At 35.7% G+C, this 72,089-nt stretch overlaps 2 protein-coding genes across 2 annotated transcripts; one reads left to right on the plus strand and one right to left on the minus strand.

Annotated features, from left to right (window-relative positions):
* Positions 1-15,682: 15,682 nt before the first annotated feature.
* On the minus strand, positions 15,683-18,512 carry LOC111391946 (protein IWS1 homolog A-like). Its single transcript, XM_023017231.1, has 4 exons — positions 18,420-18,512; positions 17,523-18,123; positions 16,227-17,259; positions 15,683-16,092 (listed from the first exon to the last, which is right to left on the minus strand). Exons 2-4 carry the CDS (start codon positions 18,097-18,099, stop codon positions 15,891-15,893), a joined length of 1,812 nt encoding a protein of 603 aa, XP_022872999.1. The 5' UTR covers positions 18,100-18,123; positions 18,420-18,512; the 3' UTR covers positions 15,683-15,890.
* Positions 18,513-46,758: 28,246 nt separating this feature from the next.
* On the plus strand, positions 46,759-47,634 carry LOC111391947 (uncharacterized protein K02A2.6-like). The gene is made up of 2 exons (XM_023017232.1): positions 46,759-47,095; positions 47,225-47,634. The coding sequence occupies exons 1-2, from the start codon at positions 46,759-46,761 to the stop codon at positions 47,632-47,634; spliced, it is 747 nt and encodes a 248-aa protein (XP_022873000.1).
* Positions 47,635-72,089: the final 24,455 nt, after the last annotated feature.

A 72,089-nucleotide genomic window follows, 5' to 3' on the forward strand; every position in this document is an offset into this window, starting at 1 on the left:
ATTTCTATAAAATATGAAAAAAATTTCCTCACTTAACCTTTTGTTTATCTTATAATATTTTAATAAGGTTATGGCACCCCGAGGTAAGAGAGCAAATAACAATGGTGAACAACCCCAACCTAGTGGCACTGACCCACTATTTGCTCAATAATTTCTAGCTATGATGAGCACATTCATCCAAGTGACAGTGCCGCAGCAAACACCACCACAACAACCAACACCATCACAATCGTCATCGCCTTAGTCACAAGCACCATTGCTGACAGAGGAAAACAGGAATATTGTTGCGATTGTCATAAAACTTTTCAGGAAACAGTATCCTCCAACCTTCGAGAGTGGTATCGACCCATTGGAGGCAGAGGATTGTCTAACGGGAATAAAAAGAATTTTTGAGCTCATTAACTACTCGGATGGTAGGAAGGTTATCTGAGCTAAATTTATGCTTAAGAAAGGTGTTATGCGTTGGTGGTACTCAACCTCGAGGTCAAGGGCTCGCGGACATATCTGGACATGGGATGAATTCAAGGAACAATTTCCTGAGGAAGTACTATCCCACAAGTATTCGTAATCAGAAAGAGAGATAGTTCCTCAACTTGGTTCAGGGCTTGATGTCCTTAACTAAGTATGAGAGGAAATCTGAGGAGTTGTCCTATTATGCCCCTAACCTAGTGGATCCAGAAGAAAAAAGGGCCAAACGTTTTGAAGAAGGGTTGAGAAATGATCTAAGCAGGCTTTGGTAGTACTTCAACTAAGAACCCACCATGAAGTGTTAACTAAGTCACAATTGGCAGATTTCAAGCGTCACATTAGTGGGGAGAACAAGCAGCATGTACAGCCAGAAAAGCGCAAGTGGGAGGATTACAAGGGGATAAGGAAACAAAATTTCGTAAAGAAATATAAAGGAGACTTAAGTACAAACAATTATCAGCATTATCCAATTTGCAGTAAATGCCAAAAGCATCATGTTGGAGTGTGCCTCATGGGAACATGTGTATGACTCAATTGTGGTGAAGCAGGCCATGTGGGCAAAACATGCTCCAAGGGACAGAAGCAAAAGTAACAACAACAAAAGCCTAGGAATCCTCCTAGGGCCAAGCTAAGGTATATGTGCTCACAGAATAGAAGGAGAATAAGAATCGCAACGTCTTAGTAGGTAACATCCTTATATTTTTAACCCCTGCTTATACTTTGATTGAGTATGGCTCCACTCATTTTTTTATACAACCAAAGTTTGTGAGCAAACTCAATACACTGAGTAACATATAAATACTACCTTAGAAGTTGTTATGCCCTTAGGAGAAGTGTTAGGTACAAGCACTATAGCGAGGACAACTAAAGTAGAGATTGATGATAAATCTTTAGAAGCGAACTTACGTTTTGTACAAGAAGTGGTATTTAACGATCCTGAAGAAATGGAACGTCGTCTTTTCATAACTAAGATAAAAACCCTACCTCGTATCATTTTGACATTGAAAGCTAAGAAACTCTTGAAATCAGAAGGTTGTAATGGATTTTTGATGTCAAAAATAGCTAAAGAAGATAAAAAAAAAAACTGGAAGTGAATGATGTTAAGGTGGTACGAGAGTTCCTGGAGGTATTTCCTGGTGATTTGAATGAAATTCCGCTGGAACGAGAAGTGGAGTTCACGATTGATCTAGTTTCTAGTTCCGCGCCCATTTCTAAGACTCCTTACAGAATGGCACCAAAGAAGTTACAGGAATTGAAGGCCCAAATATAGGAATAGTTGTAAAAAAGGTTCATCCGACCCAATGTTTCACCATGGGGAGCATCAGTGTTTGTCAAAAAGAACGGGACAATGAGGATGTGTATCGACTATCAAGAATTGAATAGAATTACAATTAAAAATAAGTATCCCCTACCCGGAATCGAAGACTTGTTTGATCAACTACGAGGGACCATAGTATTTTCAAAGATCGACTTGAGGTTGGTATATCACCAGTTGAGGATCAAATCTAGTGACGTTTCAAAGACATGCTTTAGAAATTAGTATGGTCACTAAGAGTTTTTAGTTATGCTGTTTGGTATAACAAATGCTCCTGGAGTTTTTATGGACTTGATAAATCGAGTTTTCCATGAATACTTGGACCAGTTTGCTATTATATTCATTGATGACATCTTGATCTACTCTTAGAGAAGAAGAGCACAAAAAATATTTGAGAATTGTGCTAGAGATCCTCAGAAAGGAAAGACTTTTTACAAAATTCAAAAAGTGTGAATTTTGGTTATAACGGGTGGTCTTTCTTGTTCATGTGGTCACAGCACAGAGAATAGAGGTAGACCCCAATAAAGTAGAGACAATATTGGATTAGTCAATTAACACAATTAACTTGTAAAGGTGTAAAAGTTTGAATGGACAGAAAAATGCAAACGCAATTTTGGGGAATTAAAGAAAATGTTAATCAATGCTCCAGTTTTAAACATACCTGGAGAATTGGAAGGTTTTGTAATATACAGTGATGCATCCAAACTAGGTATTAGATGTGTTTTGATGCAACAAAGCAAAGTAGTTGCTTATGCCTTGAGACAGTTGAAGACTTATGAGCAAAACTATCCCGTACATGACCTAGAACTAGAAGCGGTAGTTCATGACCTGAAAATTTGGAGGCACTATTTGTACGGAGGGAAGTGTTACATCTATACAGATCATAAAAGTCTCAAGTACAACTTTACTCAAAATGTGTTGAACATGAGATAGAGAAGATGGCTTGAACTAGTAAAATATTACGATTGTGAAATTCATTACTACCTAAAAAAAGCAAACTAGTAGCCGACACCTTGAGTAGGAAGACAACAAGGCAAGTTGCGCTGTTAACAACACAAAAGCCTTTATGGAGAGAATTTGAGAGATTAAGCCTCAAAGTAGTCACTACTCCCTCTGATTTTGTTGCTCGAATGGCAGTACCTTCAATTCGATCGACTCTCCATGATTGGATTAAGAGCCATCAAAAGGGTGATCAATCCTTTAAGTTTATCAAAGCTGAGTTTAACATAGAGAAAAGGAAAGATTTCACCATAGTTGAAGATAAGACACTTTATTATCAGGGATGCCTATGTATACCAGATTTTGAAGAATTGAAAACTGAAATCTTGGAGGAAGCCCACTCTAATCCTTATTTTGTGCATCTAGGAAGTATAAAGATGTATTGTGACCTAAGAGCTGTGTTTTGGTGGAAAAGTAAGAAGGGGAATATAGCTAAATATGTGGAGAAGTGCCTGATATGTCAACAAGTGAAAGCCAAACATCAGCGACCATCAGGATTGTTGCAGCCATTGGAAGTTCCAAAATGGAAATGGGAACATAGGACAATAGACTTTGTTGTAGGCTATCCGAAGTTAGTAAAAAGACACGAGGCTATTGGGTGATTGTCAATCGTTTAACCAAGTCCGCCCATTGCCTGTTCGCATGGCATTTTCTATGGACTAATTTGTACAGTTATACATTAAAAAAGCAGTGAGGCTGCATGGTGCCTTAGTTTCAATTGTATCTAATAGAGACCCAAGGTTCACATTTAGCTTTTGGAAGAGTTTACATCGGGGTATGGGAACTAAATTGAACTTTAGTACATCTTTCAACCCTCAAACTGATGGACAATCTGAATGGATAATTCAAACATTAGAACATATGTTGCGATCATGTGTCCCAGAGTTTGAAGGACATTGGAAAAAGTATTTACCTTTAATTGAGTTTACATACAACAATAGTTACCATGCCTCTATTGGCATGGCACCCTATGAGGCTTTATATGAGAGGAAATGTAGATAGTCTATTCATTGGGATGAGGTTGGCGAACGTAAGATCATAGGTCCAGAAATTGTGGAGCAAACAGTACAAACAATTGAAAAAACAGAGTTAGCATAAAGCTCAAGATAGACAGAAGAATTATGTAGATAAAAAGAGAAAGAGCTTGAAATTTGCGATAGGAGATAAAGTACTTTTAAAGGTTACAACCATGAAAGGGGCATACGATTTGGTAAGAGGGGTAAGCTCAGTTCAAGATACATTGGTCCTTTCGAAATTTTAAATTGGATTGAAAATGTTGCATACCAATTAGCCCTACCACCAGAGCTTTCAGCTGTACACGATGTCTTTCATATATCAATGCTCAAAAAGTATGTCCCTAACCCAACTCATGTGGTGAGACATCACCAATATGCATTATAGCCCAGAAAGTACATAGGCTTCGTAGCAAAGAGATACCATTGGCTAAAGTGTTATGGATACATCACTCAGTAGAAGAAGCTACTTGGGAGCGAAAAGTGGAAATGCAAGCCATGTGCCCACAACTCTTCGAGGAGATCCAAGGTAAATTTCGCAGACGAAATTTAATTTAAGGGAGGTAAATTGTAATATCCCGAATTTTTATTACTAGTCGTTAGATTAAAAATCAGGATTTAAGTGCACTATTATTAAAGTCTAATGACCTTATTAGTTATTAACCTAGTTAAATGACCTTATTGATTACTAGCTATGTTTGAGGACCTAAGTGAAGATTAATTTGGAAGTTAGATGAAATTTTGTAAAATATATATAAATATGCCAATTAGCCATAATTAAATGACCACATGCATTATTCACCACATTTTAAGCAATGTAATTGATTTGACCACATAAATGAAAGTAATTGATTTGACCACATGCATTATTTACATCACGTTTCAAGCTAAGTTAATTGATTTGATCACATGATTAAAGGTACTGATTTGACAAATTTCAAGACAATGCGCCAATTATGTGTTGACCATGTCTAACATGTAGCCATTTTCTATCAACTTTCTACACATGGTCCAAGAATTTGCACGATAAATAGGAGATAAATTCAACATTGGATTACCCCTCACCGGCTATTTACAATCTCCCTCTTTATCTCTATTATTTTGTCTCTACACATTTACTCTTTCTCTTGTCATTTTCATATTAAATGCAATCATATACTTACACAATCACACAACCCCACACATGGCTCAAGGATCTCCCTCCAACACTCACTTCTTCCATTCTATTGAATTGTCAAGTGAAAGGTAAGTGTATAATGATTTCAAAGGTTAAAATTTAGGTCATTATATATGCCACCAACACTATTCCAAATGGCACCTTTGGTGAATTGGAATCTCTTGAATTAATAGATTTACCTAAATTAAGAGAGATATGAAATGGAAATCTTCCAAAGGTTTTCTTCAAATTTCCATTGTTCTGTAACCTTATGATGGTTGAGATGCATTTTTGTAAAGTAACTACAAGTTTGTTTTAGGAATCAGTTGTAATATGCTTGGTAAATTTCCAAAGTCTAGATATATACAAATGTTCGATGTTAGAAGTTGTTTCAACCAATGTACGAGAAAACGAACCAAAACTTGCAAAATGCTTGAGTTTCCAAAAATTGAAAAAAGTCAAGCTTGAATATTTGAGTAGATTTAAGAACTTCACCTCTCAATCAAGTAAAGTTGTTGTTCATCAAGCATTGTTCAACTAGGCATGGTATTCAACTTTCCTTTTATGTGCATCCAAGAGTCCTTATGTGCTATAACGAGCATTTATTTTGTTTCTATAAAATATGAAGAATAAGACAAATTTTGGGAATTAGATATACTCAAAAATGAGTTCCAAATGAACAAATCATAAACGATGAAGCAAAGATACTAGAATGTTCATTTAGTACAAATTAATGAAATTTTATGATAACAAATATTATTAATCAGAGTGAGTCCCTTAACGAAACCTAAGCCTTTGCATAAACTAACAGCCATGAGTTTGTATGATTGTGTTAAATTGACGGCCATTGAAGAATTTGATGCAATTCAATTACTACAAAAATCTTGTTTATCTTAGAGTGAAGGGATGTAATGCACTTGAAAATTGTTTGACTTTGAGGGTATAAAGGTCTCTAATGATGATGTTTTTGGTCGGTTACGACTTTCTGCGGTGTTAAAGGTACAAGTGTAATTATTCTCCCATCTTTGTCAAAACTGTACCTATTTCTAAACCCATCATGCTTTACCCTTCTATCATATTGTCATGGCCAACCCAACAATATATGTCCCGCATACATTGGCACAACATCACACATCACCTCATCCTTATATTGTCCAATCGAAAAATTCACCAACACCCATTTATTCACCTTAGCTTCTCCATGATCATCCAACCATTGTAGTTTATAAGGTTTGGGGTGTTTAATCATATTCAAGCCTAACTTATCAACTAATGTGGTACTAACAATATTTGCACAGCAACCTCTATCAATTATTAAACCACATACCTTGTTTTTGACTTGGCATCTAGTACGAAAAATATTCTCTCGTTTCTCATTTTCTTTCACGTTGTTTTACGTGTTCAGTGCACGCATCACCACAAGCGCCTCACCTTCTATCGCATGTTCCACCACTTCACCACTATTAACATCCTCTAGTTCGGACATCCCATCTCCATCACTATCACTCACCACTTCTCCATTGGCACTCAAGATCATGACTCGTTTATTAGGACACTAAGAAGCAATGCACCCTGATCCCAAGCATTTGAAACACTTGATATTCCAGCTCCTAGATGGATGTGGCTCCGTCTTTAGTGTGATCTTGCTAGCATTTTCATCCTTTTCCCTTGGTGGTTCAGTTTTAGGAAAAATTGCAGCAGCGGACCCTAACCTTTTCATTTTTTATAGACTTTACCCTAACCTTTATTTTGTGCCAATTGAGGTTCCCAACCTTTTATAAATATGCACCTGAGGTCCATCTGGATGGAAACAGTCCAAAACACCATCAATTGACCTGGAATGTCACATCCCATTCATATAGATAACTATCCATTAACCTATGTGGGAATGAAATTGATGGCTCGACCTAGACATAGAATTTCACATATTTTTTTCACCTAATAAAACGACATAAGCTATGTCTCTAAACCAAAATCATATCGTCGTAATCAAACATATATATTCTACGGCTATAAACATGTTTACAAGCCATGTCAAAAGATATACAATACAGGATCCCCAACATATAACAAAATAGGCCATAAGCTCAAAATAGCAGCCCACAAAACAACCCTTGTAATACTCCGAAATTTTATGCTGATTTAAATTTCTTTAAGATGGCGATTTAACTTTCAATACTATTTTTGGCCATAAGAAAAGGGGACACCATCTTTGTAGTGGTTAATGTTAGAGATAGCTAATGACTACAAGCATGAGGTGTTAAATATTGCGTATACATGAAGTGATTATTAGTTAGTCGAAACTTAAGTCAAGTTTGAAATTGAATGTGGTCGATTATTTTGTTAGGACTTCAATTGACCAAATGATTAAATTAATTCACGATCTATAATTTTTGGATATGTAAGTTGGATATAAGTTTAGATTTGGGATACATTTGCTAATAATGAAAGATAGAGGGTTGGATTATATTAGTTGGAAGATTAGAGATTTCCTTTGCAAATATAGGTCTTTAGGCTACTAATTACTTATAATCAACCCCACTTGTTATCCATCACCACCATACATTTGGATCATAGATTAAACAAGTGTACAAGTATAAAAAAAAAAAAAAAGAGAAAAGGGGGTCAAAGTCGGCCACAACAATCTATAATTTCGGATAGACAAAAAAGGAGAACAAACATGTAATATCCCGAATTTTCATTACTAGTCGTAAGATTAAAAATTAGGACTTAATTGCGATATTATTAAAGTCTAATGACCCTATTAGTTATTGACCTAGTTAAATGACTTCATTAATTACTAGCCAATAGTTGATTTGAAAGTTAAAGGAAATTATATGTAAATATATCAATTAGCCATAATTAAATATGACTTATTTGACAACATCCATTATTCACCATATTTTAAGCAAAGTAATTACTTTGACTTTATAAAATTTGATATAACATGCATTATTTACGCTAAGATTCAGGCCAAGTCAATTGATTTGATCACATGATTAAAAGTATTGATTTGATAGCTTTCAAGACAATGCACCAATTGTGCTTTGACCATGCCAAACATCTAGCCATTTCCTTTCAACTTTCTACACATGGTCCAAAAACTTGCACTATAAATGGGAGTTAAACTCAACATTGGATTATCCCTCACCAAATATTTACACTCTTCCTTTCTATCTTTATCACTTTGTCTCTACACCATTACTATTTTTCTTGTCTTTTTCATATTAAATATAGTTATACACTTACACAATCACACAACCTGACACGCAGCTCAAGTATCTCCCTCCAACAATCATTTTTTTTTTATCATTTTTGAATTGTTAATTGAAAGGTAAATGTGGTTGTACGAATTGTTCTTTAATTATTTAAATTACGAAAATTTATGTTATGAATATGATGATAGGGAAATTCAAGTTATGATTATGATAAGGGTCCTATATGTGTAAGTTCAAAGGACAGAAGATTAGCAGCTCTATACATGAGAATTATGGCCACGAAGTTCGGGTTTTAATTCTCGTGTCTCCATAAGTATTTTATGATTTTTCATAATTAAATATGATATGCAAATTCGTTATTACTTATTTAAAGGTTGAACCCCAACCTTGAGGGCCCCCACCGCCCCGCCTTTAGAGCTTTGTGAGGGAGGTAAATCGCGAGATGTGCCCCAGTAGGTCAGTGAACAAGAGCTGCCTGTACACTGCGCCTACAAGGAGTCCAATTCCATGTTTCAGGAACTGAACCTCCACACTGCGGCTGCCAGCAAGGCGTGAGATAACATCACTCTTGTCCTTTGCACCACCGGACTATGCCCCGGGGGCTCGTTATTACTTATTTACTGATATTCATGACTAACATATATAAGTTAAATATTTATAGGTAATTAAAATAGGCGGGTTCGAGGTGATCGAAGGTGGATTGTGCTTGCATAGTTGAAAATGAAGAATAGTTTAAGTAGGTAAAGATTTTAATGAAGTTTATTATATTTTCTTTAAAATTTGTTTTTATCCTTTCATGTTTAGAAATACTATGTTTTTTTCATTATTTATGAAAATATTATTTTACGGTACATGTATAATGATTCCAAATGTAAAAATTTGGGTCGTTACAATATGGTATCAGTGCGGGTCATTGTTTTTGTAGACTTTTTTTTTTAAGAAAAAAATATTTAAAGTTTATTATATTACCACCACGCAATGTCACTTTTCAAACTCCAACGCCAACGAATCAGGTAAAAAAATGTAAATGCACTAATATTTAATGTTTTGATCATATGATATCATTATATTATAACCATGTTCTTTATACTTACCTATGTTTAGAACGTGCTAATTTATGAAAAATTAAACATGTCCATCCACAATTATATGAATGACTATGTACGAAATTATATTTATGCAAGTTAGAATTTTATTTATTTATGAAAATGTGATTAGTTAAGTACAAATTTCTCTTTATATGTACCTAATTATGAAAAATTCCTAAAATTTTTGGATAGTGTAAATTTATGTATGTTTGAACTTCGAAAAAAAATATTTATGAAAGTGACAATTTTATGATATTACATGACTTTAGACTATTAAGTATGTTAAGAAATATATCAAAATGTTGACATTAGAAAGTCTCTCGATCAAATAATAGTCTAATTAGGAAAATCATACCTCAAAATACCTTTATTTTCTACTTATTGTTTGAGTTTTCTTGGTTCGCGTATTCGCAAAACTGAAGGATTTTGTCAAAAAATTATAAACTGTCTAATGAGAGCTTGAGATTTAAGTGGTCCACTTGTGACCCCCTCCTCACCTGGAAGCCACTCAAACGATCGTTATTCAAGCTAATAAAATAAAAACAATATTGCATACTCACTCTAAATTTAAGAAAATTTCCAAACTTCAATCTTCAAAAGCATTTAAGAATTTTCTATTTTTGAAACCTTTATTTTAAGAATCTCTATCTCACAAAACATCCATTTCTAGAAACCCTGATCAAAGGAAATTTTTTGGTGATGTGTCCAATTTGTGAAATTACCATCTTACAAAATTTCTAAAAATATATGTATGTTTCAAGGAATTATTATTTTACAAAATTTCTATAAAATATGAAAAAAATTTCCTCACTTAACCTTTTGTTTATCTTATAATATTTTAATAAGGTTATGGCACCCCGAGGTAAGAGAGCAAATAACAATGGTGAACAACCCCAACCTAGTGGCACTGACCCACTATTTGCTCAATAATTTCTAGCTATGATGAGCACATTCATCCAAGTGACAGTGCCGCAGCAAACACCACCACAACAACCAACACCATCACAATCGTCATCGCCTTAGTCACAAGCACCATTGCTGACAGAGGAAAACAGGAATATTGTTGCGATTGTCATAAAACTTTTCAGGAAACAGTATCCTCCAACCTTCGAGAGTGGTATCGACCCATTGGAGGCAGAGGATTGTCTAACGGGAATAAAAAGAATTTTTGAGCTCATTAACTACTCGGATGGTAGGAAGGTTATCTGAGCTAAATTTATGCTTAAGAAAGGTGTTATGCGTTGGTGGTACTCAACCTCGAGGTCAAGGGCTCGCGGACATATCTGGACATGGGATGAATTCAAGGAACAATTTCCTGAGGAAGTACTATCCCACAAGTATTCGTAATCAGAAAGAGAGATAGTTCCTCAACTTGGTTCAGGGCTTGATGTCCTTAACTAAGTATGAGAGGAAATTTGAGGAGTTGTCCTATTATGCCCCTAACCTAGTAGATCCAGAAGAAAAAAGGGCCAAACGTTTTGAAGAAGGGTTGAGAAATGATCTAAGCAGGCTTTGGTAGTACTTCAACTAAGAACCTACCATGAAGTGTTAACTAAGTCACAATTGGCAGATTTCAAGCGTCACATTAGTGGGGAGAACAAGCAGCATGTACAGCCAGAAAAGCGCAAGTGGGAGGATTACAAGGGGATAAGGAAACAAAATTTCGTAAAGAAATATAAAGGAGACTTAAGTACAAACAATTATCAGCATTATCCAATTTGCAGTAAATGCCAAAAGCATCATGTTGGAGTGTGCCTCATGGGAACATGTGTATGACTCAATTGTGGTGAAGCAGGCCATGTGGGCAAAACATGCTCCAAGGGACAGAAGCAAAAGTAACAACAACAAAAGCCTAGGAATCCTCCTAGGGCCAAGCTAAGGTATATGTGCTCACAGAATAGAAGGAGAATAAGAATCGCAACGTCTTAGTAGGTAACATCCTTATATTTTTAACCCCTGCTTATACTTTGATTGAGTATGGCTCCACTCATTTTTTTATACAACCAAAGTTTGTGAGCAAACTCAATACACTGAGTAACATATAAATACTACCTTAGAAGTTGTTATGCCCTTAGGAGAAGTGTTAGGTACAAGCACTATAGCGAGGACAACTAAAGTAGAGATTGATGATAAATCTTTAGAAGCGAACTTACGTTTTGTACAAGAAGTGGTATTTAACGATCTTGAAGAAATGGAACGTCGTCTTTTCATAACTAAGATAAAAACCCTACCTCGTATCATTTTGACATTGAAAGCTAAGAAACTCTTGAAATCAGAAGGTTGTAATGGATTTTTGATGTCAAAAATAGCTAAAGAAGATAAAAAAAAAAAACTGGAAGTGAATGATGTTAAGGTGGTACGAGAGTTCCTGGAGGTATTTCCTGGTGATTTGAATGAAATTCCGCTGGAACGAGAAGTGGAGTTCACGATTGATCTAGTTTCTAGTTCCGCGCCCATTTCTAAGACTCCTTACAGAATGGCACCAAAGAAGTTACAGGAATTGAAGGCCCAAATATAGGAATAGTTGTAAAAAAGGTTCATCCGACCCAATGTTTCACCATGGGGAGCATCAGTGTTTGTCAAAAAGAACGGGACAATGAGGATGTGTATCGACTATCAAGAATTGAATAGAATTACAATTAAAAATAAGTATCCCCTACCCGGAATCGAAGACTTGTTTGATCAACTACGAGGGACCATAGTATTTTCAAAGATCGACTTGAGGTTGGTATATCACCAGTTGAGGATCAAATCTAGTGACGTTTCAAAGACATGCTTTAGAAATTAGTATGGTCACTAAGAGTTTTTAGTTATGCTGTTTGGTATAACAAATGCTCCTGGAGTTTTTATGGACTTGATAAATCGAGTTTTCCATGAATACTTGGACCAGTTTGCTATTATATTCATTGATGACATCTTGATCTACTCTTAGAGAAGAAGAGCACAAAAAATATTTGAGAATTGTGCTAGAGATCCTCAGAAAGGAAAGACTTTTTACAAAATTCAAGAAGTGTGAATTTTGGTTATAACGGGTGGTCTTTCTTGTTCATGTGGTCACAGCACAGAGAATAGAGGTAGACCCCAATAAAGTAGAGACAATATTGGATTAGTCAATTAACACAATTAACTTGTAAAGGTGTAAAAGTTTGAATGGACAGAAAAATGCAAACGCAATTTTGGGGAATTAAAGAAAATGTTAATCAATGCTCCAGTTTTAAACATACCTGGAGAATTGGAAGGTTTTGTAATATACAGTGATGCATCCAAACTAGGTATTAGATGTGTTTTGATGCAACAAAGCAAAGTAGTTGCTTATGCCTTGAGACAGTTGAAGACTTATGAGCAAAACTATCCCGTACATGACCTAGAACTAGAAGCGGTAGTTCATGCCCTGAAAATTTGGAGGCACTATTTGTACGGAGGGAAGTGTTACATCTATACAGATCATAAAAGTCTCAAGTACAACTTTACTCAAAATGTGTTGAACATGAGATAGAGAAGATGGCTTGAACTAGTAAAATATTACGATTGTGAAATTCATTACTACCTAAAAAAAGCAAACTAGTAGCCGACACCTTGAGTAGGAAGACAACAAGGCAAGTTGCGCTGTTAACAACACAAAAGCCTTTATGGAGAGAATTTGAGAGATTAAGCCTCAAAGTAGTCACTACTCCCTCTGATTTTGTTGCTCGAATGGCAGTACCTTCAATTCGATCGACTCTCCATGATTGGATTAAGAGCCATCAAAAGGGTGATCAATCCTTTAAGTTTATCAAAGCTGAGTTTAACATAGAGAAAAGGAAAGATTTCACCATAGTTGAAGATAAGACACTTTATTATCAGGAATGCCTATGTATACCAGATTTTGAAGAATTGAAAACTGAAATCTTGGAGGAAGCCCACTCTAATCCTTATTTTGTGCATCTAGGAAGTATAAAGATGTATTGTGACCTAAGAGCTGTGTTTTGGTGGAAAAGTAAGAAGGGGAATATAGCTAAATATGTGGAGAAGTGCCTGATATGTCAACAAGTGAAAGCCAAACATCAGCGACCATCAGGATTGTTGCAGCCATTGGAAGTTCCAAAATGGAAATGGGAACATAGGACAATAGACTTTGTTGTAGGCTATCCGAAGTTAGTAAAAAGACACGAGGCTATTGGGTGATTGTCAATCGTTTAACCAAGTCCGCCCATTGCCTGTTCGCATGGCATTTTCTATGGACTAATTTGTACAGTTATACATTAAAAAAGCAGTGAGGCTGCATGGTGCCTTAGTTTCAATTGTATCTAATAGAGACCCAAGGTTCACATTTAGCTTTTGGAAGAGTTTACATCGGGGTATGGGAACTAAATTGAACTTTAGTACATCTTTCAACCCTCAAACTGATGGACAATCTGAATGGATAATTCAAACATTAGAACATATGTTGCGATCATGTGTCCCAGAGTTTGAAGGACATTGGAAAAAGTATTTACCTTTAATTGAGTTTACATACAACAATAGTTACCATGCCTCTATTGGCATGGCACCCTATGAGGCTTTATATGAGAGGAAATGTAGATAGTCTATTCATTGGGATGAGGTTGGCGAACGTAAGATCATAGGTCCAGAAATTGTGGAGCAAACAGTACAAACAATTGAAAAAACAGAGTTAGCATAAAGCTCAAGATAGACAGAAGAATTATGTAGATAAAAAGAGAAAGAGCTTGAAATTTGCGATAGGAGATAAAGTACTTTTAAAGGTTACAACCATGAAAGGGGCATACGATTTGGTAAGAGGGGTAAGCTCAGTTCAAGATACATTGGTCCTTTCGAAATTTTAAATTGGATTGAAAATGTTGCATACCAATTAGCCCTACCACCAGAGCTTTCAGCTGTACGCGATGTCTTTCATATATCAATGCTCAAAAAGTATGTCCCTAACCCAACTCATGTGGTGAGACATCACCAATATGCATTATAGCCCAGAAAGTACATAGGCTTCGTAGCAAAGAGATACCATTGGCTAAAGTGTTATGGATACATCACTCAGTAGAAGAAGCTACTTGGGAGCGAAAAGTGGAAATGCAAGCCATGTGCCCACAACTCTTCGAGGAGATCCAAGGTAAATTTCGCAGACGAAATTTAATTTAAGGGAGGTAAATTGTAATATCCCGAATTTTTATTACTAGTCGTTAGATTAAAAATCAGGATTTAAGTGCACTATTATTAAAGTCTAATGACCTTATTGGTTATTGACCTAGTTAAATGGCCTTATTAATTATTAGCCAATAGTTTGAGGGCCTAAGTGAAGAGTTGATTTGAAAGTTAAATGAAATTATATGTAAATTATATATAAATATGTCGATTGGCCATGATTAAAGATGACTTATTTGATCACATGCATTATTCACCACACTTTAAGCAAAATAATTGCTTTGATCACATAAATAAAGGTAATTGATTTGACAATATGCATTACTTACATCATGATTCAAATCAAGTCAATTGATTTGATCACATGATTAAAGGTATTGATTTTGACAACTTTCAAGACAATGCACAAATTATGCTTTGACCGTGCCAAACATCTATACGGAAATTCAAGTTATGATTATGATAAGGATCATATATGTGGAAGTTTAAAGGACCGGAATTTAGTAGCGCTACGCATGAAAATTATAGCCATGAAGTTATAATCCTCATGTCTCCATACGTATGTTATAATTTTTCGTAATTAAATATGACATGAAAGTTCGTTAATACTCATTTACTGAAATTTATGTCTTACATGTATATGTTAAATAGTTTATAGTTAATTAAAAGAGGCGTGTTCGAGGAGATTGGAGGTGGATTGTGCTTGCGTGGTAGAAAATGAAGAATGATTTAAGTAGTTAAAGATTTTAATGATGTTAATTATATTTTCTTTAAAATTTGTTCTAATCCTTTCATGTTCAAAAAAATATTATGTTTTTTTGGTTATTTACGAAAATATTATTTTACACTACATATATAATGATTCCAAAAGTAAAAATTTGAATCGTTACAAAACATATCATTATGGGAGGGAGAGGGAATCTAAATGTTAAGGTAAAACCCGTACTTTTCCTTTGAATCAAACAAGGGAATCCCGTTTAGTTGTCAAGTCACACCCAACGCGTTCAGAGAAATTTACGCACTTGCATAATAACAATATCAATTCTCAAATTTTCTGTTTGTGGCCGCATCATCCATGTACTCGATTCTGTTATTCTTCAACCCAAAATAAATCTTTAATAATTTCAGAAAACAGCTATTCATGGCTCTTCTAATAATAAAAAAAACATTAATATTAAGATACCTCAAAGGAATTAAAATGCTAAACCGATTTTTTGTACAAATGCCCTGCTCCTCTGTGAGAACAGAGACAATGAATGACCAGTGACTACGTATTTTGCAAAACCAGAGAAGCAAAAAGGTTTCTTCATATATATGACTAAATATTTCGAAGATTTCATGCTAGATATTTATACATGGGACTTGCATAATATACAAAGTACAAGAAATAAGCTTGCACGAATCACACAAAAGTTTACTTTGCCACAATAATATAAGCGATCATTGCAAAACCTTTTGCTGATGATGTTCAGCTTTGAAACATTTCCATACCATGTCCTATGAAGTGTCAAGTTGCTGAGGTCGGAACAACTGGTCTTCTTCATTCTTGTAGATTGCAAATAACTGCTTTGAGTAGTGCGTAGCCAGTTTTCGGCAGAGTTCAGCCCCCCTTGGATTGTATTCTTGCAACTCCTCCACAGATTTCTTCACATCACCTTGTAGATCTCCATCAGTAAGAAATTCCGCCAAGGCACTGCCTCTGTAAGGTTGTAAAGAGAAAGTAACTCAATAAAATCTTAAAAATAGTACATCATCACACCAATCAAACATATCAATAATGATCAATCAATCAAGACATTGGACATATGCTTGTGTAAAATCTAAGTCCCTTACTTGAATGCATCACACTGGCTAAACCCTCGTCCATTGAGGACTATTGCTGATTTACTAGATTTCTCCACAGATGTTTGTTGCCGATAAAGTGCACATACTGCCTTCATGCACAGTTCAGGATGCTTACCAAAATCAGCAAGCATATCTGCCTCAAAGTCCCACTTCTTATGTTTTCGCGCCCTCCGTAAAACAGATATGATTTCATCATAGCTTGCACCACCTTGTGAAGCATTTTCTGAATCACCGGAAGAGTCCTCACTAAAGCAAGTGCCATCCCCCTCAGAAATGTTATTACCATTGGTAGTGGCATTGTCCTCTGAAATATCAGAGTCAGTAACAATAAATCCACCCAAGCTTTCACCCTCACTCTCTGAGCTATCCTCTTCCATTTCATCACCTTCAATGGTCTCATCTGTAGGTCCCGCACTTTCAAATTTACTTTTCCCAGAACCACCTTTCTCTTCAATTTTTCCCAGCCTCACTAGGTGCCGTCGTGTCACAGGTTTTCTGAATTTGTCCCTGGAATCGGTATCTTTCACAGAGTAGCTGTTCGCATGAAAATCTGGATTAAGTTCCTGGAGGGATTTACTTTTTAGTCTAGAAATTGGAACATTATCATCATCATCACTTTCACTCTCGCTGGTAACAATATTAGAAGCTCTTTTTCTCTTGGAAGTTGAAGTACGTAGGACCTCCTCATCGCTACTATATTCAAGAATCCTCGAACATCTATCTGTTGAGGGAGACTCCTTTTTATCTACAATAACCCTTGATCCACCATCAAATGAACGACAAACCTTTTCTCTTCGTTGAAGCTGGTTGGGGTTTGGATCATCATCGCTGTCACTGATGTCAATAGGACCAACAGAAGGCCGAGTACCCCCTGGTGTTAAGGGAGCCATCTTCTTATTTGGGCTCTCTTCAGCAAAGCCCAGACATTTTTTAACTTGGCTACCATTCTTCAGTTTTGTGTCACAAGGAATGCCTCGTTCCTCTTCTTCAGCATGCGTCAACTCCTTAAATGGTGTTCTATCTGTGCAGTTTGAGCAACATAGTAACGGATATGAGAATAGATATAGAAAAACCAATATCATTTTCCACACAAAGATTAAATGCATGAATTAGATTCGTTCAAGATAACACAAAAATTCCACTTTATCCATCCAACCACCATTCCATTTCTGTTACATTATTGTGGTTAAGTATTTTACCAAAAAACATCAGCCTTCAATTGCATAAATTCTCACAAACCATTAACATTTCAAAATATTTAAAAGAAAATAGCAATGATAGTACCTGACACATGACGAAGCTCATTTGCTTGATCTTTTGTTCTACCATCAATTCCATCTTTCTTTCTAATCAATTCGCTCAGCTTATCCGAATCAATTTCGGGCAAAAGCGATCCCACTTTTACCATTCCAGTAGACATTCTTCCATGCAACTCCATCACCAACAGCTCTAGTTCTTTATATTTAGCCTCCCAGATCTTTACCTCGCTTTCAGACTTCTTTTTCTCACAATCCAAAACCCTGTTCTCAATCAACAATTGTGTGACCTGGTCTTCCCCGTCCTCCGTCAAATTATCTGCTTTGTCCATCGACTTTTCACCATTCCCAATTATCCTTTCAAGCTCTTCATTCCTCTCCCTCAATATTCTAACCTCATCCTCAATCCCAAGCTTATCAAGTTCCGAAAAACTGAACTTACCCTCCAGAAATTCAAGTGTGGTATTTTTCTTCTCCACATCTAATTCCAAGGTAGCACATTTCTGTTCCAATTTCTTAAATTTATCTTCTAATTCTAAACACCTACTGCAACCTTCAAATTCATTCTTTACAGCATTCTCACCATTATTTAATTTTACCTCCATGAATTCATTCAATCTCCATAAACCCTAGTTTAAAAAAATTATGTAAAAATTGTTAAAATTCGGAAATCAAAATTAAACTCTACAACAAGAACTGCATAAAAATATATGCATAAAAAAATCTTCCTGACCGGAAATACATTTATAGAAAAACAAAGGAAAACCTGAACGCAAATTATTTATGCTAAAATGCAGAGCAAGTGATGAAATCAAATAAACTGCTTTACATATAAATTAATAGAAATGATTTACAGTAAAATTATAAAATCAACAAAACTAATTAAAGGGAAGAAAATTAAAATAAAGAATTGCAGAGAACTTACGAGCAAGCGCAGATGATTCGAAGGGTTTTGAGAGCAGTGCAGTGAAACAAACGCTCACAAATCAAGCGTGCTTTTTGATTTATAAATGCATAAAACACGCTTTATTTGCTGTACCTAATGCGATTATAATTTGAATGTGTCAACCAAAGAAGTTCCTTTAAATCGGAGGACACTCAATTTATACAATTGATTCATATTGCTCATTTCAATTTCCATATCTTACACTTTGATCACTCAAGATATGCTTTGAGGTCAATTGACCGAGACCAAAACATGAGAGCGGATAGCCCAAGCCTGCCTCAACCCACACGGTAAGACAAAAGGATTTTTAAAGGGAAAAATTACTTAGAAACCTACATTTAAAGAATAATTTTAAAAAATAAGGATGATTAATTTTCATTTCACAAATAATATGTTAATTAGATTTAATAATTATAATTAATGAAAATTTAATTAAACCTACAAACCCACCTCCCATTCCACCCATTTCCTTCCCAAATCCAAACCCCAAATACTTTCATTTTCCCATCCCCCCCCCCCCCCCCCCTCTCTCTCCCACCACCCATCCAACCAGCTCCATTTTCGGTGCAGTGAAGCCCATTTCATCCCCATTTGCTTTCCAAATCCAAACCCCAGATATTTTCATTTTCTCATCTCTTTCTTCGCCCTATCCTCTCTCTCTCTCTCTCTCTACCACCACCCACCCAACCATCTCTCTTTTCGGCGCAATGAAGTATCACCGACCGCTAATAATATTGAAAGTAGTGGTAAGCTTATAGGTGGTGGTGGTGGCTGCGAGTGATTGAATGGTAAAGATGAGCTCACGAGTGGTTGTGGAAAGAAAATTAGTTTTGGTGTTGGATTTGGTGATGAAGGAGATGAAACCGGCATAGCTTTATCAAATTTTTAGTGATGGGTGGTTTTTTTATCAGATCTTTTGTTTAACCCGAGTTTTGGAATAGTTGTGCTTGTTTTTGCAGTGTCGGTGATTTTCTGATCTGTGGTGATTTTGTTGTTGGTGTTCATGGTAAGGTGGCTCATATTTGGTAAGGTAGTGCATATTTGGTTCGCTAGTAGTGGTGTATGTTGTGATTGTTCTGTGGTTGGCTATGATGGTTCTGTGATCGATTGTGACTTGATATTGACCTGATCACAGACAGTCACACTGAATACAATTTTGGTCACAGTTAGTCACATCGAAGAGGTCATGGTTAATCACAGGTCTGCGGTGTGTGCAGATTTATTTGTGGTGATCCTATGCAATCAAATATGTGTTTGTTGTAACTGTTTATGACTAATTTTGTGTTGATTGTGATCAATTGTGACTTGAGATTGACCTGGTCACAGACGGTCACACCGAATACAAATTTGGTCACAATTAGTCACATTAAAGACAAAGTTGGTCACAACGTCGGAGTAGTCATTGGAGCGGTTTGTCGGAGGGATAACCAAATGGTCGTCGAAGCAGGCATCGAAGTGATCTCGCGAAACAGTCGCCGGAGTTGCCACGCCGAGTAATGGCTAGAACTGTGGCCGAAGTGATGGCCGAAAATGTCGCCGGAGTCGATGGCCGCCTCCGTTGGAGAGGTAAAGGGAAGATGGTGTAGTAGGGTAATAGGATGGGGTGGATGAGGTGGCATGAATGGAAATACTTAATGTATATTATATTATATTTTAATATTTAATAAATTTATTTACCACCTGATTTTTGAAATATTTTAATGAGTTTATTATTTATGAAATGTAATCTTTAACACTAGGAGTTATTTTAAGATCCCCTTTTAAAGTTAAATTGACCCAAATTCAATATTAGCCCAGCTTCATATTGAGTTTCGGTCCAATTCCAATTATCCAAATATGATTTTAATGAAATGAGAACAATTTATTACCAAATTAGATTTTTATTTAATGCGTGTTTTACTTGTAATTATATATTTATAATAAATAAAAACGTATTGATTAGAGCTAAAATAAATTAGTTATTTTATTAGCAAGGGACGTTAAATATTTGGCTAGTAATTAAATTTTTTAGTTCTAAAAATATTTTCATTACTTATTTATACTTATAAGAAAGAAACTTATTTATTTTGATCATGAAATATACGTTACTATCAAAATAATTAACTTGCTTTATATTTAATCTTATGATAAAAAGAATATTGAAAAGAACTTATTCATATATAAATAATCAGATTATATGTATATTATAGAAGTTGACACATGGACGTGAAAGAAACAATTTTTTTTTACACTCGAAATTCCTTTTTTTTTTTTTTTTTTTTTTTTTTTTTTTGGTACTTTGGGTGGATTCTTTACTCACCTTGGAATTTGTTGGTATAAAAAGATAGATGTCCACATTAAATAGTCTTTTCAGAACGATGGCGTATAATAATATACTTTCAGTTGTCTTTTTTTATCAAAGCTTTTACCTGTTTGAAACAACTGGTTGTAAAATTCTTTAGAATAGTACTCATTAAGTATTTTTTTTTAAAAATAAAAAATTGATTGGTGGATATATAACACTTGCTTATGTTTATCATCATTCTATCAGTTTATATTTTTTAGGTGAGCGTAGTCTTCTAAACTCGATCTCTTGTAACACAAGTTTATCCAGAATTTTGAAAATTTTGCCCACCTTATAATTATTTTCTGGCTCAGCCCCTCGAATCTCGTACTAATGCATGATCTGGCGCTTGTTTAACGTTAAACCAACATTTAATTTGCTATATAAATTGAAAAATGATTGCGCAAAGTTAAATCTTACGCCTTAATCTATCCATTCTAATTTTCTTATGGGCAAAAATTGCTAATTTTGACATTAAACAAATGCTAAATTCTACATTTTGTCGGTGTGTACTACTAACGTTTAGTTTAGGTCATGGCTTCTTATGAGGAAAAAGTTTTATTTAACGTTGAACAAATGCCACGTCCTGTATTTTGTCGATGTGTGCTATTGACGGGTAGTTCTGGGCATAGTTGCAAATAGAATGGTTACATAAAAATAAAAATTTAATTTGAGTTATTAAAGTAAGGATAATTAGTATAAAATATCCTTATTTTTTAATGTTATTATTCAGAATGTCCATACTTTTCATTTTTTGACATTTTCACCCCTATTTTTACTTTTTATTGCGAAAATTATCATTTTAATCTAATTTCTCAATAAAAAAAATATAAAATGACAAATTTACTCTACTATTTAAATAAAATAAAAAAATAAAGAACAATTTGCAATTATACTCTCAAACTTCTTAAGAAACTGCAAATGAGTTCAAATAAATTATTAGAATCATAATTAGCATTAAACGTCCTACATTTCAATATTGTTGTGCAAAACGTTCCTACCTTTATTTTTTCACATTTTCATCCTTATTTTCACATTACATTACGAAAAACATTATTTTCATCTATTTTCTCAATAAGAAAAATATAAAATGTAGAAAAATAAAAGAAAAAAATAAAGAATAAATTACAACTACAATTCCAAAATTTTCAAAAAAGTACAAATAAATTTCAGATAAATAATATAAAAAAGAAAGTGATTTTTTTTTTAATTATTTATTTGAAGTTGTATACATCGCTGGAGGAGTTATTTATGTGGTCATGCTTTGATCACTTTCTTGAAATGAGTAATGCTCGACTTAACATCAGCTTAAGCACAAAATGTTCCTTTGGAAGGTGAGGCAGACAGCTCATGAGTGATGCTTTGATCACAAAATGCTTTTCAATTAGTTGTCTTCCTTAAGGCTAGCGATGAGGAGAAGTGGGCTAATAATTACTTTGTTGGGTTATTGCAGAGGAATCATTCAAGGAAAACTCAAGTTGATGACAGTAATTTTGTGAATAATCCATCTCATGCTGCAAAATATCAGAGTCCTGCGAGCACTTCGAATGCCATTTACATTTGATACTGCAATCACACGACCCCTAACTGTTGAAAACACAGAGATGTTCGTTTTATTAATATTTTGTGTAAAGATGGGTCATATTTCTAAAATAGATTGTGATATAGTTTGCATCGTGAAAGTTTCTACATTCTGTTTTTCAGCCCAACATCATCATGTAACAGATTTGTCTCTTTATTTCCTTTATATTGATGGTCAACATTCATCATTTAGTTTCAACATAAATAAAACTTCAATTCAGGATTCATTAGGCCATTGATTGAAAGATAATTGAAGCCATAACTTGATGGAAGTTGGCTTTAAAAGGAGTTTTGGTCCCTAAGCTCAAACACCACAGAAAATAGAAGATACACCATCAATTTGAAGTGTTGAGAGCTTAGAAATGCCACCACCAGATCAAAGGGAGAGCTTTGGAACACCACCACTGGTTGGAGGTATGAAATTCGATTCATGGGCCTTCAGTTTCTCGATCTCTTTTCAACTTATGTTCTTTTGGATCAATTTTTGTCTAACATTTGGTATCAAAGCCCCATATTGCCTCTGTCTTGGTGTTTCACTATCAATCTGGAAAATTGATCTTCTTTGACCGATTTCTTTTTTTTTTCTTTTTTTTTTTGAAAATAAATGGAGATTTCTCCATAAAATCAATTTCCTAGCCTCTTGAATGTTTTAGAACTTGAGTTTTGATATTGAGATGGTTGAATTTGAGGCGGATTCTAACTGGTCGAAATTGACCCGGCTAAGGGTTGAAGAAGACTGTCTTTTTCCAAAATGGAGAAGATGGTTATTTTCTGAATTTCATATTTCCGTTACTGTTGCTGGGACATTATGTATGGGCCCATTTGAAAATCATAAGTAATTTTATTGGGCCACACATATATGTTTTTAATTGTTCATTGGGCCATGAACCTTGTGACAATCGGAAATGAAAGCATTTAAATTGGGTCAGAATGCTCACTTTTGGTGGGTCGATTTTTACAGGACTATTTCTTTTATATATATATACAGACACACACACACTTGGGCAGATTTTTGTATTAACTTAGTGCCCCCCCCCCCCCCCCCCCCCCCAAGTTTTAATTCTTGGGAATGCATACATTAATTATTTATGTTTAGAATAATATATGCAACTTTACATTGAATTAAATTATGCTCTTATTTAGTTTTCGTGAGTTAATTTATACATGCAATTTTTAGATGAGTTGAATTTTATGCAATTTTTAGTATTTATGAGAATATTTTGTGCGTAAAGGTTTAATTCTTGGGAATGCATACATTAATTATTTATGTTTAGAATAATATATGCAACTTTACATTGAATTAAATTATGCTCTTATTTAGTTTTCGTGAGTTAATTTATACATGCAATTTTTAGATGAGTTGAATTTTATGCAATTTTTAGTATTTATGAGAATATTTTGTGCATAATCATTACATGTTAATTAACTATTAGAATTATTCTCATATTGAGTGCATAAAATAGTTAATGTCTAGTGATCTATGTAGTTTTATTTAATTAAGGATTAGCCACGGCATCTTTAATTAAGTAGAATTATATATTAAGATCGAGATCGGATAAGGATTAAAGACATTAGATTGTAATTAATTATACTTTATATAACGAATTTTATCCCACGGGAATTTTTGTTATATTTATATAATTAATTAGAATAAAATATCAAATTATTTCATAATATGCCCATAGGAATTACGAATAAGTACATAATTTGATAGTTTTATTATAAAGTTTCTTTGCGATAGAATATCAAATTGTTTTCATAATAAACAAATTATGAATCAAGTGCATACTTTGATAATTCTATCATAAGAAATAATTGAATATAATTGAATTAAAAATTTAGCCCACAGGCAATCTGTATGTCATTATATTCAATTTTGGCATGATTTACATTGGCAAAATATGTAATCTATTCAATTAAGTCTCAAGTTAACATAAGCGTTTTTAATATTGTGCAGCTTCACAGCTTGCCAATTTCTCTTATATTCGTTGTGATATTCCCGAATTAAAGGGTGACAACTATAAAGTATGGAAAGAGAGAATTCTTCTCCTTTTAGAGTGGATGGATATTGATTATATTATTAGGAAAGACAAACCACCTAAAATTACCAATACAAGCATTACATTAGACATCGCACTTTATGAAAAATGAGAGCGATCTAATCGTCTCAGCGTAATGTTCATAAAGACTAAAATTTCTGCTGGTATACGTCGTTCCGTCGATCAGCATAACAAGGTCCACGACTTGATAAATGCCATTGACGATCAATTCATCATTTCAGATAAGGTATATGCAAGCACCTTTATAATGAAGTTTTCATCCTTAAGACTCACCACTGTAAAAGGTGTGTACGAGCACATTATGTAGATGAGAGACATTTCGGCTCAACTTAAGAAACTCAAGTTTGAGATGTTTGAATCCTTCCTTGTGCACTATAACTTGAATAGTCTTCCACAAGAGTATAGACCTTTCAAAATCCCATACAACACATAAGGATAAATGGTCAATTAATGAATTAATGACTGTGTGTTCAACTAGAAGGAAGACTAATAACGGAACAAGGTGAAAGTGCAATGTTGACTACAACCCCTAGGAAGGGAAAATATCAAGCCAATCAGAAAGGGAAAGGTAAAATCCTAACCCAAGCTAATATTAAGAAAGAGACAAAGTGTTACTTCTATAAATAAATAAAAAATGGACACATGAAGAAAGATTGCGCCAAATTCAAAAATTGGCTTGAGGATAAAGGTAATCCAACCTCATTTGTTTGTTATGTATTTAATATGGTTAATATAAATGTTAACAGCTGGTGGATTGACTCAAGATCTACAGTACATGTTGCGAACTCCTTGCAGGGTATGCGAATCCTAAGGAAGTCAGTGGGAAGTGAACTAAATATCTTATTTGAAAACAAGATGGGCTCACGTGTGGAGACTATAGGAACATGCAATTTAACTTTAAGTAGTGGTTTTGTTTTGAAATTAGATAGGACCTTTTATGTTCCAAGGTTTTCACGAAACTTGATTTCTATTTCTAGTCTTGTACCTTTGGGATATTCCTTTAATTTTTCAAACACATCATTCGGTTTATTATATAATTCTAATTGTATTGGGAATGGTACTTTGTCTGATGGTCTTTATCGGATTAATTTACAAAACAATATCACTTATAGTTCAATGCATGTCCATACTGGTACTAAACGGTGTAATATTAACAAAAACTCATCTATGTTGTGGCATCAGAGATTAGGACATATCTCTATGGATAGAACCAAAGGATTAGTAAATGATGGGATATTAGAACTCTAGATTCAACTGATTTTGACACATGTGTAGACTGCATTAAGGGGAAGCAAACCAACAAGTCCAAAAAAGATGCTAATTGGAGTTCGAACATATTAGAAATCATACATACTAATATATGAGTCCAGACACGGACTCACAAGGTCAAAAATACTTCATCACCTTTATTGATGATTACTCGCGATATATGTATCTCTACTTGCTTCATAATAAGAACGAAGCATTGGATGCTTTTAAAACCTTTAAGGCTGAAGTAGAGAAAAAATATGAGAAGCAGATTAAGATTGTAAGATCAGATAGAGGTGGAGAATATACGATAAACACACACAAGATGGACAAGCACCTGGTTCGTTCACTAAGTTTCTTCAAGAGCAAGGGATAGTTGCCCAATACACCATGCCTGGTTCACCAGACCAGAATGGTGTAGCAGAAAGAAGAAACAGAACATTATTGGACATGGTGTAAAGCATGCTTTGTAGCTCCAATCTTCCTAAATCCTTCTGGACTGAAGCACTTAAGACGACAGTGTATATATTAAACCGAGTTCCAACTAAGGCTGTCCTAAAGACACCATTTGAATTATTAAAAGGTTGGAAACCAAGCTTGCGACATATACACGTTAGGGGATGTCCGTCTAAAGTGAGGATCTATAATCCACGAGAGAAGAAGTTGGACCCAAGGACCATTAGTGGATATTTCATTGGATATGCCGAAACGTCTAAAGGATACAGATTTTACTGTCCATCTCACAGCACTAGGATTGTGGAATCAAGAAATGCTAAGTTTCTTGAGAATGACTTGATTAGTGGGAGTGATCAAACCAAGAACAAAACTCAGGAAGATGATGGTACAACGTTAAGAAGATCTACTAGAACCAAAATGACAACAATTCTTAGTGATTATAAACCTGACCACACTATTGGAGTCGAAATTGATTCTGATTCATTTTCACAAGCCATGAGTTGTAAAGAGTCAGAATCATAGTATAATGTCATGAAAGAAAAAATTAGTTCTATGAAAAGCAATGGAGTCTAGGATCTTGTTGAGTTGCATAGTGGTGCCAAAGCCATTGGCTGTAAATGAGTCTTTAAGACGAAGAAAGACTCACTAGGCAATATTGAGAGATATAAGGTGAGATTTGTTGCTATCGGATTTACTCAAAAGGAAGGAATCGATTACATGGACACCTTCTCTCCGATATCTAAAAAAGATTCCCTACGTATTATTTTGGCATTAGTAGCCCAATTTGTGAATTACAACAAATGGATGTGAAAACAGCATTTCTCAATGGAGATTTAGAGGAGGAGGTATATATGAAACGACCTAGAGGATTCTCTGTTGGGAATCTACTTAACGTACACAGTGAAAAATAAAAACAGTTCTCAATTTTCACCATGATTCATCTTTGTGTTTAGATAGGAATTGTAATAAAATATGTACCTTTAATAGTTTGCAAACCTTTTGCCATTCTTTTCATTCCAGCAACTTCGATCTGTCACCCACAGCTGTCCAATTGTCCAGTTGTCCAGCCTCTAACGGTGATCCACACAGAAAATAAGATTGCAAGATTATGATTTTCTTCTTGTACTAGTAAGAATAATGAATTTTCTACAAAATTGTAAACCCTAATCACTTATTTATATAAGTCAAAATGGGCTTGGCCTGACTCGGTCCAATAATTAATTAATTCATTTAATTAAATTCGGTCCGTGAATTAACTAATCAAATTAATTAATTTTGGCCTATAAATAAGCAACTCAATTAATTTATCCTATGCTTGTTAAATTAATTAATTGATAAATCACAATCTTCTAGTTCTCCTTTTGTGTGTGACCCATTAAGTTCCCGATCACGATGCATAACGACGTGAAATATTATTTTGATCTAATCAAAATTGATAAATTAAAACATCCTTTTAATTTATCACCAATTCACACTTGTCGTTCCAGATTGACATCTAGCAATGTGTCAGGGCAATACATGTGACGAAAAATGTCACTTTATATGACAAAATCAAACTCGTTCGTTTAACTTGAAACTATAATCCCTTTGTCAATATGATCCGATCAATTACGAGATATGGAAGTGTGTCAATCTCGATTATTGATCATATCTTTCATTTCACTATTAAGTCCATATAAGTCAAAAACTCTTTTTCGACTTATGAGTATACATTGGCTAAGGATTTCGTTGCAGATCATAATCCCTTACTATCTAAGAGTGACGAATCCTCTATTAGTTATTCACAACCTTCATACGATTCTTGACATATCCAAACAATGCCGTATTAGCCGCCCTTGGCAGAGCAACATCCAATACCGTCAAAGCATAACTATCCTCATATAAGGTACTATGACGAACTCAAGTCAAAGGACTAATCCCACTACCGAACGTTAGAGATTAACTATTGACACTCAGATAGTTATCCATGTGGAATCTCTAGGCGGGTCCCCAATGTTTTATTCTATAACAAAACATCCTCTTGTTCATTCAAGCGTTATCACACTTTAGCTTGTGAGATCAGCTACTTACTTCACAAGTAAGAAATGCCACACGTGATGATCTATCCGTAATAACAATATCCGTATCTCGTTATCACTTACAACCATGGATGATTTAAGATTCAATCATATGTAATTTGTATATCACAATCACAACTTCTTGTAATTAACAAATTGCGAAAATTTGAATCTACGAACTCTATTATTTAATTTAATTGTTTATTAATTAAATAATAGATCTACCATTAAATTGCATTAATTATATATTAAAAGTATTTATGTCCAAGGTTGATTGAACCTAGGGCATAACACTTACAAACTCCTACTTGTACTAGATCTAATCACATATATATCCAATATCATAAGAGTCTACATGAAGATCATATTTATACTGCGACAACTCTTTGTCAATGGATTTGTAATTAATTGTGGGAATTCGTTTTTCTCTTCTCATCATTTCTATGTATTATCTCTCTGATAAGATTGTACCGTCTCAATACATATTTGGATAATTGATAAGACCTTAGTTTCTTCGATTGCGCGATAGCTCTATTGTTATCACAATACAATGGCATGTGATCAACAATATTAGGAACTACTCCAAGTTCATTAATGAACATTTTGATCCACATTGCAACTCTTTGTTGCTTCTGAAGCAATCATGTATTAGGTTTCTACTTTGAATCAACGATTATTTCATGTTGGGAACCTTTCCAACACATCGTTCAAGAGTAAACCAATTTCTCCATATAAAATCTTCTCAAGATTTTATCTATATAGATTGGGATGAGTTAAGCAATCCTCGAGATCTATCTCTTTAGATCAAGTTGCTTCTGTTATACCGTTCTTGAATAAATCATTTAACAACCATTATTTCAACGATTGAAGTATAGGGATATCGTTTCCTATAACATTAGGAACGCAACAATGCTCTCACAATCTTCTTGTAAACATACAATTCATCTTCATATTTGATAAAATCAAACATTTTGATTTTTCCATCAAATCGAAGATTTCAGCTCCAACAGACTTGTTTTAACCCATAGTCATGATGTGCAACTATTGCAACCAAAATTCGAATGAACCTTAGCATGGCTACAGGCAATAGCTTTCATCAAAGACAACACATTGTCTTTGTTTGTTACCTTTTGCTACTAGCCTTACTTTGTATGTATGAATATTCCCATCCATGTCAACCTTTTATTGTAACCATTTACAACCTATGGGTTTTGTCCCATTAAGAGAGTTGACCAAGGTCCAAATCTTGTTCACATACGTCGAGTTCATCTCGAATTTCATGGCCTCTTGCTATCTCTTTTAAGTCAACACTTGACTTTATTTTTGTACAATTATGTTCATCTTCCTGGATCAGTAATACCTGATTAGTAATCACGGATTCGTGCTTTCTTGAAGGTCAAATAATTCTACTAGATTCATACAGAGCTGACATGTATTCAGGAGTCTCTACTTCCTGATCAAGAGTATGGCCCACATTAGATATAGGATCAAACTCAGATTCATCTACTTGGTTAACTATATCTGTGAACTGTTGAACTCTTTAAAGTTCTATTTTGCTCTCACTGCCCTCTCCTAGAATAAACATTTTCTCTAAGAGGACGATATATCGTGAGACAAAGACTTTCTTCTTAATAGTATTGATATCCAAATATTTATTTTGGATATCCCACAAATATGTATTCATCGGATATATATACTCAAGTTTATCCGATTCAATGTGCTTCAAATAAGCGTCACAGTCTCAAACTTTCATAAGAGAAAAGTTGGAACTATTGCCTTTCCATAGCTCGTACGAAATTCTGTTAACCAGCTTAGATGAGATATGATTTAGTGTGCAGCACACTGCAATCAGTGCATGACTTCAAAATGATTTTGGGAAATTTGCATGGCTCATTTTTAATTGGACTATATCTAGTAGTTTACGATTCCTCCGTTCAGATACACCACAATGTTGCAGTGTATATGGAGGAATTCACTGCAAGAGAATCTCATTTTCTCTTAGATAGTCTAAATTTTATCTTTAAGATATTCTCACTTCGGTCAGATCTTAATATGAGGGTATCTTTACCTATTTGTTTCTCTACTTCTAGCTTAAATCCTTTGAACCTTTCAAGAACTTCATGCTTGAATTTCATCAAGTATACATGATAATTGATGACATTAAAGAAACCTCATTTGACATTAATTGACATGGGTCCATATACATCACTATGTATTATGCCAATATCTATGTATTGTGCCAAATATGCATGTTTTGCACTTGTCAAACGATTCAAAATCAATTGACTCTACGTACGGATCTCTATGTAATTTTGAAATTGCATTTCATCTATATGATCAAGTCTGCAATACCAGATTTGGGTATTGTTCAGATTATCACTTTTATGGCTCTTAACATCTATACTCATTATAGAATGCTTAGTGTTTAGAACATAAATGTTATTTTTGTAGCTTACCATAACTATTAAGATCTTAATCAAGATAAGCAGGAACAACAATTGTTCTTAACTTTAAAATAGTTCATGTTTGAACATGAAATTCGTTTTAATGTTCCAGCTATGGTGGGTACAAAGTAACATTTCTCTAATTCCAATACTAAGCTAAAAGGCAACAACAAGAAGTTTGCTCCTATAGGCAATGCAGCAATCTTTGCTCATCTTCAACGTGTAGGTCAACTTCTCCCTTTCACAGTGGTTTACTTCTATTTATTTCCTCCATATTTATATAAATATGAGATCCATATCTGGTATCAAATACCTAAGAAGCTCATGAAGTAGAGGTAAGCTTTGCAATATTTGTTCCAATGATCTTTTCATTCTATAATGAAACGAATGGTCATTAGACTTGGTATTTGTCCTTCGCTTTGACCGTTTCAGCTATATTGATGCTTTCCCCAAAGCCCTTTTAGACTTCTTCTTAATACCCATAGAGGACTCAATGGCTTGCCCACTTTTCACTTTGATATTGGGTATAACAGTCATAAGCATGTTAAGTAACTCAATGGGTGTGCATTCGAACTTATTCATATCATAATTCATAATTAGTATGAATAACTCTCTGACATAAATTGCAGAGCTAAGTTAATACTTAGTTCGTAGTTCATGACTGAACTTCATTGAGACAATTCTCAACGTCGATCATCTTCAGTGTCTAAGCATCGACTGAAGATTACTCTGTCATTTTGCATCGGTATAGTTTCTTAGAAGTCTCATATCCTTCCACACATGATTATTATCATACAACTCTTTGAAATGAAAAATCATGCATTAGCATCTATACTCTCAAGTTGCTTTTGTGACTCGGTAACATAGTTGCAAGCATCACATATGTGCAGTACTATTGTCATCACTATGTTTATTACAGTAGCCACTTCTTCCTTAATCGAGTCATCAGCAGGTGTCTCTGGAAAGGGCTATTCAAGGACATAACCGATTTTCTCATGCCTGGGGACAATTCTCAAGTTACGGTGCTAATCAAGAAAATTTAATTTGGTTGTTGGCATGTAGTATGCCATTCTAAACAAATGGTTACTCAAGATTCAATATAAATGTAAATGACGAAAAGAAAAGAATAATATAAAAAATGCATCAATTAATTTAACATGAACTTTTATTAAATTAATTATGCTCCCACTATTTAACTAAAATTTATGACCCTCTCACATAAATTTATGGAGTCCATACTTAACTCCCAGTGGGTTGGGATCCCATCTGTTATATTTAGATCTTGAGTGTACTCAACAAGCTTTAATAAAACATTTGGGTAGATATTATTATCAATTGTATCTCCATACAACTCCCAGATCATTAAGCCTACAACAATTTGTCTTCACATATCTTATGTGTTAGCTTAATATGCTTCTAAAATTCATCTCCTTGAGTGTACTCAACAAAAGATAAATATTAATTAAGTCAAACTTGTAGTGTCAAACATATTTCTAATATACCAGCATTGAGTGTACTCAACAAGTTGAGACGATTTGAGACTTTGGTTTTTCACTATAATAATGGAAGGTGATTATAATTATGACTTCATATTTTATTGAGGGGTTTTGCATTCAGAAGTCTCATCGTAACAATCATATATGTTGTATTACACATTTACCATGCAAATAAACATATATATAATAAAATTTGCTTTAACGGGGGACTGGGTTTTTAGGCACCTCTCTTGAAGGATAGTGATGTTCGCAGCCCTACATATGTCGCTGATGAGGCTCGGGAAGATCAAACTCGCATGCCAATCCATCCAAGTTCCCATAGTGTATATTTGATTGTAGATAAGAGTGGCGAGATCTATCTTGTAACCTCGAACCAGATGGTAAACAAACCCTGCTATTTGATCAGTAAATATAGTCCTGCGTGATGTGGGCTCGAAATTGTGCCACATGAATAGCCATAGAATGGCTATGGAAGGTGTGAGCTCAATCTGATGCCACTCAGTAGTTGCAAGGGGCCATGCATTTTCCAGTCCCATGAGTACCTTTGCCACTTCATTCCAGTTGAATTCAGTTGGGATGTGAACCACATTATCCATGGATAGATGATAGTAGTCATGGATGACATCCGGAGAGATCATAATCCACTTCCTCTTACCCATGTTTGATGTATATGTTTCGAACCTGGGGTGTCAATCTCACTGTTGAAGTTTGCAAAGAACTCTTGAAGTAAACTCTCATATACTGGGTGTGGCCGCTCTACTAATTTGTGCCAACCACAAATCTAAACCAGGTTCACCAATACAAAACCTGGGAAATCATAAAGTCGAATAGGTCTTTTAGGAAGCATCTCCCAATTGCGTATGATGTTCTCATATCGGCCTATGGTCTCAGTGTTTAAGAATCTCTAAATGTCCCCTTCGGGCTCTCTAGTTTGCTCTGTTCTTGAAGATGAGCCGACTTTTTCTTTCCCTATCGAAATTCTCTTAGGCGGCATCTTGCAAAAACACGCTAATTTCAATTTAGACCATAAAGTATAATAGATTAGCAAGGAAGCGTGAAATATCAAACACATAGCACGAAAACCCACCAAACTTGCTTCAAGATGCATGCATAATAGAAATATTCATGAAATTAGTGTCAAGATAGCATTAATATTGCAAAAATATGAAAAACCAACAAAACTAGGCCCAATATGCACTTTATGAAATTTTGACCCATGACCAAGTGAGGAGGGCATCATCGAGAAATATCAAAATTTTCCCAGGTGATCTCTGGGCATATGGAAGTATTCAATGTGGTCTACCACATATTCAAATTTTAAATCAATTGAAGGTTGTTTGGTTAGGAAATGTAAGGTGCAAAGTACATGACGTGGAGTGCTGTGAACTAACCAAGTGGTGCCTCTGTGTCGTGGTATTGGGTTTTGGTATGGCCTTCAATTCAATTTCAACGGGATTTCATCAAAATGTACACCCCAATTCAATTCAATTTCAACGGGATTTCATAAAAATTACACCCCAATTCAATTGCAACTCATGCCCATTGCAAGATTTGAATAAATCTATAACTTTTATCACCTAGGCATTTTAACAAACACTTTGTGTGTACTACCTTGAATTCCATCATATGAATGATTTAATAAGTATGATCATCCCATAATGCACAAACACACATATGTCCCATAATCACACATCTACTCAAGCCTTTTCACCACAAAATTGCAAGAGTAAATCGAAAATAACCAAGAACCGAGGCATAATCGAGGGAGAGAGACGGGATTCATACCTTTGAATTGATGATATGGGATAAATGCGTAAGTTTAGTGATGAATGGCTCCAATTGAAGTTGAGGTCTCGGTGTGGAATGGGCGAGTTAGTGTCGTGAATTTGGAGAAATCTCATGTCCTAGAGTTCGTAGATCGAGTGATGGAGGTGAGATTTGTGAAGTGAAGAGTCAAGTTACGGGTTTTTAAAAACTCGTAACTAACTCTACCATGCTGCCGCATGGTGTTATTCCATGTGGTAGGATGGTATAGTACATTGCCTCCCTTGAGTGTTTGGTAAGTGTCTATGCGACTGTCTATGGGCACTTTGTCGGTTCTGTGCAACTGCATAGACAAACGATTTTTTCCCCTTTTCTTCAGAATGATGAATATGCAACGAAAAAAAAATTGAAAATACATTTGACTCCACAAACACGACTTTGATCAAATATGTCCCAAAATGTGGTTTTCAATGGTGAATTGACCCGGCCTCTCACATATCTGAAATTTTTTGAAAGTATTTTAATCAACATGGAATATGTGATGGCCATAGACTTAGTGCCAAAACCAATTTTTGATTTGAAATCACACAATAACCCCAAAATTTTTTTGAAAAACAACTTTGTGCCTCGAAATGCTTGAATTTCACACCAATCATCAAAAATAAATAAATCAATCCCAACTCGTGCTTGATGCATAGGGCTTTGTGTGGGTAGTGTTTATGCTATTTCGATATGCATGGATGATCTGTATGACCTAACTATCGAAAATGTGAAAGTAAAATTAAAAAATTCCTAAGCTAATGCGAAAAACAAAATAAATAAAAAAGATACAGTGGGTTGCTTCCCACCCAACTCTAGTTTATAGTCAACAGCTCGACTTTTCCTCTTTTGCTTCAATTTGGTGTTCCAAGTTGAACGATAGACTTTTGCTTGAGAAGTCATTGCCTCAGTAATGTTTCAGTCTTTGCCCATTAACTCTGAAGGTATCCTTTATTTCATGGCTGACTTCTATGGCTTCATATGGTAAAATATTTGTGATAGTGTGAGGACTCGACCACCTTGACCTTAATTTTTTCGGGAAGAGCTTGAGTCTCGAATTGTGTAATAGAACTTTCTATCCCACTCCAATCACTCGCTTCTGAATGTGTAAGTCATACCACTTTTTGGTGCTATAAAGCTTTGAGTTTTCATATGCTTCCATCCGAATTCATCTAACTCACTAAGTTGTAGTAAATGCTTTTCACCAACGGCTTTCAAATCCTTGTTTATCTGTTTCATAGCCCAATAAGCACATGTTCTATTTCTAGTCGAAGGAGGCACGCTTTTCCAAAAATTAGGCGGTATGGAGACATGCCTATCGGTGTCTTGAATGTTGTTCTATATGCCCACAATGCGTCATCCAGCTTTTTTTACAAGTCATTTTTGGGATAAATTGATTGTAACTTCAACTATTCTCTTTAACTGTCAATTAGAAATTTCAACTTGCCCGCTGGTCTGTGGATGATATGGGATAGCTACACAGTGTTTAATGTCATATTTGCTCAACAACTGCTCAAATTGGCGATTGTAGAAGTATTTGCCCCATCACTGATTATCTTCTGCGGTGTACCATATCTGATAAAGATGTATTTTTTTAAGAACCCAATCACCACCTTTGCGTCCTTTGTTGGCCATGCAACTGCTTCCACATACTTAGACACATAATCGACGACCACCAGGATATATTGATTGGAAAACGATTGGGAAAAAGGTCCCATAAAGTCAATTCTCCAGACATCAAATATCTCAACTTCCAATATATTGTTAAGTGGCATTTCATTTCTCATTGAGATATTCCCAGTGCGTTGACATATATCACAACTCTTGACAATTTCAAAGGCATCTCTGAACAATGTAGGGCAATAAAACCTTGACTGTAAAATCTTTGCAGTAGTCTTTGAAACTCCAAAATGTCTTGCATAGGCAGATGAATGGCAATGTTTAATAATCTCGGGTACTTCATCTTCAGGTATACACCTCTTTACAATTTGATCGACCCCTCGTCTATAGAGAATAGGATCTTCCCAAAAATAGTACTTCAGTTTGGCAAAGAACTTTTTTCTCGGGTGACTTGAGTAATTTGGTGGTGGAATAGACTTACCTAAATAGTTGATAATATTTGCATACCACGATGCTTTTTCTACATTGAATATCTGCTCATCTGTAAAAATCTCATTGATATCCACTAATTCTTCTGGTTTTTCAAATTTCAATCACGATAGGTGATCTGCTACCACATTTTTGCCACACTTTCGTCCGGATTTTGATATCAAATTCTTGCAGCAGTAATGCCCAATGGATCAATTTCGACTTAGCATCCTTCTTGGTCATTAGGTATTTTAGTACGGCGTGATCTGTATGAAGGTGGTGGTTAAGTTGGAGTTCTAGTGTAGGGTCTTGGCTTATAAATGACTTGTGAGATTCAAAGTCATTAATCTGCTTAGCACATTCGTCTGGTCTTTTTTTAATCGTGTCATATGGTGGTGCCTCTATGTAAGCACATGGTTTCTCAAATTCGTTTGCTCTTTTTTGTCCATTTTGACGATTACTGATAAGTTTATTTATATACTTTCATGGCCTAAAGTAGCGATATCTAGTTGTTTTTTTTTTTATGAATAATATTCTAAATTGTTGTATTTTGTGTTAAATAGTAAAACTCAATTATTGAACAAGAAATTGGAAGAAACAAAGGAAAAGTCCTAAAACAAGAGTGAAATCCAGAATATGGGGACCAAGTTGCAACAAGTCAATAGTTGAATTGGACCTTGAATTGAAGATTGAAATGCTAGGGGTTCAATTGGACGCGCTTGGAAGCTAAGAGGGTGAAACTATAGGCAAAAAGGATGAAAATGAGATACTTAGAAATTTGGGGACCAAAACGTGAAAAAAATGGAGAAGACAGCCAAAATTTACACTATATGATAGCATAGTGCACATGGGCATGCGGTTGCATGGTGCTTTATAGAAAAAATATCGACACTTAGCAATTGAACTATACGGCCGCATTATGATGAACTATGCGGTCGCATAATTATAAAAATGAGTCGAATATCAAGTTTTCTTATACGATTGAAACTCAAATTAGAAAGTTTGGGGCAATATTTTTGACATGGATTCAAGCTATATAAATACTAGAACGTCTTCTACACCAAAGGTAGCCTTTTTCATGCAAAAACACAACTTAAAAACATCAAGGTTCTTCGAGAAATATATTGGGAGAAGAGGGTGGATTCATATTTGTGAGAGAATTTAATTGTGGAATTACTAGAAGATTATTGAGCAGAATCTATACCAGGAAATTTGTACAAGGAATGGAAGGAACATTCAAGATATATCAAGAATTCATCGAAGTTATTCAAGAATTCTAGACTTCTCTTCAATTATTTAATTTTCGGGTGATATTTATTAAATTTAAAATGATTTCTTTTAATTTCAATATGCTTGTTTCATATTTTTTTTTAGATTATTAGAATGAGGTGAATCTTTGTTATAAGATTTTTGGTTTTAATAATTGGATTGACTTTAATTTGTTTGAATAATTGGATGTTTATTATAATTTAGCTTGCTTTTTAAATTAATTGGCCATTAATTGATTTTTTTTGTGGATTCTATTGTTATAGAGAGAGATAATAGAATTGTTAGCACTAGTGATAAGTATTGTGAGGTTCGATAGAGAATAGAGGTATATCTATATGTTTTACATGGTTTTTGTAGATTTTCTAGCTTGTTTATTGCTTTCTTGCATGTTAATATTTTTCATAGAGATATAGGAAGGTAACGTGTAATATTGGATTTAATTGCTATCGAGAGAAGCTTTTAATTAAAATATGAACATTGACCAATGAGAATGATTTCAAATTGTCACTTTAAATTGTTGAACTAAAAATGGGTTAACAATGGAGATTCTACATCTTTGTAATACATCTCACAAATTCGATAAACTTTTACTTTGCTTCTGAGTTAGTTGATAAATTAGACGTTAATTTGTTTCAACTCTGAGTCGTTGTTCGATTTAGAGTATTAGTAGCTTTGACTAGATCAAAAACATAGTCCTCATGGACTTGACACTTAATTTGACATTATAATACTTGATCCTAATCTCGAGCACTTATGAGATGTCAAAGGGTCTAGTTTTTGACGTCGTTGTCAGAGACTATTGTTTTTAGCAAGTTTTAGTTATTTTTAGCTTTAATATGAATTTTATTATTTTCTTTAGTTCAGTTTATTATATTAGTAAAACTTTACAGTATTTCTTACTTCCTATTTCAGGACCATGTATATGAAGTTCGAGAACCAGTAATATTGCTCAATTTGACCCGGAGATCGAATAAGTATTCAATCTTCGAAAAAGACAATAGTTGGAAGCATGCAAAAAATAGAAAGAGAAAGACATGACAAACTAAAACCTGAATCAAATAGCCATCGGCGCTAGTCTAGGAGTTGCACAGCCAAATGTAGCTATAGTGAATGAAAACGCAAGGCTCATAGGTGAATATATGGTTCCACTGATTATGGAAAGCCAGTATAGAATAGTATGTCTGGTGTGTGGTCAGGAAAACTTCTACGTAAGGATTGATGTTATCAACATGTTCCAAAATGCGCTAGAATTCTTTGAGAGAGTTACTGAGAATCCTAATGCTCATAAATCACGATTCTTGGACATATGTGCAACAAATATCAGTAAAGTAATCAGACTCAGCTTTTCCCATATACATTGGGAAACTCGACCAAAGAATGGTTAGATTTGTCCATTGTAGAGCATTACTACATGGAACCAATTAAATCAGAAGTTCCTTAGCAAATATTTCCTGCTAAAAAGGATTTCAAAGCTGAGGGATGAGATTACTACTTTCTAACAACTGAACTCAGAATGCTATTCAGAGGCTTTGAAACTATACAAGGATTTACTATGCCAATACCTACAACACGGATTGCAAAAGTGACTTTAGGTGCAATACTTTTACATTGGTTTGAATCTGATTAGAAAGGTTAACGTAGACTCCGTGTGATAGTTCTATCACAAAAAGAATCGTAGATCAAGTCTACCAAATCATACAGGACTTGGCATTCATAGTGTACTTTGGCCTTCTGAAAAGATGAGCAGAAAGAAAGCTATTGGAGTATTCGAAATTGATTCTTTAATAGCAATTTTAGCACAGTTTGCGTCATTAGTATAGAAGGTAGATCATATTAATGCAACCTCGACAGTGGGACAGAAATGCAAACATTGTGGAGAAAACCACACGAGATTGATTATGATGGAGGATCTCCTTTTGATCCGACATTGGAGGATGTCAACTACACTCAGAATTTTCAAAGGCAACAATACAATCCAAATCTTAGCACCTATTACCTAGGCTAGAAAAATCATCCAAGCTTTCAGTAGAGTAATAATTAGGGGGCTCGAATTGCACCACAGCAGACTACACCATTAGGTTTTCAATAAAATGAGAAGAAGTCTTCATTAGAAGATCTTGTGACTAAGTTGGCAAAAATATCTACTCAACACATGCAAACAACAATAAGAACTTATAAGTTTAGGGAGCTACCATAAAAAATTTGAAAAATTAGTTGGGACAACTAGCCAAGGCACTTTCAGAGATATTACTAGGAACACTATCTAGTGACACTGAAATAAATCTTAATGAGCACTGCAAGGCTATAACTAATCGCAGTGGAGTACAGCTGCCTAAGATAAATCTAAGTAAGCCAGTGGGTACACAAGAAAAGGTACTTACCACAGTTGAGGAGCACTTGGAGGAATCTGAGCAAAACAAAGAACAAAAGAAAGCATCAGATGATCCAAAAGTTAAGGTAACTACTTCTGCCAAAGAAATTGTTCAATCGTTTCAATTTCCACATAGGCTACAAAAGCATAAGCTAGACAAGCAGTTCTCGAAGTTCCTTGAAGTATTCAAAAAGTTGGGAATCAATATACCGTTTGTGTATGTACTTGCATAAATGCCCAGTTATGCGAAACTCATGAAAGTGATATTCACAAATAAGAGAAAATTATAGGATTTAGGGACAGTGATGGTGAACGAAAAATTTAGTGACATCTTATAGAATAAGCTGCTACCTAAGCTAAAGGGCTCGGGAATTTTTACTATCTCTTATACTATTTGTAACATGAAATTTGGAAAGGTTCTCTGTGATTTAGGTGCTAGCATTTACCTCATTCTTTACTTTGTTTTTAGGAAACTGAACTTAGGTGAGAGAAAGGCAACATCGATCTTTTTACAGTTGGCAGACAAGTCTATAAAATTTCCAAGGAAAATACTGAAGTCATACTGATGAAGGTTGATAAATTTATCTATCTTGCCGATTTCGTCATTCTAGACATGGTTGGGTAGGATAAGGACGTGCCATTGATATTAGGGAGATTGTTTCATGAAACATGTCTGGCTTTAATAGATGTTCAGAAGGGATAGTTGATGCAGACATTAGAGGGCTTAGTCCATCAATATGCATGTAAAAATCTTAATGGAAGAAAAGTATAAGCTAACATTTGAGAGTTGCCTCATAAATTTCAGAATAGTCTTGCAACGATGTGAAGAAATGAATTTGGTGCTAAACTAGGAGAAATGTCACTTCATTGTGCAATAACAAAAGTACTTGGACACAGAATTTCAACAGATGGTATGGAAATAGATAAAACAAAGATTCAGGTAATAGAGAACTACCTCCACCAACTTCAGTTAAGGTTCTACAGGTAGTTTATTAAAGATTTCTCCAAAATTACCAAGGCTCCTTGCCATTTACTTGAAAATGATAAACCATTCAACTTTTCTGAATAGTGTTTGACATCTTTTAACACTCTAAAAGAAAAGTTAATTTCACTATCGATTATTATTGCACCAAACTGAAAACTGCTATTCGAGTTGATGTGCGACACTAGTGATCATGCAGTAGGGACAATACCTAGTCAAAGAAAGAATAAAATTCTCTAAATAATCTACCATGTAAGCAAGACTTTTATAGAGGCACAACTGAATTATGCAACCATAGAAAAGGAGCTGCTAGCCATTGTGTTTGCCTTCGATAAGTTCAGATGATATCTCATGGGATAGAAGATAATTGTCTACACAGATCATGCAGTCTTGAAATATCTGATGCCTAAGAAGGATAGAAACTTAGGTTGATTCAGTGGATACTTATCCTTTAAGAGTTTGATTTGGAGATCCGAGACAAAAAGGAAAGCGAAAATGTAGATACTTCTCCTTCAAGCATTGTCAATTTTCAGTTATTCGAGGCATTTTGGGTCTTCTAAAACAGGAGCAAAAGTTATACATTCAAGAATTTATTGGCCTTCGTTATTTAACGATACTCATGAATAAATGATATACTGTGATCAATGCTAATGTACAGTGATGATCTCCAAAAAGAATGAGATACATTTGAATTAGATTCTAGAAGTGGAGGTCTTCAATGTTTGGGGTAAATTTTATGGGACTATTTCCATCCTACAATAATCAGTACATGTTGGTGGCAATTGACTATGTATCGAAATAGGTAAAATTCGTAGTAGCACTGACTTATGATGTGCGAATGGCTATTAATTTTTTAAAGAAGAACTTATTCTCGTGCTTTGGTACCCCTAGAACTATTGTTAATGATGGAAGTAAATACTTTTGCAATAGGCTTTTGGAGTTGGTGTTAGAAAAATATGGGATGAAACATTAGAGAGCCACACTGTATCATCCCCAAACAAGTGGCAATATCAATGTGTCTCATACAGGAAACTAAAAAGAATACTCGAGATAACGGCGAATAGCTGAAGAACTGATTGGTCTCGAAAGCTTGATGATGCAATGTGAACATATAGGACTATTTACAAAACACCAATAGACATGTCATCATATTGCCTTGTATTTGGAATATCTTGTCTACTTCTAGTGGAGTTGAAGCATAGAGCATATTGGCCAATAAAGTAGCTGAACATGGAAATGATAGTAGCAAGAGAAAAGAGGATGCCACAGCTGAATGAATTGGATAAATTTTGGATGGAGGCCTATGAGAATACGAAGCTTATATGGAGAGGACAAGGAAACTGCATGATAAATACATCTAGAGACGCGAGTTCACTCTAGGTCAAAAAGTGTTGTTGTTCAATTCTAGGTTGGAACTTTTTTTCGAAAAATTGAGCTCTAGATCGTCTAGTCCATTTACAGCTGTTCAAGTCTTTTTACATAGAGCAATTGAGATGACTCCTGAAACAAAGTGAACCTTCAAAATAAATGGGAAGTGTTTGAAAGCATATTTGTACAACGATTTTGATAAAGAAAATTCACTTACCCAACTCCACAACCCGAAATAATCAAGTTGCAAGTCTAACTAAAGATAAAAAATTTAGTGCTTATCGAGAGGCAACCCAATTTTCTAATCATTTTATTTATTTTACTACTTGTACTACATTGCATAGATTTATCACATTTCAATTCAATTTGGGAGTCATCACATCTACACTCAACTTAGGTAAGAGACTAATCTATTGGAGCCATAAATAGTAGAAAAATCATTTTTGGCACATACTTCAAGGTTCCATGGATATTTTTCACTAGCTTTCGACTCTTATAATCATTTTTTTTACCTTGGCAGGTGCTCTGAAGCACCTTAGTATTTTGATGACTGAATTGCATTGTTCGACAAGCTACTTCAAAACTATCAAACATAGCATTAGGGGAGTGCCATTTTCTTATCTTTCCCCATCCCTTTATGTGCTTACTTATACTTTATGACATTGAGAACATTATTAGTTTTAAGTTTGAAGATGAAAAAAAAAACCTCGAGTCTCTGTTTTTCATATGTTTGTGTATTTTATTGTGTTTTTTTAAATATTGTTTTGGTATACAAAAAAAAAATCCATTTTTTTTAAGAATTTCAAAAATATTTTTGTTTATTGGATTGTGTGCTTGTATGGATTACATAGCCTGACAAGCAAGACCGATTTAATTTGAGATTTGGTGTTAATTTATGAGTTGTGGATATGTTACATGCGTAAATTTATTGATGCTTAGCCTTGCAAAGTTTGATATTATACATGTATAAGAGTTGTGTTTTACATCATGATGCAATAAGTTGAATCATATGCTGGATAGGTTGAAAGATTGAACATAGATACCATACCAAATTATCTTAAATTAATTGTTCTAAGACTAACTTCATTATATTTGAGGATGATTTTTTTATCGTTATAGGAAATACGGATGTGAATGTGGATTCCTTGTGTAAAAAAGTTATGTGTGGATTATCTTAGACTATCATGATAAAATTGGATGAAAGTTTTAAGATGGATGTCAGTTTGCTTGAATAGATGTTTGATAAGGGGCATTGCATTAATCAAAGCACGTGCACTCACACAATATTTAATAAGTTCTCTTCGTGGCCTTTTTGACTTGAGAAATTAAGCTTGTAAGCGTATTTAAAATCTGGTGCTCTAAGATCATCTAATTTGGGAGTCATTGACCTAAAACTTGCTAAATCTGTCATCTCAAAAGCTTAAGAGAATGCAAAAAGAAAATTACTTTCAAAAATCAAAAAAAGCAAGTACATAAAAAAAAGCAAAAGCACTAAATGTCTTGTCTAAGTCCCAAACACTTGTTTGAGTGAATTTGACTTGTGATGAAAGATAATTAACCTACTTGAGTCTTGGAGGATGAAACAATCAAATAATTGGAGAATCATTGTTAACTGATGTGTTGACTTCCAACTAGTGACATTCGTTTTAACTAGAGAGGGTGAGAATAGTAATGAAAAACTAAACCTTAGACTATCACATTAGGAAACGAGTGAAAAGAATAAAATTATGAAAAATGAAGGATATATTTCATTACAGAGGGTTGGTAACTGAAAGAACTTATGTATTCATGGTTAATTACTTAATTCCTCACACACACACCAATTTTTCATTGAAAGAGTGAATATTGGTTTGGTATGTGTCTTTGAAGCATGTTTGTTGAATTAACACTAAAATATTGAATCTTGAGGTAAGAAGTTAGACTATCCAACTGAATATTTTTGAATGCTTGTGTATTTTTTATTATTTAGATTACATTTTTGTTTGAGGACAAACAAATATTCAAGTTTGAGGTAGTTTGATAAGTGTATTTTATAAAACTTATTCATGGCCTAAAATAGCGATATTTATTTGTTCTTTTGATGAAACATATTCTAAATTGTTGTACTTTATGTTAAATAGGTAAAACTCAATCGTTGAACAAGAAATTCGAAGAAACAAAGGAAAAGTTCTCAAAAGAGTGAAATTTTAAAGAATGGGACCAAGTTGCAACAAGCTAATAGTTGAATTGAAGATTGAAGATGTTAGGGGTTCAATTGGACGCAACTTGGAAGCTAAGAGGATGAAACTATAGGCAAAAAGGAGGAAAAAGATGATGCATAGACCAAAACGTGAGGAAGCCAATATCTTCACTATGCGGTCGCATAGTGCATGTGGGCATGCTATTGCATGGTGCTCGGCAGAAAAAACATTGAAGCTCAACAATTGAATTATGCGGCTGCATTATGATGAACTATATGGTTACATAGTTTCCTTATACAATTAGAACTCAACTTGGAAAGATTTTGAGCGATATCTTTGACCTAGATTTGAGCCATATAAATTCCAGAATATCTTTTACACCAAAGTGAGACTCTTATGTGCAAAAACACAACTCTAGAACATCAAGATTCTTGGAGAAATATATTAGAAAAAGAGAGTGAATTCATATTTATGAGAGAAATAAATTGTGGAATTATAATAAGATTATCGAGTAGAATTCATATCAAGAAATTTGCACAAGGATTGGAAAGAAAATTCAAGATGTATCAAGAATTCATCAAAGTCATTCATAAAATTCAAGACTTCTCTTCAATTATTTAATTTTCAGGAGATGTTTATTAAACTTAGAATGATTTCTTATAATTTCAATATGTTCGACTAGATTTTTTACATTGCTAGAATGAAATGAACAATTGTTATGAGATTTTTGGTTTGAATAATTGGATTTAGTTTAACTTGTTTGAATGATTGGATGTTTATTATGGTTTACTTTACTTTTCAACTAATTTTCCATTAATTGACTTGTTTTTAAATTCCATTGTCATCGAGAGAGATAATAGAATCGTTAGCACGTAATGTAAGCATTGTGAGGTTCGATATAGAGTATAAATATTCCCTGTATGCTTCACATGGTTTCTATAGATGCTTTAACTCGTTTAATGCTTTCTTGCATGGCAGTATCTTTCATAGAGATATAGGAAGGTCACATGTAGGATTAAATTCATTTGCTATTGAGAGAAGCTTTTAATTAAAATAGGAACATTGACCAGCAAAAATGACTTCAAATTGTCACTTTAATCGTTGAACTAAAAATTGATTAACAAGGGGGACTCTGTATCTCAGCAATACATCTCACATACTCGATAATCTTTTACTTTTCTTTTTAAGTTTGTTGATAAATTAGACATTGATTTGTTACAACTCTATATTGTTATTTGATTAGGAGTATTAATATATTCAACTCGATCAAATACATAATACTCGTGGGTTTGACACTTAATTCATCATTATATTACTTGATCATGATTTTGTGTACTTGCAAGTTTTCAAAGGGTCAATTACTTCTATCATACCTGAAAGATAAAGGAAAAATAATTGTCGATATGATCATATGGGAATTAATGCTAATCTATAATTGTGAATGGGATGAGATGGCATTCAGCATAAATGTGACGTTATTATGAAGACCCTGAGCATAAAATATTGAAAAATATAAGTTAGCCAATAATTAAGCATGCCTAAGTACTAAATGTGAATTCATTACATGCAATGCTAGAAGATAGAATAACGGGTTGCCTACCATTAAATGTTTAATTTATAGTTTTGGGCTTGACTTTAGGTAATAATGTTTCCCAACACTTTAAATAGGGTTTTGAAGGTCTTGCTTAATTTGTATAGATTGATTTTGCACATATTATAGATGTCCTCCAGAATTTGACTTTGCACTTCTCAAAATACTATGACTTGCCTTCACAACTTTATTCGAACTCAAGATGAATGCTTTGATCTCGTCAGTGCCCTTAATCACAAAATTAATTTTCAAAATAATAATGAAGTTGAAGACTTGCAAGTTAATTCCAAATTCATTAAATGTTTCTCGATCATTTTGCTTCGTTCGGATTACGTAATCATTCTTAAAAAGTTTTGTTATGAAGTGGTATGATTGTTCAAAACCAACAATAAAAAAAAAAATGAGTTAGGCCATGCAGCCGCATGGAACCCTACCGAGGCCAAATGGTCTCCGTAGGATTGTACCATGCGGCCGCATGGTACAGAAAAGTCGACCGTTGGGTCGTTTTTTGTTGGTTTTTTTGTGGCTTTTCATCCATAAGGTGCACCACTTCGTGAAGCTATTCTACTTGGCTATAAATAGGTGATCTTGGGTCATTGAAAAGAGGTTGAAAAAACACATATATATATATTGATACTTCTTGAGATCAAATCCAAAAGAAAATACCCTCTCATATTCATCTTTTTCTTTGTGTTCTTAAGTTTTAGAGATTCAAACAAGTGTTTAGTGTTTGAATCTCTATTAAGGCTTGATTAATCCTTCAAACCTTTTGCCGGATCACCCTTTAAACACCAAAATAGTGGGGGCAAAATTCGTTTGAGGACAACAATCAAAGATTGTGTTTGAGCCTTCAATTTCCTCATATATACTTTGCTATTTCTTCATCTCCTATACTTCTTTCGATTTTTTTTTGTTTGTAATTCATTCTCATAATATCTTTGGTGGAGTAACATTATTTCCAAAATTCTCAAACGAATTTTGTGATGGAGAACGAAACTACAATGGCGACCATCAAATTGATGAATCAAGATTTGGTTCGATTGGATCGGTTCGATGGCACAAATTTCACAAGGTGGCAAGACAAACTGAAGTTTCTTCTCACCGCATTGAAGATCTTCTATATCTTAGACCTAGAATTGACGTCATTACCGGAACCCACCAATGGAGAAACCGAAGCAGTTAGAGCAGAAAGGCAAAAACGACAAGAAGATGAACTCATATGTCGGGGTCACATACTCAATGCTCTTTCAGATTGTTTATATGATTTGTACACCAACACTTCTTCGGCAAAGGAGATATGGCAGGATTTAGAAAGCAAATACAAAGCAGAGGAAAAAGGTACAAAGAAATTTTTAATTTCAAAATATTTTGATTTTAAGTTTTTGGAAAATATTCCCCTACTTCCCCAAATACATGAGTTGCAAGTCCTTGTCAACAAATTAAAGGAGGTAAAGATTGAAATCCCAGAGACCTTTCAAGTGGGGGCTATAATAGCAAAACTCCCGGGAACTTGGAAAGGATACCGGAAGAAAATTATGCATAGTTCCGAAGATTACTCTTTGGAACAATTGCAAAAGCACCTAAGGATTGAAGAAGAATCCAGGTTACGCGATAGAAGTGAAAACTCTTCGGAAGGAACTTCTAAAGCAAATGCTATAGAGAAATCTGAACCACCTGGAAAAACCAACAAAAGGAAGCCTTCAAGAAACTTTAACAAGTTTAAGAAGAAGAACAAAGGAGGTTGCTTTGTGTGTGGAAAGTCTGGTCACTATGCAAAAGACTGTAGACACCGGAAAAGAAACAACTCCGAAGGTAAAATCAACTCCATTCAAGAAGAAAAGATTGTGGCCACCGTGAGCGAGATAAATGCAATTTAGGGAAAGGTTCCCGGGTGGTGGTATGATACTTGTGCTACGGTGCATGTATCATATGATAAATCTTTATTCAAGACCTATCATGAAATGGATGGAGACCAAGAGATTCAAATGGGCAACGAAGTTCGATCCAAAGTCATTGGTAAAGGAAATGTAGATTTAATCTTCACTTCCGGGAAAAACGTTACCCTCACTAATGTATTACATGTTCCGGATATGAATCGGAACTTAGTTAGTGGAAATCTCTTAGGAAAATCGGGTATCAAAAGTGTGTATGAATCCGGTAAACTTGTATTATCCCTTAAAGGGAATTTTGTTGGAAAAGGCTATTCTTGTGAAGGAATGGTCAAACTTTGTACTGTTGACAATAAAATAAATAAAGTTGATCTTGCTTATGTTGTGGATTTATTTTCATTATGGCATGCTAGGTTAGGACATATTGGTAAAAGTACCATGAAACGAATGAAAAAGTGTGACTTAATTTCATATGATGAAAATAATGAATATAGATGCAAAACTTGTGTAGAATCTAAGATGATTAAAAAACCATATCAAAGTGTAAAAAGGACCTCTAGTATTTTGGAACTAATTCATACGGATATATGTGAATTAAACGGCATGTTAACTAGAGGTGGAAATAGGTATTTTATTACCTTTATCGATGACTTTTCTAGATATACATATGTGTATTTAATGAAACATAAACATGAAGCATTTAACATGTTTAAGATTTATAAGAATGAAGTTGAAAATCATCTAGAAAATAAAATAAAAACCTTAAGAAGTGATAGAGGTGGTGAATACTTTTCTAGTGATTTTAATTTATTTTGTGAACAACATGGCATAATTCATCAATTTTCTGCACCTAGGACTCCCGAACAAAATGGTTTGGCCGAAAGAAAGAATAGAACATTAGTAGAAATGATTAATGCTATGCTTATATTTGCTAAGTTACCTTTTAACTTATGGGGTGAAGCTTTATTAAGTGCATGTAGGATACTTAATAGGATTCCTTCAAAACATACTAGGGTTTCTCCTTATCAATTATGGAAAGGAAGAAAACCAAACATTGGATACTTCAAAGTGTGGGGGTGTTTGCTTATTGCAAGAACACGAACCCTAATAGAAACAAATTAGGTCAAAGAGGCATTAAATGTGCTTTTGTTGGATATGCTAACAATAGCAAATCTTATAGATTGTTAAATTTGGAGACCAATGTGATTATTGAATCAAGTGATGTAGAGTTCTTTGAAGATTCGTTAACCTCGAATAACAAATTAAGGGAAAATCTTGAAAATATCCCAAGCTCAAGTGGAACACGGGATGAAATATCTTCTAAAGATATTAATGAATCTAATGAACCACGAAGAAGCAAAAGAACTCGAGTTAAGAAGTCTTTAGGACTGGATGAAATTGACTCTCAACTTATCTCCTTTAACTTAGTAGAAGGAAATGAGTTGAATGTTGTAAGAACAATACCTTTTGTTCTACAAGTGGAAACCGATCCTAAAACTTATAAAGAAGCTATGGCTTCTCGAGATAGCATGCTTTGGAAAGATGCAATCAAGGATGAAATGGATTCAATAATGTCAAATAAAACTTGGGAACTTGTCGATCTACCACCCGGATCCAAACCTATTGGTTGTAAATGGGTATTTAGGAGAAAATACAATGTTGATGGTTCTCTAAATACTTTCAAAGCTAGACTTGTAGCCAAAGCGTTATATGGGCTAAAGCAAGTACCTAAGAAGTGGCATGAGAAATTTGACTTAGCAATTATTTCATATGGATTTAAACATAATAGTGTAGATAGATGTTTGTATTCTAAAGTGCGTGATGATTACATGATATTTATATGCTTATATGTTGATGACATGTTGATTATAAGTAATCACATGGATGGGATAAAAGAACTGAAGAGGTTTCTATCTTCCACATTTAAGATGAAGGATCTTGGACAAATTGATACTATTTTTGGTATCAAAGTCTCAAAGACTAGTGGGGGTTATTACCTTAGTCAATCACATTATATTGAGAATGTGATAAATAAGTTCAAACATTTGAACATAAAAGAGTATAATACCCCTATTGATCCAAGCTCAAAACTTGTAAAAAATGATGGAGAAATTGTTCAATTAGATTATGCAAGTGCTATTGGAAGTCTTATGTATGCAGTTCAATGCACAAGACCAGATATAGCCTATGCAATAAGTAAACTTAGTAGGTTTACTAGCAATCCAAGTAATGAACATTGGAAAGCAATTGGGAAAGTTCTCGGATACTTAAAGAAAACTAAGAACTTAGGTATACAATATACTAAATTTTCAGCAATATTAGAAGGATTTACTGATGCTAGTTGGATATCTAGCACGAATGAAAGTAAATCAACTACGGGTTGAGTGTTTACTCTAGGAGGAGGTGCAGTTTCTTGGAAGTCGAAGAAACAAACATGCATAATACATTCAACTATGGAATCTACAGGAAAGGAGGCTGAATGGCTTAAAGACTTATTCTATGAGATACCTTTGGGATCAAAGAATATTTCTTCAATACCAATAATGTGTGATAGTCAAGCCACTTTAGCTAAAGCATACAATGATGTATATAACGGGAAGTCTAGACATATGAGTCTTAGACACAACTACATAAGGAAGTTAATCAAAGATGGAACAATTTCCCTAAATTATGTAAGGTCGAATGAAAATTTGGCGGATCCTCTAACTAAACCTCTAAATAGAGATTTAGTGGCATCTACTTCAAGTAGGATGGGATTGAAACTCCTTAACTGAAATATCCACCAATGATGGCAACCCTACCTGTCGTTACTCAAAAGGTTTTACACGGGTTCAAAGGGTAACAACAAGTCATTCGATATGTGGATAGTTACAGCATTATTATAATCCGCAATAATCCTATCCTAGATTAATATAATGTTGGTTGTTACTGAAACGAGGGTTGAGCTATAAGCTCTTAATAGAGTTCAGTGTAAAACCGCAAGTACTTCTAAAAGTAACAAAGGTACTGGAAGAACTTTACCTAAATAAACTTCAAGGTGGTGCCGCTTTAATAGAGAGTTGGAGTTCTCTCTTAAAAGTTTATTGAAAAGGATAAGCGCAAGGCCATAAAAGCGCTAAGCGAGAAACGAGGAACTTGAGAACACGTGATATTCGTGTGTGTGTTCTTACCGGTATTGTCACATGAAATACTTGGTTCAAAGCTTCACGCTACCTTGAATTTCGATTTTACTTTGTTTGAATTACACTATGGTTAGATTCAAATCGAAAGATATCTAATCCTTACGCATGAGTATCGTATAATTTGAATATGAGAACTTGTTAATTTTGAACAAGTGGGGGATTGTTATGAAGTGGTATGATTGTTCAAAACCAACAATAAAAAAAAATGAGTCTGCATGGCCTAAAGCCATGCGGCTGCATGGAACCCTACCGAGACCAAATGGTCTCGGTAGGATTGTACCATGCGGCCGCATGGTACAGAAAAGTCGACCGTTGGGTCGTTTTTTGTTAGTTTTTTTGTGGCTTTTCATCCATAAGGTGCACCACTTCGTGAAGCTATACTACTTGGCTATAAATAGGTGATCTTGGGTCATTGAAAAGAGGCTGAAAAAACACATATATATATTGATACTTCTTGAGATCAAATCCAAAAGAAAATACCCTCTCATATTCATCTTTTTCTTTGTGTTCTTAAGTTTTAGAGATTCAAACAAGTGTTTAGTGTTTGAATCTCTATAAGGCTTGATTAATCCTTCAAACCTTTTGCCGGATCACCCTTTAAACACCAAAATAGTGGGAGCGAAATTCGTTTGAGGACAACAATCAAAGATTGTGTTTGAACCTTCAATTTCCTCATATATACTTTGCTATTTCTTCATCTCCTATACTTCTTTCGATTTTTTTTGTTTGTAATTCGTTCTCATAATATCTTTGGTGGAGTAACATTATTTCCAAAAAGCTTTTCTTCAGTTCTTGGTGTTTTCTTGGGTTGAATAACTAGATTGTTATCCGAATTCTTAGACAATTACACAAGGAAGAGTTTATGGGAAGTCTCATTTTCTTGTTTCGGGGTTAGTGAATTTCTACTATTATGATTTTTTACTAGTAAAAATTTGGGTACTGCGCACATCCCAGATTGTATGGTTGCAAGTATGGATAGTACAGTGAGCATGGATCAACTGAACTTGTATGGACTCAAATTATTTAAAACTTTTTATGATGAAGACATATCCCATAATCATGTATTGGTCATCATTTTTTAAATATGGACCATTCTGGAGATATTTTCTCCACTTCATCTAGAGTGGTCAACAACAAACAATTCTCAATATAATGCATAGCACAATAGTTTTAACCCGTCAAACTCATCTGGGTCATATTCACATCCTATACTATACTTGGAAGCTCGGTAAAATTGATTTCCATGATTCTCTCAAGAGCATGTCATCCTCATCAACGACCATGGAAGAAATAGTCTCAGTAGAAAGTCATTCTCATCAATGTCGGTGATATTGGATGGCATTAATAATTGTTTATGATGACCAACAAGGTGAATGCTACTCAATAGGTGTTCTACATTCATGTCGGGTTGTCGACCACTATGAGGCCCTCTACGTCCGTGCTAGGCCGTCGACCATCATGAGACCCTCTATGTCAGTGCCCGACCGTCGACCCCCATCAACACTCTACATCTATGCTAGACCGTCGACCCCTGTGAGCCCTCTACATCTATGCCTGACCATCGACCCTATGAGCACTCTACGTTAATGCCCAACCGTCGATCCCCTGAGCACTCTACATCTACATTGGGCCGTTGACCCCCAAGAGAACTCTAAGTCCATACTGAGCTCTCGACCCTATGAACACTCTAGGTCTATGTCGGGCCGTCGACCCCTATTAGCACTCTACGTCCATGTCAGGCAGTGGACCCCCATGAGCACTCTATGTCTTTGTCCAGCCATCTATCCTCATGAGCACTCTATGTCTATGCTGGACCGTTGACCCCATGAAACCATCTACAACTACGGGGTCGACCCAAAACTTAGCCATAAAATCATCAATGAATTGGATGGGGATTGCATAACAGCTTTCACGGACACAATCAACCATTGGATAGTTGGAGGCTCCTTGCTTAGAACGTGGGGGTAGTGGAAGAGGCTACGTGGGACAAATGGCACCATAACCACCCATCATTCACATAGCTTTAGTCCCCTATAAATATACCAAAGGTAAAATAGGTATCTCGCTCAGAAGAACTTTGACTATTTGAATACCTTCTTTGCTTTTCCTCACTCAATACTAATTCTCACGCCGAAAGTAAAACGGGGTTGAAAGTCCCGCCTTCATTTTTCAGGTACCATTTGTTCATCGGAATAGTAGGAACACTTTGTGTCGCTAGGAGGAATGGAGGTGTTGTGTCACCAGTACTTCCTTGGCGCCGCCTGTGGAAAATCTCCACTGAGCAGAAAAGCTATGGCAAGAAGATGAACAAAAAGTGAGATGCGCTTGAGGGAGAATACGGCGGAGATGGAGTCGGAGTCTGTTGCAAGGGGTCTCAATCCACCACCACCACCACCGTATGTAATGCAAAGCTAATTTAGCGCTTTGGAGGCTCAGTTGATAGCGATGATGACCCTCTTGCACGATCAAGCACAGAGAGCCATGCTCCCACCGTCGAACTCAGTGGAGGCAGCATAGCCATCCCAATGGTACCTGTAGAAGCCTCACCAGTCATCTAACTAGTGATGGTAGACTCGAGGTCTCCAATGATAATAGTTCTGCAGCCCTCACTGCCCATGGTAGACCTAGAGCGGAGGATAGAGGAAATCATAACCTAGAAGATAGGTGATGCACTACCTAGGAGAAAGGATAAATGCAGGCAAATGGTTTTAGAGGAAGTCCCCTTTGCTCTCAAAATCATGGCAGTCTCTCTACCTAAGGGCTTCAAGCAGCCAATGATAGAAGCATACAACGGAATCACGAATCCACTTGACCACATATGCACCTTCATCAACACTTAACGTAGTGGTTTGCCGGTTCTTCTCACTGAATGTCAGGAGAACAATCGGCGACTGGATAGCAACATTGCCCCCCAGTCTATTAGAACATTCGATAAACTCCCTAAAAGTTTTGTGGCCTACTTCCTAAGCAGCAAAGGAAAAGAAAGATTGCCATTGGGTTAATACAGGTCGTCCAAGAAAAGGATAAATATTTACAAGATTACTTGGCCAGATTTAGCCAGTGAAGCGTGGAATAAAGGACCTCCAGATATCAACGGTATTAACCACACTAATGAACAGGACACGAAACAGAACCTTCAAGATGTTACTGTCCAAGAATTCCTCAGAGCCGATGCATGACCTCCGCAAGAAGGGAGACAAATATGGTGATGCTAAGGAAGCAGAGAAGGTCACAAAAAAATCTTAGATAAGGATGGGAGATAGGGAGTCACAAGTAAAAGGCAGATGACTAGTCAAGACTTACAGACAAAAACAAACCGATGAATGAGCTCATAAGAAGGCCACCTAGATCAATCAGTCAGGCAAAGGTGCAAGAAAGTCAAGGTCTTCACTCCTTTAAATGCCCCGTGCGCAAAGCAGTTAATGGAGATACACGACATGAAGGAGCTCAAATGGCCGAAATCAATGATGATGTCGACAACAAAAGGAACCAAGGCAAGCATTGTCATTTTCATAAGGATCGCGGGCATGACACTAAAGAATACATGGAGCTAAATGAGGAGATTGAGCACCTTCTAAGACAAGGCTCTTAATCAAATATGTAAAAGACAACCGAGCTAAACAAAAATAGAAGATCGTTTTCCAACCAGAGCCAAAGTGATAAACATGATCATAGGGGGATAGCAGTTGGCGGAGACATAAACTCAGTAAAAAAGAGCTACGTACGCTCCGTCGAAATCTACTTTATCCAAAAGAAGACAAGGTTTAATTAGAACATCACTTTTGGCAAGGAAGACCTAATCGGCATAGCACACCCCCACGATGATGCCTTGATGGTGGTGGGAGACATAACAGACTTTGATGTTAAGAGGGTTCTAGTCGACAGAGAGAGTGCGACAAATGTTCTCGCTTGGGATGCTTTTCTGGGCCCGAAGAGCTCCCCTGAGAAGTTGAAAATTGTGACAACCCCTATAGGGCTTTGAAAGGGCGACAGTGATACTGGAGGGAACTGTGGAGCTTCTAGTCATGCTAGGTAAATATCCGATAACCGTAGTGATTATGACGAATTTTCCTAGTTGTCAAGACCCCCATGGCCTACAATGCCATCAATGGTGGACCATTGCTGAACGCTACTGGGGCCATTCTATCGACCTACCATCAGGTCATGAAATTCCCAACTAGCAGAAGGGTCAGATATGTACGAGGGATCAACAGGCATTAATGAGATACTATGTCGACGGCATACAAGCCAAAGGTTTACGATCAGTCATGATGTTGGATGTTGAGCCTTAAAGGGGCTAGGCAAAGAGCCTTTGAAGCCAAAAAATGGCTAAAGCCCTTAAACGCTAGACCGTACTCTCAACGTTCGATACAGCCCAAAGGTCTAGGTAGATAACCTTCAAAGCCAAAAAATTGGCTACAGCCCAAAGGTCTAGGAGGATAGCCTTCAAAGCCAAAAAATTGGCTAAGGCCATTAATCGTTAGACCATACGTACGACGGTGTACATAGCCCAAAGGGCTAGGTGGAGAGCCTTCGAAGCCAAAAAGTTAGTTAAGCCCTTAATTGCTAGACTATACGCCCAATATTCGACATAGCCTAATGGCCTAGGTGGAGAGTCTTCAAAACCAAAAAATTGGCTAAAGCCCTTAACTGCTAGACCATACGCCCGACAATCGACATAGCCCAATGTGCTAGGCGGAGAGCCTTCGAATCCAAAAAATTAGCTAAGGTCCTTAGCCGTTAGACCATATGTACGACAGTCGACATAGCCAAAGGGGCTAGACAGAGATCCTTTGAAGCCAAAAAATTGGCTAAGGCCCTAACTGTTAGACTATACGTACAACAGTAGACATAGCCTAAGGGGCTAGGCGAAGAGCCTTTGAAGCTATCAATAAGTCGAGTACAAAGCCAGTAGTGCTTTATAGTCCCAATGGAGAGCCCTCGAAACACAAGATTGGCTAAGGCCATAAACCACTGGACTCCGCGCTTTACATTCATTAAAAATTGAGATGAAAAATGGATGAAACGGAGTCAAAAAACCACCATCTATGATGTCTTTATACACGACAATCTCGCGATGGTCAGACTCAAGGAGTCTTTCTAATGCGAACCCCGTAGTAACGTTGACTACGAAACCCACAATGAGATTGACGAACCCAAGAAAGCCAAATTAATCCAAGAGTTTAGGATTAACCCAAAAGAAAGTCGAACCAAAAAACCCAACAAGAACGACGCTTGAAAGACCCATTGATCACGCAATCCAAGAATTAAATCCGGTTGTTTGAACGCCACAAGTTATCACTTGATAAGTTCGAAATTGTTCAATGAAGAACGATGAAGAGAAGACAATACGCCTCACTTTAATTCAATATCAATAATGTCAAAGGTTTTTAACAATTGAATGGAAACTCCTATTTATACTAAACCTAAAAACTAGGTAAAAGTCGTGTAAAAGTCGATCATAATCCTCAAAATATGGAAAAGAATCAAAATCTAACAAAATATGGAAAATTGCCAAAATTAAAAAATTCGTCAAATTTTTGGCTTGTGCGACCGCATGGTGTATTTCCGTACGGTCGCATGGTTCAACAAAAATCCCAATTTGAGTTTCGGTATGCCACCATGTGGCCGCATGGTGTTTTGCCTGTGCGGTCACACAGGCTTGTTTTTAGCCTCCAGTTTCATCGCTTGATTATAAATTGATCCATGTTTATTCGACCTTTGACCCGAACATAAAAGTTGCTCCATTTTGAGCCCCGAACATGGTTCCATCAATGGTTTCTTGAACAAGGAATCCCATTGCTTGTTTCACTTGCTTTGTCCTTGATCGCGTCATTGGTCCTCCATCGATTATCAATGGATCTCTCTCGCACTCGCCTTCCTCCGGCTCGACTCCTGGATCATATCATCCCCTCCCTCTTCAAAAGGATTCGTCCTCGAATCTGAACCTGCATCAAACAGAGAGAGATCGATACATTAAAAGTAGTCGAAACATTGTACTCACTTGGAAGGTCCAACTTGTAAGCATTGTCGTTTATCTTTTCAATCACTTGAAATGGACCATCGCCCCTCGATTACAACTTGGACTTCCTTTGCTCTGAAAATCGCTCCTTCCTAAGGTGTACCCAAACCCAATCTCCTAGCTCGAATGTCACGTGCTTCCTACCTTTGTTCGCCTGTGACGTAACCAACTTACTTTTGTTTTCAATTTGCGTTTTTACCTTTTCATAGAGTGACTTAATCAATTCCGCCTTCTTTTTGCCATCTAAACTACCACGTTCATTCACAGGTAAAGGAATTAAATCCAAAGAAGTTAGTGGATTAAAACCATATACAATTTCAAATGAAGAATATGACGTAGTAGAGTGAACAGCTCGATTGTATGCAAATTCAACAAATGGTAGACACTCCTCCCAACTCTTTAAATTTTTATTGATTACTGTGCGTAACAATTGTGTCATAGTCCTATTCACTACCTCGGTTTGCCCATCCGTTTGTGGGTGACAAGTTGTGGAAAATAGTAACTTAGTGCCTAACTTACCCCACAAAACTCTCCAAAAGTGACTCAAAAATTTGACATCCCGATCCGACACTATGCTTCTAGGAACCCCATGTAAACGCACAATCTCTTTAAAGAATAAGTCAGCAATGTTCGTGGCATCGTCAGTTTTGTGACATGGTATAAAATGTGCCATTTGCTAAACCCATCTACAACCACAAAAATAGAATCCCGACCTCTCTTAGTCCTAGGTAAACCCAAAACAAAGTCCATTGAGATATCAACCTAAGGCTCACTAGGTGTAGGTAAAGGTGTGTACAAACCTTATGGTAAAACCTTAGATTTAGCCTTTTTACAACCTATGCATCGACTACAAATTCGTTCAACATTACTTTTCATCTTAGGCCAATAAAAATGCTCCTTCAATACATCTAAAGCCTTTTGAACCCCAAAGTGTCCCATCAATCCACCACTATGTGCCTCCTTTACTAACAACTCCCGAATAGAACAATTAGAAATATATAACCTATTTTCTCGAAATAAATACCCCTCATGTCTAAAGAACCTATCAACCACCCCTTTTATGCATGACAAATAAATATCTGAAAATTTAACGTCTTTTTCATACAATTCCTTAATATGCTCAAACCCAAGTAACTTAAAATCAAGTGTAGTTAGCAATACGTACCTTCGCGACAACGCATCCGCCACCACATTTTCCTTACCTTGTTTATACTGAATGACGTATGGAAAGGTCTCAATGAATTCCATCCACCGTGCATGGCTCTTGTTCAATTTACCTTGTCCCCGCAAGTATTTTAGTGACTCATGATTGGTGTGTATTACGAACTCCTTCGGCCATAGATAATGTTGCCAAGTCTCCAAAGTTCGAACAAGTGTATAAAGTTCTTTGTCATATGTAGGATAATTTAAAGCAGCTCTACTCAATTTCTCGCTAAAGTATGCAATAGGCCTCCGATCCTGCATTAAAACTGCTCCAATCCCTATTCCTGATGCATCACACTCAATCTCGAATGTTTTATCAAAGTTAGGTAATGCCAAAACAGGTGCTTCACACAATCTACCTTTAATAGTATTAAATGCAAGTTCATGTTCATCACCCCAATGAAAACCTTCACTCTTTTTAACTACTTCTGTGAGTGGTGCAGTGATAGTACTAAAATCCTTCACAAATCGCCTATAAAAACTAGCCAAACCATGAAAACTCCTAACTTCCGTTATGCTTTTAGGCATCGGCCAATCTCTAATAGCTTTTATCTTTTCATCGTCTACTTCTACCACATTAGCACTAACCACAAAACTAAGAAAAATAACTCTATCCATACAAAACGTACATTTTTTAAGATTAGCATAGAGTTGTTCTTTCCTTAAAACAATTAGCACACATTTTAAATGTTCCAAATGCTCTTCTAGGTTTTTGCTATAGATTAAGATGTCGTCAAAATAAACCACAACAAATTTTCCTATAAAAGCACGTAAAACATGATTCATTAAACGCATAAAAGTGTTAGGTGCATTTGTGAGTCCAAACGGTATAACCAACCATTCATATAAACCATATTTAGTTTTAAAAGCCATTTTCCATTCATCACCCCCCCGCATACGAATTTTATGATACCCGCTTTTTAAATCAATTTTAGAAAATATGCAAGCACCATGTAATTCATCAAGCATGTCAATGCAAAACGTGCATTTCTTAAGATTAGCATAGAGTTGTTCTTTCTTTAAAACAATTAGCACACATTTTAAATGTTCCAAATGCTCTTCTAGGTTTTTGCTATAGATTAAGATGTCGTCAAAATAAACCACAACAAATTTTCCTATAAAAGCACGTAAAACATGATTCATTAAACACATAAAAGAGTTAGGTGCATTTGTGAGTCCAAACGGTATAACCAACCATTCATATAAACCATATTTAGTTTTAAAAGCCATTTTCCATTCATCACCCTCCCGCATACGAATTTTATGATACCCGCTTTTTAAATCAATTTTAGAAAATATGCAAGCACCATGTAATTCATCAAGCATGTCATCTAACCTAGGTATACGGTGACGATACTTTACCGTTATGTTGTTGATAGCCCTACAATCCACGCACATTCGCCATGTTCCATCCTTTTTTCGTACAAGCAAAATCAGTACCGCACAAGGACTCATGCTTTCCCTCACGCATCCTTTGCTTATCAACTCCTCCACTTGCCTTTGAAACTCCTTAGTCTCCTCAAGATTACTTCGATAAGCCGATCGATTTGGAATGACAGCTCCGGGTATGAAGTCAATTTGATGTTCAATGCCTCGAATAGATGGTAATCCACTTGGTACATCCTCCGGAAATACATCGTCGAATTCTTGTAACAAAGACTTAGCCAAATTAGGGAGGGGTGGGTTAGTTTCCTCAAAATTGAGGAGTGATTCCTTATAAACGAACAAGATCATCTCTTTTCTCTTAACTATCGCTCTCCTCAAATCACTCTCTTTTGCAAAGAGATTCACTTATATTTTCTCTCTTCTCTCGGGGCACTCTCTTTCTTTTCTCTCTTGTGATTTCTCTCTCTTTTTCTCTCTAATGGCTATCTCAACATTTTCTCTCTTTTTCTCCAACTCACTATTTGCTCTCATTTTTTTCTAACTCTTTTGCTCTCCTCTCTTCCTCACTTCTCAATTTTAATTGGTCCTCATAGACTTGCGCCAGTGTTAATGGCACAAGAGTAATGGTCTTTCCATCCTTAATGAAACTATATCGATTTTTGTACCCATCATGCATTTCCTTCCTATCGTATTGCCATGGTCACCCCAATAAAATATGTCCCGCTTGCATTGGTACTACATCACACACTAACTCGTCCTTATAATTTCCAATTGACAAATTAAGTAACACCCTTTGATTCACCCTCACCTCGCCACTCTCATTCAACCAATGCAATTTATAAGGTCTCGGGTGTCTCAACAATGTTAAACCCAATTTTTCTACAAGAGATACGCTAGCTATATTAGTGCAACTACCACCATCAATTATAACACAACATACCGTATTGTTGACGTGGCATCGAATGTGGAAAATATTCTCCCGTTGCAACTCCAAGTCATCCACTTTGATGTGAGTAGTGAGAGCTCGCCTTGTGACTAATAGATCCCCAACCGGCCCTTCAACTTTTTCTTCTTCACTAACACCCTCCAACGCCTGCATGTCATCAAACTTGCCATCACTATCGCTCACGATCTCTCCATTATCCCGCAACACCATCGCCCGTTTGTTTGGGCATTGAGAAGCAATATGCCCCGTTCCCAAACACCTAAAACATTTGATGTCCCGATTGCGCGACGGTTGTGCCTTCGGTTTTGATATTGGTTTGCTAGCGTTTTCATCCTTGCCCTTTTACCAATCATTTTTACCTCTAGGTCCAGCCCCATTTTTGCTGTTGTCATCCCATTTCGATTTCCATGTTGGATTCGGAGTCGAAGTGCCTAACAGTTGCCTAAACGTCCCCTTACTCTTCAATTGCCTCTCGACCTTTATTGCCACATTAACATGTCCTTGATTTCCACATAGTGTTGCAACTCTATAACATTTGTAATATCCCGATTTAACCTATTCAAGAACCGTGCCATGGTAGCTTCCCGATCTTTCTCCACATTAGCCCGAATCATAAGAATTTCCATCTCCTTGTGATAATCCTCTATGCTTTTCGATCCTTAGTACAAACCTTGCAATTTTTGATGGATTTCCCTATAATAGTGACTCGGAACAAACCTCCTCCTCATCAACATCTTCAACTCATCCCAAGTGCTAATTGGCCTTTCCCGATCCTTACGCCGTGATGTAAGTACTTGATCCCACCAAGATATCGCGCAATCCACAAATTCAAGCACCGCCAATTTTACATTTTTCTCCTCCGAATAATTATAGTACTCAAAAATCATCTCAACCTTCATTTCCCACTCTAAATATGCTTCCGGATCGCTTCTCCCCTTAAATTGCGGAATAGTTATTTTAATACTCCCCAAATTTCCATCTACTTCATCTTCTAAGTTATTTCTACCCCGTCTTTCCATCCTATCGCCCCTATGCCTCGATCGACCCATATCAATGTCATTTTCATCAAAATCATCCTCATCACTACGATACTCATCCCGCCTTCCTCTCCTAGATTCACACCTACCAGGCCCCCTAGCATTAGACATCTCCACTTAACCCCGGCTAAGATTAGCAATTGTAGTACCCATTTGCACCATCCATTCCCCTTGCCTATCCACCTTCTCCCTAACATCACCAAGTACCCATTCAAACCACTATATCATGTCCTCCGAAGCATTGTTGTCATTACCGTTTCGGCTTGAATTAGAACCTTCTCTTTCCGACATCATATCACACAATTTTTTATGCCTCACAAAGATTTCACGCGGAAAACACTCATTATGGCTTTTTCCCTCTATTAAACTCACCACTCGGCCTTTTACCACTCAAAGTCTCCCTCCAAGCACTTCAAAGAACCAAGTGAACTAAATCAATTGTTTTATCGGGAATTCAAATAAACCGAATATTAATCGAAGATCATGAGACTCAAAGGACTTGAATAAGTGGAATAGATGAATGTTTTGACACGAATATGTGAATAGACTCAAAAGAAGATTGAAAAAAATCGAACCCAATTGAATATCCCAAAATCAAACACAATGTAGGAATTGTTGTTGGTAGAAAAACAAAATCAAACAATAATAATATCAAAATTTTTTTTCTCCTGTGTTTTTTTTTGTACTTTTTTTTTTTTTACTCCTTGATGGAAGGAGATTACCAACAACTCAACGAGACGACAAAAACAAAAACAAGAACGAAGAAGAACTAAGAGAGAACAATTAAAATAGAAAAAGAAACTAAGAAAATAAAATTAACGACTCAACAAATAAAGAAAAGATATAACCTTCAATTAATTTGGAGCCAAAGTTCTGATACCAACTGATGCGAACCCCGTAGTAATGTTGACTACAAAACCCACAACAAGATTGACGAACCCAAGAAAGCCAAATTAATCCAAGAGTTTAGGATTAACCCAAAAGAAAGTCGAACCAAAAAACCCAACAAGAACGACGCTTGAAAGACCCCTTGATCACGCAATCCAAGAATTAAATCCGGTTGTTTGAACGCCACAAGTTATCACTTGATAAGTTCGAAATTGTTCAATGAAGAACAGTGAAAAGAAGACAATATGCCTCACTTTAATTCAATATCAATAATGTCAAAGGTTTTTAACAATTGAATGGAAACTCCTATTTATACTAAACCTAAAAACTAGGTAAAAATCATGCAAAAGTCGATCATAATCCCCAAAATATGGAAAAGAATCAAAATCTAATAAAATATGGAAAATTGCCAAAATTGGAAAATTCGCCAAATTTTTGGCTTGTGCGACCGTATGGTGTATTTTCGTGAGGTCACATGGTTCAACAAAAATCCCAATTTGAATTTCGGTATGCCATCATGCGGCCACATAGGCTTATTTCTAGCCTCTGGTTTTGCTTGATAACAAATTGATCTAAGTTGATTCGACCTTCGACCCGAACATAAAAGTTGCTCCATTTTGAGCCCCGAACATGGTTCCATCAATGGTTTCTTGAAGGAGCAATCCCATCGCTTGTTTCACTTGCTTTGTCCTTGATCGCTTCATTGGTCCTCCATCGATTATCAATGGATCTCGTCTCGCACTCGACTTCGTCGGGCTTGACTCCTAGATCATATCACTTTCTTTGGGCCTAAGGACTCTATAAATATAATCATCAACACAATCGAATTTATTAAGAGATTTTTTTTTATTTAAGTGGGGAATTGTAGATGCTATAGCATTTTGGGATCTCAAGAGCAACAGCCTCACCTATAGGACCTCGACCAATTTTTAAGTTTCGATCTTAGGACTTTATTTACCCAATGATCTTTTGGAAGAATTTGATTGGAATATTTAAGTTTCGACAGTATAGATCGGGCTATCAGAATCATAGTGCGAATGATAGACCTTCCGATAGGGCCTTGACGGGGCCGACTGCGGGATGGCCAACCAGTCGACTAGTCGAAGGGCTGGTCGAGCGTCACCAACCTCTCGATGGGTCGATGGTCGACTAGTCAAGCAACTAGTCGACTGGTTGGCTGGTCGATCATCGACCGACGGATACTCTCACTCCCTCATTCTCACTCTCATCAGATGAAAAAGAAATGATAGTTTTATACATGATATGAGGAAAAGTAAAGATTAAAAATTCAAATTAAAGGAAGATAGAAAAAGAGTTTACCTTAACTATTGAAGGGGCAAGAGGATTGATGGAAAGATGAATGAATGATAATAGAGAACTTGCTACTCTATATAAGCAAAGATTTAGAATTTATTGGGGGGAAATTTCCTCATATAATCTAAATCCACACATGGGGTGTCATCTGTGCAGTGTTTTGTCACCACGTTATGCCACTTGGACTGCTCAACCCATTTATATAATACCGACTATCGATAAGAGATGAGTAGACAAAAATAAAATGCGTGAAGGGATGAAGATGCTATCCATTATTGATAAATATGGACAAGAGATAAAGGGGCCAGTGATATTGGATGACATTAATAATTATCTACGATGACCAACAAAGTGAAGGCTACTCAATAGGTGCTTTACATTCATGTTGGGTTGTTAATCACTGTGAGGCCCTTTACGTTCGTACTGGGCCATCGACCACTATGAGGCCTTCTATGTCAGTGCCCAACCGTCAACTCCCATGAGCACTCTACATCCATGCCTGACCGTCGAACCCCTATGAGTACTCAACATCCATGCCCGACCGTTGACCAACTATGAGCACTCTGCATCTATGCTAGACCGTCGATGCCTATGAGCCCTCTACGTCAGTGCCCAACCATCGACCTCCTGAGCACTCTACATCTATGATAGGCCATCGACACCCATGAGCACTCTACGTCCATGCTTGGCCGTCGACCTATGAGCACTCTAAGTCTATGTCGAGTTGTCGACCCCTATGAGCACTCTACGACTATGCTGGACTGTCAACCCCATGAGACCATCTACAACTACGCGACCGACCCAACACTTAGCCATAAAATTATCAATGAATTGGATGGAGATCGTATAATGGCTGTCACGGACACAATCATCCATCGGATAGATGGAGGCCCTCCACTCAGAATGTGGGGGTAGTGGAAGAGGCTAAGTGGGACACATGGTACCATAACCGCCCATCATTCACATAGCTTCTATCCCCTATAAATACTTCCATGGTGAAACAGGAAGAATTTTCACTATCTAATAACTTATTTGATTTTCCTCACTCAATACTAATTCTCATGCTGGAGGTAAAATGGGGAGAATGCCCTGCCCTTATTTTTCAGGTACCATTTGTTCATTGGAGTAGCAGGAACACCTTGCGCGTGCTAGGGGACATGTAGGTATTGTTTCACCACTACTTCAGTTAGCAAGTGAATTATATCTTGCCATGTTAAATAATACATGGTGAAGACATTTCCCACATGTGTGTATTTTTATTAATGTTGGGGATCAATCATTGCATATTGTTAGGGATGTCAATTGGGCTGAGCCAGCTCCCAGCTCGCCGGCTCGGCTTGTGGAAAAGAGGCTGGTGGGTGGTTCGGGCTCGTGAAATCACGAGCCCGAGCACGAGCCGAGCGGGCCTCGCCCGGAGGCGAGCCAAGCCCGCTCGGCTCGCCGTGTAGATGAGCCACGAGCCCGGCTTGTGGTTCGTTAAAAATAACGAGCCACGAGAGCCTGTGACCAAAATGGTTACAAAAGTGACCGTTTTGGTCACTTTTCAGTGACCGTTTGGTCAATGAACTCCCCCCCCCCCCCCCCCCTTTTTTTTTAAAAACCCCCTTCCCCCCAAAAAAAATTTTCATTTCAATTTCTCTTCCAAAAATATCAATCTTTTCCAAGATTACAACTCTCTCAAATCTCAACTATCTTTTATCATATCAATTATCGAGTTTTTACTCTCTTGTGCTGCAAAATATACAATATCAATTCAGTTTTTACAGTTTATTAGTTACAATTTCAATTCATCCAATTCTCAATTCTCACAATCTCACTACATTTATATTCATCTAGTCAAGATTTCATCATAAACAATCACAAAAATGGATCAACGTTCATTTGTAGAGAGCTTGTTTGATATAGGATGTGAGCCATTGCCACATCATGGAGAATCGCCTAGGACGCCGCAGAGTCAATTTTCAAATGAATTTGCCGATCTAAATGACATACCGATACTTGAAGATGTTCACATTTACGGTCAGGGAAGCCACATTCCAATTGATTTGGATGATATTAACGTTCCCGAAGTGGAACATGAAGATGAAGATCAGCAATTAAGTATCCCAGATGCGAGGGGAAAGCGAAAGGCCAAAAAACAAGCAAAATGTTGGGATCACTTTAAGTTGATTTTAACGGGAAAAGTCGTTGATGGCCTTACAGAATCTAAAGCAGTATGTAAATACTGCCAACAAAGATTGACATGACAAAAAGGAATTGGTACCACTCATCTCAACCGCCACTACAAATCATGTGCAGCCAGACATGGACTTCTTTCAGCTGGTCAAACACAATTACAATTTGGCAATCTAGGCGCCAGTTCTACAACTTCACCCCTATCCACGTGGGTGTATTCGGAGGACGAGACTCGAACCGGAATGGTGAAATTTGTTGCCGCCACTGAGTTGCCTCTAGCTATTGCAGACAACCAACACTTCGTTTCGTTCGTGAAAGAATATCTACAACGGAGGTACGTTGGGGTAAGTCGAAACACTTTTCGTGCCGATACAATAAATTATTTCAACAATTCAAAACAACAATTAATTATGGATTTGCAATAATATGGGGGTGTTATATCCTTAACTTCCGATATATGGGAATGAGTTAATAAAAAAGCATATATAGCTGCAACCGCACACTACATAGACCCACTTTGGTGCATGCATAAAAAAATTATTGCTTTTAGAATTATTGAATTTCCTCACAATACTAATAATATATATAATGCTATTATCAGTATTGTTAGAGAATATCATTGTGAGAGTAAAATTCGATCTTTTACTTTTGATAATGCTAGCGTTAATAAGGTAGTCGTCGATAAATTGTGTAGGACACTTCAACCTGATTTTGGTAGGTATTTGTTTCATATTCGTTGTGTGTGTCATATCTTGAATTTAATTGTGCAAGATGGTTTAAAACATATAAAGGATGAACTTCAAAGGATTAGGAATGCATTAGTATATATTACGATCTCTCCTAGTAGAAAACAAGCATTTGAAGATTTTTGTGCCGAACTAGGGGTGATGACTGCTAAAACATTTGTTAGCAACGTAGGTCATAGATGGAACTCTACATACTTGCTATTAAAATCATGTGAAGGTTTCGAAAGTTTAATAACTAAATTTTATAATAATAGACATGTTAGAAGTGATGATTATGGTATGTTAAATGAATCCGATTGGATTTTAGTTTTGAAAGTTAAACGATTTTTGACATCTTTTTATGAGACCACAAAGATTTTATCTGGGGTTTATTATCCCACAAACTGTATGGTGCTTGAATGCCTTTATATAATTGCAAAAACATTCCATAAATATAAAAATAATCCAGGTTTTAGTGAAATTTTAATTGCTATGGAATTAAAGTTTAGAAAATATTGGGAAGAACTGCCTATGTTATTTCCTTTAGCATGCGCAATGGACTCCCGATATAATATTTCGGGAACTAAATACGTAATTGATCAAATCAATAAAGTTTTAATACTTGATACACCTATTACCTATAAGAATTTAGAGGAAACATTATGTGGAATGTATGATTTATATGCAGAAAGAATGGGTGCAAATGTTAGTCGGGTACCCTCTGCTGCACCTATTCCTTCTACTGAAACTGAAGAAGATGTTGAGGAAATAATGAATTTATTTCAGGGCATTAATACATTTAGATATGATACAACTGCAATGTGTTCATCTAGTGCCATGTCGTCTACATCTGCATCTCATCAAACATCGACCGAAACTCAAAATGCGATGCTTGTCGAATTAATTGATTATTTCAATCATAATATGCCAACAGACAGAACAATTAAAAAAATTTCAAAAGAAGTAATTGAATTCTGGCTAAAGTATGAAAGACATTGGCCAATTGTTTCTGCAACTGCGAAAGATTTATTGACACCTCCGGTAAGCACTGTTGCTTCGAAGTCTGCTTTTAGTGCAGGTAAAAGAGTTTTGACTGATGTCAGGAGCCGACTGAAAGAAGATATTTTGGAAGCGTTAATGTGTGTGAAGGATTGACAAGACGCTCATTTTCGACTACAAGATAAATACGCTGAAATTGCATGTCGTCAGGTAAGTGATATTTGATTTAATTATATTAATCAAATTTTTTTTATTTTTTAATCGTTAAATTTAATTTTCTTTAAAAAATTGTACACGTTACAACAAGTTGTTCGTGTACAATTTTTAACTCCGCCTACTTAAAACTGATGTAGCCGGTCTCAAGCCCGGATAAAGGAGGAGGGTTTACATTTTATTAACTTTAAAAAGAAATCAAAAATATATTTTTTGTAAATGTATTTCAAAAAATAATTCGTTTTCATTATATAAATATTTTATACTTTATAAAAAGTATTACAAATTACAATATGATATAAATAAAAATAAATAAAAACTTGTTTTTGTTAAATTATTTGTATTTTTTAACACTTTTTATTTTTAAAACTCTATTCTTTATTAACTTTAAAAAAAATCAAAAAAAATATATTTTTTGTAAATGTATTTCAAAAAATAATTCGTTTTCATTATATAAATATTTTATACTTTATAAAAAGTATTACAAATTACAATATGATATAAATAAAAAAATAAAAACTTGTTTTCATTAAGTTATTTGTATTTTTTTAACACTTTTTATTTTTTAGCACTTTTTATTTTTAAAACTCTTTTCTTTATTTTATAAAAAAAAAAAGGCGAGCCCACGAGCTCGGACGAGCTACGAGCTCGTGGGCCGAGTCGAGCTTGCCCAATTTCAACAAGGGCTTGGCTCGTTGAAAACGAGCCACGAGCTCGGCTCGCCACAAGCACGAGCTGAGCTCGTGGCATTACGGTGCTCGTGGCATTACGGCTCGGCCCATTGCCAACCCTACATATTGTTGCTACTCGCTCATTTCTTTTCATATTTTGTCAATGAAAGCAAGAAAAATAAGTAAATCAGGTAAAAAAAAGAAAAAAATAAAAATAAAGAAAAAATAAACTAAAGCCATTAACTAAAAGTAATTTAAATAAAGTAGTCCCAACAATGGTGCCAAAAGCTTATTCACCTAAACCACAAGTGTAGTATCATGACAAGTAGTAATATGAAATGAAGTCCAAGTACCATTCTCTCTGATAATAGTTATCTACCATCAATTTTTATCTAAACATAACTTCAATTTAAACTAATGTGGATGTCAATTTATGGTGTAAATATTAATTAAAACTAAAAGCAATATTATTTATAACTAACACAATCAATATTTGAAATTTAAGGAAGATTTTACGAGATTAAATAGTTAGAAATTTCGATTTTACATAGGTCAATTAATGTTCTCTTAATTCAGTATGCTACAGCCCTATTTATTAGTGTTAACAAGTGAATTATACATTTTAACTAGCGATTTTCTCTCTCGAGCAAAACAAGCCACTATGTAACTTCTGATACACTTTAAAACACAGATATTCAATTAAGATTGCATAACCTATAAAAATATATTTTGATCTCTTATAAAATTATATGTCACTTAATTCACAAGCTAAATAAATATGTTACCACTCAATATCAATATTGTCTCAAATTTCATTAATTAGAGATTAAGTAATTGAGTTAAATTATACAATAAACAATTAATACAATATAAACTAGGACATGAAATTTTTTAATTAAATAATTAATAATTTAAGCTACATTTGTTCATCCTAACATTTGAAGAATTAACCCTTCATAACTGTTAAAAAATAAGCATGTCACTAGATCAACTATAATGAAAATAAAATAAAATTGAGCAATTGTTGATCTTCCTCGTACGGTTCTCAGAATGTATTTTGAGCATCTTCCTTGATTATGGTGAATCTCCCGACACAAATATGCATTCCATCTTGAAATCCAAAATTCTTGCCTAAAATCTTGAGTTCTCTTAATGATGTGTTTTTGCCGTCAAGATTGTATCCCCTCTCAAAACAATAGAAGACGACTATTTATAGTCCCCTAAAAAAATCTTATTTGCAGTTGCCCACTACGATAATCGTCCTATGTGACATCCACATGACAAATGATTATTTGATGTATGATTAATAATAAAACTATCATATTAATGCATAAAATTATCATCTACCATATGTATCTATGGAGGACGACTGCTATAGCGAATGACTAAGAAAAACATTACTCCCCTAAAAATGGTCAAAATCTTTATAATCATAAGTTAACTTCTGATGCAGGAGGTTCCGAATCAAGTGTGGCTGAAATGTTAGATAACACGTTGATGGTGTTGAGATACCATGAGATGGTGGATCGGCGCAAGGATGGAAAGTGATTGCAATACTTTCCTTAATTGGGACAATTTTGACACGTTTATGTTAATTTGGCTATAACTTCGGCTACGGTAATCGGAATCGCAATTATGAATCCAATCCGGAAAGCTCTTTTCGACACACACGTCGTGGTTACCCAGCAATGCTAGGTGGACATCAATTTCGAGGTCAAAATCTACTATTTTTCCCTTCAAATCTCAATTTTTAGTTAATGTTTACATTTATGGTAATATGTCATTTGTCTTTTTCTAGGTGATTATGAATCCAATTTAAGCCAAATTTTTGGCAAGTTACTACTTTTATTCCGTATTTTATTTTGGTGTGATTTGCAAAATTTTGCTATTTTTGGTAAAATTTCCATAACTTCGTGTTTCCTCGCTATTTAATCCGGCTTTTGGGTTAATTTTTGTATTTTGGGAGTTTTAATAATATTGAGTAGATTTCAGAAAGTTTCTCTGTGTGTTTGGGCTTTATTCTTCATTTACTTTTTTGTGAATCGTCTATTACAACAAACCCGCAGGATAATCGCTATCCTACCCGGCGTCAGTTGGTATTAGAGCATCAGCATCTCCCTAGGGCAAATTTCATCAGTTGCAATGGTTGGTGGACATGGTCGTCGTGGATAGGTTCTGATTGAGGAAGTCCCACACTGTGATCATAATGTTCAAGATGTGACAATTGAAGATTTGCAGAGACGAATTGGGGAGTTAACCCAACATCTGGTGGAATAGGAGATCGATATTCATGAAATGGAGGTCATGATTCCTAAACCAGTTTCGAAAACCCATATCACAATCGTGCTCGAGTATGGGAGCATCGTGGATGGGAGGATCGCTATGAAGACTTCGATTTCAAAGTGGATCTGCTCAAGTTTTCTGGTACGTTACAGGGTGAAGGTTTTATAGATTGGCTGAATGAAGTGGAGCGAATTTTTGAGTATAAGGAAGCCCTAGATCGTGTAAAGGTTAAATTGGTTGCCATCAAACTCAAAGGCAGAGCTTTTGCATGGTGGGAACAATTGAGGCGTTCACGAGAGTAACAAGGCAAGTTCAAGATCACTGATTGGGAAAAATGAAGAAAAAGATGAAAGGTCACTTCTTTCCTTTTCGCTACACCCAAACCTTTTTTTAGTGTCTCCATTCACTAAGGCAAGGCAGGAGATCAGTTGATGAATATACGGAGGAGTTCTATCAATTAGTAGTCCAGAATGATTTATCTGAGACGGAAGAGCAGATGGTGACATGATATGATGTTCTCAGTCTTTATTCATTGTGGACCGTTTCTGAAGCATACCAGCGTGCACTTGTCGTGGAGAAGCAGTATGACAGGAGGTTAGTGGTCAAAGGTCAGCCAGTTCGCCCTCAAAACCCCTATCCTGCCTATCGACCACCGTGGAACCATTCTAGCTCGGGTGTTAAGTGTTTTAGATGTGGTGATCAGGGACATAGGACAACTGATTGCAGGAAGCCGACTTATCAGAAGAATAAAAATCTCTTGATTGAGGAGGATATGGTAGGAAAATTCGAGGAGGTTGGAGAACCTATATATGATGATGGTGATAATGAAGATGTGTTGTATGGAAATGTCCAAGAGATTCGGTCATGTGTAAAAGTGTGCTAACTCCAAGGGCGATTCAGAGGACGAGACCAATGTTTTTCACATGACCTGTACAGTTGCTAATAAAGTCTGTAAGTTGATCATTGACAATGGCAGTTGTGAGAATGAAGTTGACCATAAACTACAACTAAAGACAGATCGTCATCTCTAGCCATACAAATTATCATAGTTGAATAAAGGTAGTGAGGTAACAATAGAAAAATGGAGCTCGGTGTCTTTTTCAATTAACATGAAATATTTTGACAATGCTTTGTGTGATGTCGTGTCTATGGATGCCTATCATGTATTGTTGGGACGACCTTGGCAGTATGATTGCAGCATTATTCATGATGGGCGGAAGAATACATATTTCCTTAGAATCAAAGGGAAGAAAGTATCCCTGACCCGGTAGTTAATAATACCAAATCGCATTCTATGTCTAGGTTCTTAGTTGAGATTGGGCATGAAGATGTGGCCTATGCTTTACCACCTTGTGAGAACAGTGCAGTGAATGAGGATCCAAACTTACTAGGAGAAGTG

The sequence above is a fragment of the Olea europaea genome, unplaced genomic scaffold (genome assembly GCF_002742605.1).
Source record: "Olea europaea var. sylvestris unplaced genomic scaffold, O_europaea_v1 scaffold859, whole genome shotgun sequence".
Taxonomy (NCBI): domain Eukaryota; kingdom Viridiplantae; phylum Streptophyta; class Magnoliopsida; order Lamiales; family Oleaceae; genus Olea; species Olea europaea.

What these genes read in the sequence shown, in the direction of transcription:
- LOC111391946 (XM_023017231.1), bottom strand. Translation starts at nt 18,099, where the DNA reads ATGGAGGTAAAATTAAATAATGGTGAGAATGCTGTAAAGAATGAATTT. An exon ending in TGAGCTTCGTCATGTGTCAG is followed by an intron (nt 17,260 to 17,522) that starts GTACTATCATTG and finishes CAAACTGCACAG; the next exon opens with ATAGAACACCATTTAAGGAG. An exon ending in AGCCAGTGTGATGCATTCAA is followed by an intron (nt 16,093 to 16,226) that starts GTAAGGGACTTA and finishes ACAACCTTACAG; the next exon opens with AGGCAGTGCCTTGGCGGAAT.
- LOC111391947 (XM_023017232.1), top strand. Translation starts at nt 46,759, where the DNA reads ATGGCGACCATCAAATTGATGAATCAAGATTTGGTTCGATTGGATCGG. An exon ending in ATACAAAGCAGAGGAAAAAG is followed by an intron (nt 47,096 to 47,224) that starts GTACAAAGAAAT and finishes TTGAAATCCCAG; the next exon opens with AGACCTTTCAAGTGGGGGCT.